General features: G+C 38.4%; 1 protein-coding gene across 1 annotated transcript; it reads left to right on the top strand.

The window, feature by feature from the left end:
* Positions 1-13225: 13225 nt before the first annotated feature.
* On the top strand, positions 13226-64763 carry LOC139727732 (potassium channel subfamily K member 13-like). The gene is made up of 2 exons (XM_071638711.1): positions 13226-14035; positions 62813-64763. The coding sequence occupies exons 1-2, from the start codon at positions 13690-13692 to the stop codon at positions 63733-63735; spliced, it is 1269 nt and encodes a 422-aa protein (XP_071494812.1). The 5' UTR covers positions 13226-13689; the 3' UTR covers positions 63736-64763.
* Positions 64764-69907: the final 5144 nt, after the last annotated feature.

Genomic DNA, 69907 nt, shown 5'->3' with positions numbered 1-69907 from the left:
CTTGAAATGGGAAACACTTTGATGCGCCCGGTGCACCCCCCTCTGGATCAGCCACTGATATGTGTAGATGAGGTACTTTTGCTGCCATGAAGGTCCAGGCCAGTACAAGTATTACATTGCCTGCTAATGAATTTATGCACAATATTTTACAAGGATGAAAACATACTTATATGATGCAACTAAATCAATCATTAAGAAATTATCTATTAGCTATTGATGGCAAACCCAGTTTGTCAAAAAATGTGACAGTAACTGATCCAGCGTTATCACTGAAGTGTGAAAAATCAATTGTATTTTGAGCTGATTGAATAAATTCTATAATGTCTTATGAAGTGGAATTACAGTATATTCTTGTGGTACTTCATTTTACAGATAATGGATATGTCTTCTTGTTCACAAGATTGTAAGAGAGAGTAGAGTCAGAGAAGGAATGAAAGGGAGAACAGAGAGTCAGGAGATAGGAAGATAGGCCCAGGGTAGTTTACATTCATATGTAAAGGGAGAGTAAGAGAATGATACACTTTAGTGGACTCCCGTTTAGCAATATAACGAAGTCCTTGGGACCGGCAATTTTCTTGCATTATACAAATCAAAATTTCGTTTTAACCAAACAAATTAACAATAAAAAACAGAGAGCCGATAATGTTGCCGCCTGGATTTTAAAATCGTTGTAACCAGAATTTCGTTATTAAAGTGTTTGTTATATCGGGAGTGCACTGTATAACATTCGAGACGGAACATTCTCTAGTTTATTGTCGAGCCCACCGGAGGTGTGGGGAGACCAAGGGATCGCCTGCGGTGTCTGTCCGTCCGTCGTCCGTCCGTAACGCTACAAAAACTTTTATAACTCTTTGCTGAGCTCTTCAATTTCCATCAAACTTGGAGGGAAGAGTGGTTATACAAAGATACATATTTTACCAAACATGAAGGTCACCTCAAGGTCAAAGGTTACAGGAAGAGGTCAATGAACTGTAGGGCCAAATGTTAAGTTTCTACGACGTGTTTCGATTATGGCTCATAACTTTTGATGTATATGTCCGTTTGTGACCAAACTTGATTGGTAGATGTCCCTTGGGGAGTTGAAGGTCATCACAAGGCCAAAGGTCACAAACAGGGGTCAACGAACTTTATGGGCCCAATGTTCAGTTTTTGCGGCGCGTTTCGATTATAGCTTATTATTTTAAATCCCTTTCTCCGTTTGTGACCAAACTTGGATGGTAAATGTCCCTTGGGGAGTTTAAGGTCACCACAAGGTCAAAGGTCATAGGCGGGTCAAAGAACTTCCGGGAGTTAGAAAAACATTAATTTCTTCAATGCGAATGGGCGAGACATAATTTGGCACTTGCCTTGTTCTGTAAGAGGTACTCATGATGCAGTGCAACATGAAATTTTGAAAGAACGCCATCTGCGACACGTCTGTTTTCCCCCCGCCTCAAATGCCAAATGGTCGTACTGTACTTGAATTCATCACCTCTCCAGTGATGTATGCGAACTTGCAAGGATTATCCACCATTAGCCAGGTACCAATGACAGACTCCATACTATTCAATCTCGCTGTAAAGGCCCTGTCACACCTTTCCGGGCAAGCCTTGCTTGCGACTTGCGAAGAACAATTTTTGCTACCCGGAGGTCCCCGCAGATGACCCATACATGACAGTACCTAGTACGTATTTCACCCGTAGTTACCCGGAGTTGCGAACCCAAATCCTATTTACCCGCAGCCAAGTTAAGGCCCTGTCAAAACCTTTCCAGGCAAGCTACGCGGGCTTGTTGCGTGTGGGGATTTTCCAGCACGCGGTATAATACAATTTTTGCAGGCGGACAAAGATGTGTGCGAGTTTCACATGCGTCTTACCTGCTACTACGTTCTACATACGTGCTGTCCGTGTGACCTCTGTGTCATCAGGCGGGTGGGTGGCGAGTGAGGGCGGACAACTTGGTGAAGGAATCCACCTGAAGGAATTTGATATGGCAGAAGTCCCACAGAATGTCATTATCTTGGTTGCAGCCGACTCTCAGCAAAGCAGCAGAAAGGCAGTAATTGACCCTCAGCATGCTCGCAATTTGCTCGTATAGCTCGCTCTACGCCTACAGAACTGACCAGCTGCACGAATATTGGCAGTTTCGACACCGTCCTTGCCAGTAACACACCCGTATTAAGCTCGTACAATGCCCGCACATGACACGCGCTTTCGGCGCATAAGCATAGATCCACATGCAACTTACGTACTGCAAGCGGGTCCACTGCTACTGGTGTTCTGCAGGGAATTTCTGCGGGCAATCCCCGCGAATCACCCGGAAACGTTTTGGTCATGCTCAAAACTTGGCTGCGGGTAAATCAGACTTGCGTGCGCAACTCCGGGCAACTCCGGGCGAGATACGCGCTAGGTACTGCCAGGTATGGGCTACTGCTGGGAGGTCCGGGAAGAAGAAGAAGAAAAAAAATCCCCGCAAGTCAACCCGCAAGGCTTCCCCATACAAGGTGTGACAATTTAGGCCTTGAGCATGCTCAAAACTCATTCCGGGCGAGTCGCGGGGGTTTGCCCGCAAAGGTACACGAAGACCACCAGTAGAAGGACCTTAGCGGCAGCACCTCGCAGGCACCTCCCACACAGGTACTTCGCAGCTGTAACGCAGGTACTTCGCAGTCCCTGTATGTCGCTCGTAACTGAAAACGGATCGGCTTAGAAGCTCTCACGCAGGTCGCACGAAATACACGCAAGTAGCAGGTAAGTAGCACGCGTCTAACAGGTAAGACGCAAGTACGGAACTCGCCAATTTGTTGTCTGCCCACAGAAAATTCTCCTGCGTGCTGAAATATTCCTACTCGCAACAAGCTCGCGTAGCTTACCCGGAAAGGTGTGACAGGGTCTTTTGATAATTATGATTTCAATGGTATGAAATGCCCCTTGAACTACGTTTAGTTGCTGCGTCTATAAGGCGCGGTCAGACTGGCAAAAGATCGCGAAATTTAAGATCGCGATCTTTAAGATCTCGAAATTTTGCCAGTGTGACCGCAAACTTCCCGCGAAACTTCTCACGAAACTTCTCGATCTGTTTGCGGGCGGTGTCTCCGAAGCGCGAGGTCATTGACATGTACAGATGTGTTTTGTTACGTCACAATCACTAACCATCGGACGGCGCACTCTCTTTTGTGCGCGTACGAATGGCCCAAACTTCGCAATCTTAAACTTCTCGATCTTTTGCCAGTCTGACCGCGCCTTATATTCGTTTTTTTTTTTTCAAAGCAGCAGGCCAGGGGAAGGAATGATTGAATAGGAATAGATAAATTGCTGTCTATAAGCAAGAGAACAGATAACACTTCCCCATGTAACTGACAACCACCTTCAAAACACACGCGCACACACGCACATACTTCGGACTGGATGTACATGTGCGTTACAATGAATGAATGAATGAATGATTTATTATCAAATTTAAGTTCAAGTTTACAATCACAGATAATTTATACAATCATTGAGGATACAATAATAATAATGAAATTAACAGGAATACAAGACATGAGAGTATAGAATCAAACTTATCAACAATATGAATATGAAAGTACAAACATACAGTGTATTTACAAATTGGTAAAAGGGTCCAACAAATAGCGACGCTAGTGGACGTTGGCCCTTGAATACAGAAGAATATATAAATTCAACAAGAAAATTATTTACATTATAAACAAGTGTATTTACACTAATCACACCCCCTGAAGCTTTGTGTGGACGACTTTGATATTATCTTTGATTGAGGTTTTCTTTGGTACATCAGGCAAAAATATTATTCACTCTGAAACCCCCCCCCCCCAAAAAAAAACAAACAAACAAACAAAACAAAACAAAACAAAACAAAACAAAAACAAAAACAAAAAACGATCAATGTGCTATACGGGTACTGTTTGGCGGTGTTTAGGAAGTGTATGCTTGTCTTTATAAACCGTTTTAGAATCGGTCTGGGTATACCTTTTCATAGAAGGCACTGCCGTTGTATTGATAACCAACACTTTCATGTAATATGTTACTTATGTAATTGTCTTTTATTTTTTGTCTGTATTCTTATAAAATTATAAGAAGGAAGCTAAAGTAAACACTAAACAGAATCGACGCGGATTGTTCTGCCAGACATGAATATTGGCACATTTTTCCATATATCGGCCTTTTAAACATTAAAAAAAACTTTATTCATGAAACTCTATACTATCATGAAGTTACAGCCTTTTACCATCGCTCCAGCAATGTGTTTTCCTTAACAATCGTCGCAGCATGAGCAGTATGTCGTGCATGCGTCATTGTAGCACGCCATGGATTACTGGCCGGCTAATTGTCGCGTCTTCCGAGAAACCTTGTTTTTACGGCAAAACAGTCAACACGATTCGAAGGGGAAGGACGGAAACCAGTTCAAGTTCGACAGCGAATGCCCCCCCCCCCGCTTCCCTTTTAGTCCATGTATTACCAGTATTACCAGTATTTTCAGCTTTTTTTTTCAGCCTTAACAAATGAACCCCCTTCCGCCAACTCTGGGGTCGGAGGGGCCGTATACGAGTTCCTTAAATCTCCGGTAAAGGGGTGCTTTTCGCGCGACGATACATGTATCTGGCCCAAGATTTGTTTTAAAAATATAATGAAAATATAGAAAAACGAGTGAGTGTATGACTTTTCACCAGAAAATGTCTTTTGATAAAAGGCTGAGTTTTTTCTCTTTCTCTCTCTCTCTCCCTTTCCCTCTCCCTTTCTCTTTGGAATTATAAAAAATTATGAAATATTTTGAAAACATCGTGAACATTCATGCTATGAAATTTTCATGTTTGTTTATCAATGATATCCGCTAAGGCTAATCACGGAAAGAAGGCTGTTTGATGCAAATGTAAATTGTTTTACAATGTGGCTCACTTTCTGCTTCAATGACAGCATTACTCTTTATTGAATATTTATTTGCTTGACTCACGAAATTCCCAAATCTAATATGAAGATAGTTTCGATTCACAAAGTGAAAAGAGACAAGTAATTCTGAGAAGTTTGATTGCTGATTTATGGAGATTAGGAACATCTATACGGGAGCCAATGCATCAAGCTGTCCATTGACACAAATACGCACAAAGCGCCGACAAACAAACACTTTTTTTTCGGCATATGATCTTTATTGCTTTCATTTTAGTAATACATAAGTAAACAATCCGTTCTGGGTACAAAGTAAAAATAAATGCAAAATTTTTAAATAAACGAACGCAACACAAACACGCATGCACACAAACCCACACACACACATATTACACCACGGTATACTAAAATAACACGCATTTATTATTGAGCATAATACAACAGCCAGTCAGAATAATAATAATAAGTACAGCATTTGTAATGCGCCTTCGATCTAGTATCCTATTCTGAGGCGCAGAGGGACGTAATTATGAAAAGAATAGCATACATCGCAGTCATAATTGTACATAAGAAGGTTGAAAAAAAAAGAGAAAAGAGATAGATAGAGATATACACGCCAATGAACAATTTGTTGAAAATTCAATCAAAACAAGATGCGAACATATGTGATTTCAGAAGCTTTTTAAATGTTTCAATGGTCTCTGCTGATCGGATCCTCAGTGGAAGAGCGTTCCAGAGAGATGGGGCTGCAGAAACAAAGGCTTTTTCTCCGAGAGTCGAGATTGTTCTTTTAACTGTTAATTGTTTACTATTACATGAACGGAGATGTCTGCCAGGGACGTATTCTGAAACAAGGTTTTGCAAATATTTTGGAGCTGAAGAATGTACTGCTTTCCATGTATGAAGAAGAATTTTAAACTCTATCCTCTTGGATACTGGTAGCCAGTGAAGATTTTTTAGAACTGGGGTAATGCTGGAGAAGCGAGATGTTCCACTGAGGACCCGAGCAGCAGAGTTCTCAGAACGAAGATTTACAAACTTATCACCAGGAAGTCCATTCCATATTATTTCAGAACAGTGTATGTTGATGGGATTCCCCTTTAAATCATTAATAGATGTTTTTTATTCACGATTTTACTCATATCTACCTGTTGTGATCTTGAAGGCGATCAATCATTACTGTAGTACACATAATCATTTCATTTTCCAGGCTGTTTTCTTTCACATACTGGTGTTTTTATTGTCTCTTTCTGTGTACAAACACAACGAAAATGATATATATATATATATATATATATATATATATATATATATATATATATATATATATATATGTATATGATATTGTTTGTATATCATTGCTTTGGGTTGTCCAAATGCGGAACAGAATAGGTGGAATAATGAAATTTATGAATGAATGATGAATGAATGAATGAATGAATGAATGAATGAATGAATGAATGAATGAATGAATGAACAAAATGGTTAGAGCAACGAAATATATTTTTTCATAGCACAATCCGAATTGTTTTTCAGCTATGTGCAAGGGGCCTAAACAATGTGGTGTACAGCCAAGAGCGGGCTTTTCATTACATCCACGCATTGAGTTGAATCAAAACCACAACACGAAGCTCGTGTCGTCCCGACATCGATTATTACATAGGCATTGTCACCATGCATTCACGATCTACGAATATTCGAAACATGTTAATACGATGTCGCAGTCTGTATGACTCCCTTCCCCCCCCCCCCCCCTCGCTCGATATAAAAGTAGGCCTATTTCTTTTCTCTTTGTCTGTCTGTCTGTCTGTCTCTCTATCTCTCCTGTCACTGAGCAACGTGTTTAGACTACTGGGATGTCTATATTTGATTCACATCATTCCATACCTCACCAGCGGACTACAATTTTCTTATTACAAGAAAGGGGGGGGGGGGTATCCCTACAGCATTGACAACGGTTGCCCCAGCGAAATTCCGCAGTACACTACTATTGTATGCTTATGCGCACACAGTCAAGGTGCTTGAGCAACATGTTGCCTCGGTGTCGTTCTGCCATTGCTGGATCAGTTTGAGTGTACACACACTAAAATGGCGGCCCACGCATTTCGATCTGAGTTATTATATGCACGCTTGAACGCGAGGAAAACGAATGTTTTGACAATGATGCTTTTTTGCTGCCGAAAAATATCATAGAATAGTGAGTGTACGGTGCAAAAACAGGAACTAGATGTAAATATCCACAAAGCACTCGTTACATTGCGCTGTCTGTATTTGTACACGCATACATACAATACATTTACATACATGCCCATGCACATATACACACAAGCAATCATACACATAAAATTGTATGATTTTATCAAAAAAGAATTATAATGCTTTTTTCTATCCTATCTCTACACAAGTTTTTCCTCCCTTCTTTTTTTTTAAACATTCATTATGAGTATAAGGGCTGCAAGCAAGCAAGAAAGCAAATCAAGCTATAATACGCTTAAGCTGCAGCCCTTATGTATTATTATATTTTGTAGGCCTACCCTGATACGTTATGTTATACATTGTAAAGCCAGTGGAGACAAAAGTACTTTGTTAACAACTTATGTATTGTATGATACCAACAATGTGCACGTATACACATGTACATGAATGTGATGTATGCACTGTGACAACGATAATACAGGAACCAATAAATCAAATCAAATCAAATCAAATCAAATGTATAGTATACATGTATATAATATATGCCTATAAGACCCCATATGTTTTATATATCATTTATGATTATTAGCTTGAAAATGATGTATGAAACCTTGTTAATTAGTGAGAATTCATCAATATTGTAAAACCAGAAACATTCGCGGCATTTTGCGAATCGCCATTGGCATTCAATGCATTAACGGATAAACAAAAATGTTCGCGCGTATTTTACTTTCGCGAATTTGGCTCCTCGCGAAATTTGCTTAAGTTTTTCGCATACGAAAATGTCTAACAGATTTAGTTATTGAAAAAAAAAAGTTACTCGAGCCAGTTCTTGTGGGCATCATGCGTTTCTTGAAGACTTATACACTGTCATTACAGATCTTGCTGACGTCAAGACCTCATGTCTTCAAAAAGAAAGTGGAGAGCATGGAAAGTGATCGAGAATAAAACTTGTGGGCGTCAGCAAATGTTTGACGTTTCATTCTAAAATTACATATTCAATGTTTTGTCGTTCGTTGCTCCTTATTAGTGTTTTAATGTGCTAAATGATTTTACCGAGAAGTCGGGCGTTGTCTCCTCAAAGCGCATAAAAAGTCCTGTTGAGAATGATTCAGCCCATTGTACTCAGCACAAAGTAATTTTGGGCATTAGATATGAGATGGTGATAATGTGTAGTAAAATGCAGACAATCATTCTACATATTAAGCATCAAAAGGATCGTTAACAATGACAATGATAATAATAATTGAATAACATTTATATAGCACTTAATATGGGTGTTTGAAAGAGCACTGATGCAGAAATAGAAAATTTGAGTTAAGATATAGAGTTTTATTATAAGGAGAACAAAATATTACGATTTATTGAATAAGTTTGGAGCATTGAGTTAAACTTGTTTACACTTTGAGCCTTATTGAATGTGAAAGGGGAGTTTGTTAATGGAGAATGACAGAAAATCACAATAACGGCACAAATGCGAGTTCCATGTGATCACTTATTGTAGAGTATGGGAAGAAAGGAGAGATCGGGTAAAATAGACGAGCTTAGAGAAATCAAGAAAGGACACGCGTATAGGGTGAGTTCTACATTTCGAACAACTAACAAATAATTAGCTATTGCCATTATTTCTTGGCTATAGTTATAAAGTTTTTGGAAAATAATCCTTAACGTACATTTTGAAACACAAGGCATAAGTGTATGGCTCAAGATGTGAAGGGTCTTTCTCCCCATCGCCCAGACAAGAAGCAGAGGAAGCAGAATTTGAAGAAGAAGAGGAGTAGAAATAGAAATAAGATAATAAAGAAAGTAAATATCAATCCTTGCCACCTGTGGCTATCATTCGTGATATTGAACAAATCGGATTAAAGTAACAATCTTTTTGAGAAAAAAAAGAGTAATATGAATAACATAAATATGTACATATATATGTATATAATGTAATATGATACATATATGCATATATATATATATATATATATATATATATATAAGGCTCGACATTAGGTATGGCTCTAACTAGAGATTGATGTCAGCCCACCAAATAAAGAAAAAACCTAAAATTCATGTATAAATTCTATATATATTTCTTTTTTATTTCTGGTCACAATATTTCTCTTTCGCGTCCCCAAATTTACAATTCAGAGATATTAGTTTACCCGAACGATCGAGCTACCAGAGAAAAAAGAGAAGAAAAACCGAGACATATATACTATATATATTTCTTAATAGACATTATGATGTCTATTAAAAACAGACTGGGGTTTTGGTCAATAAAGTATATGCTTATTTGACTCGAATTTGGGTCAAATAAACATATATTTCATGAGCTTAAAATGCATTTGTAGTTTGTTTTTTAATTTCTTTGTGGAGCCAATACGTGAAATTTTAACATGTACATATATATATATATATATATATATATATATATATATATTGTTGGTAGGTCCTGACGAAGGCCCAATGACGGGCCGAAAGCTTGACAAATAAAAGGGAGACTAAGATCGAGAGCAACGTCCCGCCTCAGTCCAATTTCTTTCAACTATATATATATATATATATATAATGTATGTATACATACATACAAACACACATACATGTGTGTGTGTGTGTGTAAACCGTCACCAAGAAAAATTTAAAAGGCCTGGTAAAGCAAAACAAAAATAATAAAAGTGGTCATCAATCTTCTGACTTGGGGTATTTTCGATACATTTTTACAGACTCGACACTCTATTGTCATGCATAATCTGTTCCACTTTATTTCTTCACAGCTTCCTTAGAACCAGTTAACAAGACCGCCTCTAGATAAACACATTTTGAGAAGATCGAGTCGGAAGGATTGCCCCAGCAAAGCTTAACTCATTAGACTGTCTATATAGGAGATCTTGCATGTAAATATAAGTACATTAAAACCACCATACGAACATAAATGATTTAAATTCTAAACACACTCTGAGACTTCAAACTTTCTACAGAGGGAGTTCATCATATTTCAATGTGATACTACAATGCAGATGTTAAACTTCAATGTACTATAATGATAATATATTAGTGGAAAAATGAGCAAAGAAAATGGGATTCCATCGGGATAATAAACTCTCGAATTTCACCTAACTTGCTGACGTACAACTAACAAGTTGCGTCCATTACTAACAATCTTGTCCATAACACTCTGTGAATTGATGACGCTTTAATAATCTCATGATAATGTACGAATGAGAAAAACGAGTATATTATTCAGATCTTGTGTTTGTTTTTGATAAATACAGCAGTTTTGTAATCCTTAATCTAAACCCAAATACATTGAGCATCACACAATAAACATAAATACAAGTCACATAGGAATTCACAAATCGGAACCATAATTATCACAGTAATAATGTTTGATTGACATATTTTTCTACAACACTGCAGGGCATTTACACCGAATCACTGGATCAGCAAACATCATTTTGGTTCACTCATTTGAAAAAGACATAAAACAAATCTATAAATCGATGAACGTAAATATGAGTACTTGCTCATAAAGTAACACTTGAAGCAGTCCTCAGTTAACGTTCGCAGTCATTGTAGTGTGGAGCGTCGGCCTGCGTGGGAACAAGCAGCTGTGGCTTGTTAACGACCAACGTGCAGAGCAGTTGCGTATGAATCGGCGTAATTCTATTTCGGAACGCTTAAGAAGAGAGGGAGAGTGAAAGCGAGAAAGGATGGAAGAGGATAACTTTTTTTTCTTTGGGTATCCATCAGTATGCGGTGACTGATTACAAGCATTGGATGTGCATGCCCTTGGTTCTGCCTTTCTCGGAACTGCATTTTTTTGTGGGTAAATCTCCATACACAATGATTTGCCCCGAAGAAAACTATAAAAAAATTGATAAATGCAACATCTTCAGAGAGATTTGTCAGGAAATTATGTCAAGATGCACGAACACCGCTAATGTACTCAAGCGCTTATGTGTTGTTGAAGTAAAAGTGATGTAACTTGAGGGCGTGGAGACCTCTTCTTTCAACCGTCACAAGTAATCACACTTTCTTCTACTGTCTTACGCGCTTTTTTTTTTCCTTTGGCGACAGAAGAAGTCAAATTTTAAAGGGACAGAGTTCATCAAACTGATTTTATATTGTACATGATAGAGATAATGATTATGAGAAGCAAGCCGCAGAAACTGCTATGTACAATAGCAATGTGTTTTGTTTTGTTTTGTTTTTTTGCGGAGTTTGCCCTTTTTGAGTAACATGTCTGGTTTCTTGTGAATACCCCCATTGTGCTCATGGTGTTGAATCGCCATCATTTTCTCCGTGATTTTGTTGATTTTAATTTAACAATGAATCGTGCAATCAGGATCATTATCAAGTCCTTTGTTCCATGTCTTACCCACGTCACACTGTCTCTATCAATCGGACATTCACGGAGAACTGTGTTGTGAGACATAATATCTGTTTCTGAGAATTCAACAAAATCAGTATTTTCGATGTAACTATGTAAATGTGCAAAGTGACACTATGAACATTTACCGTAGATCTACTCTTAGAAATATCGATGATACGTAATATATACGTATATATATATATATATATATATATATATATATATATATATATTGTGTGTGTGTGTTGTTGTTGTGTGTGTTTGTGTGTGTGTTGTGTGTGTGTATCAGATAGATGTAGTAATGGTTATGGTTATCGTTATTGTCCTCTCTGAGACTGTAAATCACTTGACAAAGGGAAATGTGCCCGAAAATTTGTGAATAAGAATAATATGAAAAAAAAGAACCGTTGGTGTACTACAGCATTTTTTTTTTTGGTCTCAGTTCTCACGCTAATATAAATATACAAATAAATAAATAAATAAATAAATAAATATATATATATATATATATATATATATATATATATATATATACATCACTGGAATGGGTGACAGCGAGCTAAGACTATTGAATTTCATACTCGCTTCCCTGGTTCTGTTCTATAGAAACTGTCGTTCGTTCGCCGTGAAAGTCCTCCAGAGCATGCGCTGTGGTTTCCGTAGTATCTTCCTTGGCGTGGCGCCTAGGAGCGTGAGAGCACAGACAGGTGGCGTTCTAAGATTGCACTCGTCCTCTCTGGTTTTTTTCACTCGGAACACCTGTTGAGAAACATGCTGCAAGTGAAGTACTGTCTTTATCCGGACAACCTCTTGTGAACTCAAAATGTAAAAGGTATTATTATGAAACAGCAAACGAAATATGTTAATTTGAATTGAGACATAAATATCCTTTCAGCACAGCCCGCCCATCGGGGATTTGTTTTGGCTACGAACGCGTGCACGTTCTGCTGCTAAAGATGAGTTTTGTTTATGGCGATGATGCGATGCGATTTGCTCGCAGGTCGCCGTTGCAATCAGTTTAATGCTACCCTGTCAGACACAGTGGTTGGGGCTACTTGATTAATATTCATAAATTATGAAGGAGAGCTCAGCCAGTCAGCGTGCTCGACGAGGCCGGGTAGCAATTAACATGATGAGGTGTGGGGCCTGCTCGTCCTCTGTGTCTCTTCCTCTCTCCACCAAAGAGCTTCTTGGCGGTGGATATTTTGTACAGCGCCACGGGAAACCATGGTGATACGAAAGCTGCGCCGCCTATTGCATATCGAGTTTTCCAGCTTCGTCTGAAATCTTCTGTTGATGTACACCCAAAATGGAGACCACACTGGATCAAACGTGAAATTTAGCTGGTGGATATACTTTCTTGAAATCGGTAACGCCAACATAGTTCCGATTCCTTACCTACACGTTTGTCGACGTTTTGATTTTCTACTTTGAACCGGATACTATACAAGTTATCAATTCAGGGAAGAAACCTAGCGTTTTGGTGGTTACTTTGTGATATGTTGTTGGTCTGACGCATCCAATGTGTTAGAAATGCTTAACAGAAAATAACTGCGCAGTATGTGAGTCCAAAATGGCTGCATGGCGTGAGTTTTCCCTCAGCCATCATTAGCTAGTTTGTCGACATCTGCCAACACTGTTGCGCCATCGATGTGCGGACCTGACTTCCATTCAGCAGAAAAGACATGACAATGGTTCCAAGTCTAGAACAACTAATGCTCTGCTACCGAGGTGAAAAATTCAAAGGCAAGTTTACTTTGGATTTCGTGGTTGACTTGGATGTCACATTTGCTGGGGAGTGGGTTGGTCGTTCCGGCATCAAGAGGTAGTCATTATGGCTACGTGTTATCCTCGCTAGAAAATTATGTCGCATGATTGTTGCAGGTGGCTCGTTGCTGTTTTGGATTATTACAGTTTTGCTGATATAATCGTCCACTGAGTCACCTGTCGTTTTTTAGTGACATTCGTCTCCGAACTATCAGGATTATGCAGTTTAGTCCACTCTGTATAGAGTTTAACCGGATTAACTTTAACTTGGATATATATTCTGAGAGCTGAACAGAGACATAGACCACACCAAGCTTAAGATCTATGTGGATAAATGTCATGAAGCTCAATATCGTATCGTTGTCTGATGTTCCCCTGTTTACGTTCAACCTAAAGTTCCCATCTCACTGAGATTTTCCATCGGATTTCGGTGGAAGGAAGAACCCCGCAGCATCGCTGGAACCGAGGGGGTTCGTTATGGCGCGGGGCACCACCTTCTGCGCCTTACTTCACCTGAAAGAAGACAACGCTCGATTCGTCCTTCTTGTGCTTCTTCTCCTTCTTTACATGCTGATCGGAGCGGAAATATTCCATCTCATTGAGGGGTCCACTGAGATCAAAGAAAGAGCGATCTATAATGCGCGCTATACAGAATACGTTGCTAAATACCTTAACGTCAGTGAACCTTTCAACAAGACAGATTTTGATAAAATGCTGGATGACTACGCGACGGCATCGGCAAAAGGACTCCTCCCTGGCAGAAGGCCGAGATGGGATTTCCCTGGAGCATTTTATTTCGTTGCAACGGTCGTGTCTACCATTGGTAAGAGCTATCTATGACACGTAGAAACACTTCTAGATGTTAATTGATTAACACAGTCATCATTCCGCTTTCTCAATGAGAATTTTGTCAACACTGCAAGTAACAAGGCGCGAATCAACGCCTTGGGAACCACATGGCGAATGATGAATATATATATATATATATATGATATCATATGAATAGTACATTAGAACAAAATCAGTACATTACGCGAGATTTGAAAATATCCGGTTAATCAGAATCATTCATATGCTAAAAATTCAATCGCTGCAGTTCGAAAGAGGAAGTTGACAGCAGACGTTACACATCTCTGCCCCAGAAATTCATGTATTGTCGAGCGTTCTGAGAACGGACGACCTTGCCGCAAATGCATTCCATCATCTCATGTTAACAATGAAGAAGATGGTAGCCGCACAATCAAAATAACATTAATTATGATGATACCTACAGCATGTGTAGTCTCACAAGACACATCAAGAATGCATTGGAGTGGCTGGTAGACCAAACAGACTTTTAATCAGATTTCGTAACCTATCCTGACATTAATTTCACAACTGAATGTCGTTTTCCGAGGAGCACAGCCCGTTGATAGGGCAACATTCTGCCTTCTTAGACATTCAATCTGCCTTTCCACCCATGCAACACATTTCCTGTCAGCACTTGAAGGTTTCATGTGCAATTTGTTCATAATATTTCGTTGCAACGTGCATCTTCCGCTGATAGGGTGTCCGTTTTCCTCTTTGGTATAGAATCTTGAAATCATGTCTACTGACCACCGCCACTGTTGTTGAATGACTTGTGCATCACTTCTCTCAGCCATACATAAAAATAAAGCAGAGCAGACGATCGATTTTAGCGCGGCAAGTTACACTGATAAGATAACAGCTTATGATGCTGCTTGACCAAAGTACGTACATGTCATAAAGCAGTAATTAGATCATTATTTTGTGTGACGTCGCAGCGAAAAAAAAAACGTCAGGGAGAAAAAGAAAACAGACGGAAAAGATTATCTTCAGACGCTTTCTTATTGGCATGCATGCACAAGACGTGTGCACAAGAAAAGTAAAGACAATAATGACAATAACCAGGCATGCGTACTGAATTTCTATAAATAATCATTATTATGGTGTGCTTTGAACAGACTTATAGCCCGAATTTAGGAATAATACACACACAAACATTGTCGACCCTGAATATACCGTTTCCTTTCTTGCCGACAGAAAGTTGGGACCAATGTCAAAATGTTAACAGACTTATCTTTCTCCTTTCAGTATAAGAAATTTGTGTGAAAGTGTTAACGAGAACAAGTTCGATTGAGTATCGGGTGATAAGACGACTGAATGTCAAGCCATTTGACACGAGACAGAACGTTTAATCTGGACACCAAACTAAATGTCTCCTAATTTTAAGATAAAAAAATGTCAGTCGTAATGCGCAGTGCAGGGAGAAATCTTAAAAACCATTGTCATTTCCCGCAGGAGAGCTAGTTAGATGATTAGCAAAATGAATTTTAAAAAATGATGATGAAAGGAAACGAAAAAAATTCAATACAAACTTGAAATACTTTCGATATTCTTACGTAAGTATGATGATAATCATTGCGCGGTTGTATTAATACTCCCAATCAGGATATAGAAGCCGCATTCGGTACAAGTCCAATACAATATACAATATGTTAAATTCATTAAGAAGGCACTACGTCACACATTGGACCTTCTTTCTCCACACCCTTACTGAAGTTAGCACTGATTTTTCGTGTCAATCATAATTCCTTTCCTAACCCTAACCCTCGAACTCACAACATTTAGTTATTGTTCATTTTCTGCTTTTGCCCCCACACTCTGGATCTCCCTGAATGGATGATACAGCAAAAGGCTCCTTAGAAATAACTATACTTTCAATAAAGTAAAGCTGCATGAACTGTGGATTTATTCTTTATTTTATAAACTCTTTATGTATCTGATTTTTTGTCAAAGTTGTGTTATGTTTGTACATAACTCGATTGTTGTGTTACAGTGCGCTGTAGCTGATGATGAAAAGGCGCCAAAGAAATGCAGTGTGACGTCATGTCATGTCTTGTTTTGTCACGTTTTGATATATTATGTTATGTTATGTAACCACAAACACGTAGGCCTTGCTTAAGCAAAACGTATAATTTTCAAAATGTTGCTTAATGAACAAGAAAACCACGGAACTACGTCAAGTGAATGCCTGTTTTATTTGTTTCAGTCTAGTTTGTATACACAATACAATCTCTCGAAGTTTACTGCTGGATATTATTATGATCTATGTCAGGCAAAAAAAAAGTCTCCGTTGAAATTTCAGCTATCCAGATAGTTGAGATCATTATTCATTGAATCGGTCTTCACGTCCATGCTAAACGTCACAATCATTACTTGACCCCCTTCATATTTACCATAACACTAGACGTTGTCAGCTGAAAGAAATTGATTTTTAGGTTAGTTTTCCTATGTTGCATAAGTTTCCCTTCGTGGATATTTCATAGACCATAAACCCTGTCACATCATCTATCATCTATACGCACAGTACAATGAATTTAATAGTTGCGTTATTAATGTAATGCGCTATCTAATACAAAAATAGAATGCTGATTTATTGCTGCATTTTGAAGAGAGAAGGGAAAACGTTTCAGATATAGGACTTGATAAAGAGCAAGGAATCTTTAATGCATGTCTACAGTTCATTCCCTAGAGCTCACAAATACAGACACGGACGGGCTGCTGGAAACGAGAGAATAACAATAATTATGTGCAGCTGTCTATGGCTTCACTATAAGTATTCGCTTCGTGGAAAATTCCACACACGCGTGTTACTCTGGAAACCAATTCCGCGACTATGGAGAGATCGTGTTTGGCAGATATTTAAAATGATTGTTAGAGGAACCAAAGCGAGATGAAATTGTTACTTAAATCTCTGCTCTTATCATGCTTTTATCCTCCTCTTGTTTGCAGCTGAGATATTTGGGTAAATTATCTTATGATTGATATTGTGTTTGTCACTAGTGCATGTTGATTCTCTTGTTCTTCTTGCGTGATATAGTCACTCTTCGTTGGGTTCTTAATGGGTCAATGTGCGTTGTGAGTGGACTTCCATCTTCTGCGTTACTCTAATGAAATACTTGTAAAAATATGAAACACATCCATACTTACGTAATAGAAAATGACACGAAAATTTGATACGAAGGGAACACAACAGATTTAGGTCCTACGCCTAAAAAGGGGAAAATACAAACACTATCAACATCTTTTCTTTGTTGTTGTTAGTATAAAACCCGGGAGACACGGCGCTGAATATTGTTTTGTATGAGCACGATGTTCTTTTCCCATGAATTGTGTGCCATTTGAATGAATTCACAATTGTTAACCTGCAAGGAAAATAGCAAAATAACTGTAAAATTTACACTGCGATACCACTGTACATCACTATCACAGCATGATAGATGAACAAAACTTTCTACACTACTTTCCTATGACTCTACACTATATCTGAAGTTATTTTGCAGTGTTTTGATGCCTTGATTAATTGTTATAATTGAAGACGCGTGGGTGACATAACTCGTTGCCTTGGAGTGTTTTTGTTCCTTTTTTCCCCTTCTTATTCCAATAACAAAAGCTATACCTGAATTGCCCGCTCTCGCCAGATGATTGGAATGATTTTGGGGAAGTAAATAGAACCCTGCTGCCATCAATTAACGCAACTGGTGACTTTTCTTTGACAACATGAGTGGCTATAATTATTACGCGCCATAGCAAAGCGCTTATTGCGTTGCCGTCCCTCGGCCCGCCATTGTACCTACTCGGGCAGCCGTGACTGCTTTAATGACTGTAGCCAACGAGTTCGCGCAAAATGTGATGGGCAGAATATTTTCGCTGTCCTTTATTGCAGCGACAGAAAGAGGGAGGGGAGAGAGCGCTATCCGGATGCAACACCAAGGAGACCAGCCGTACGTCAACATCAAGCAGTTGACTCCGTGTGGTTCTCCGTGTAATTAAGCCCTCACTTCTTTTGAGAGAGCCAGAGAGATTAATGAAATTGACAATCAAACAAGCCAGACAAAGCCTGCGATGAAACTCGAATCGCATGAGCTGCAAATCTGGCGATTGTCTAAATCAAATTCTAATCCAAAGAAATCAGCAATTAAGATCTTATTCTGGACTTCAGAAATTCATGATGTCATTCTCTCGTTCGTGTTGTTGTAATAACATAATTTTTTTGGGATTAAATATGAGACCAAAACAAGCATATACACCCACACTCGAGTACAAACACACACACACACACACACACACACACACACACACACACACACACTCACACACATACACACACATACATGCGTATAGTATATAGTGTATAATTATGTGTAACAGGGTGTGTGTTTTTTTCTCTGTGGGGTTGTTTAGACCACTAAAATCTTCGAATATGAAATTTCGGTGGCCTGAAATAAAAGGAAATATCAACATTCATTTTGAATTTTAGATGCCTTATCGGGCCACCAAAACATAACCTTTTTGGAAATTTGGTGGCCCGAAATACCTCTTCGTGGCTCCTGACCACTGCCAATGTCGAGACCTACATGGATATAGGCCCCTACATGTACACATATTATACATGATAATATTATACTTTATGAATATTTATGTGTAATTTGTTTAATTTCATCTATATACATGACCATAATGTGTCAAACTTGAGAACTTATATTATGGTATCAGACAGAACATAAATACACTCATATCATCTTCCATAATATACGTATATCCCGATTTCGTCTCTAAATCTGCCCGTTTCGAAATCTTGAACACTGTTGATAACGACGCAAAAGAAATGGGCCTTACATATTTTTTTTTTTTTGGGGGGGGGGGGAAGACACCGTATAGCTTTTTATGTAAATCCCATATTCCCTCTTGCACTGAATGCTTTGATGGATACAAAAGCGCTTTATGGAGGAAGCCAGTAACGATAAAGGATGACTACCACAGGTTTGTTCAGAAGGAACTTAACCTTTGAAGGATTGAATATTAATGTGGCAGTCCTTTCATGCAGCTGATTGATAATCCATGACCAACGTTAATGTCTATTGTTTAACCTTGACATGGTAGTGTAGGCCGCATGCAGAGGATAAATCTGCGAAGGCAGAAATACGAGACAACAAGCACTAAGTATGCACACTCAGTTGATTATAAGTACACACATTAATTTCATAATCATCTTGTTTCACGCTTAACCCCTTCTTATTTGGTAATATGCATTTCATTTTCAAAATTGTCATGCCTTACGGACTCGCACATTTTCATCAGTTTATCCTATAGTCACGCGCGCACGCAAGCGCGTTGGTGCACAGGATTACGTCAACATGTCTCTCGCATATTTTTTTTTTTCAAATGGATGGCCCAAAACGTTACACATGGACCAGAAAGGTTATAGACCTATGCGGTTGAAAAAAAAAAAAGAAATGGGTGCATTGATACGTCAGCGCATAACCCAATACATACTGAAGCTCCAGTTATGGCCGAGAAATAGACATTAGCATTGAAAAAAAAAACAGTGCCTGAACCGAACAGGTCGATGCTGCTCCTCATTGACAAGGGGCATCTTTTTTTTTTTCATTCTTAGAGAAATGGGTATTATGAATTTCAAAGAAAATGATGGTAATGTAAAAATCATAAAGGCGATAGACTTCGTATATCCGAACAAGTGCATAGTATATTTCATAGGTAAACGATTTATACATCAAGTTAGTTACCTTATCCTCATCACCTAAAGTTATTTAGAACAACGAGGATCACCATGGAATAGGAGATGTTGGTGTTAGCTTGTCTGGACTTGGCTGCAAGCCTGCATGAATAGGGTGATGTTCGTTATTGTGAAGGTTCGTTAATCAGAGAATAAAATAAGGTTCTCTTTTCGGAGGTTCGTTTTTCCGAAACACACAAATTCGCTATACCTATAGATCTTCGTTAATCCAAAAATGAAACAGGGTTCGTCAATCCCAACAGTGTGGCGTCATTCCGGAGGTTCGTCAAACCGAAAATGAAGTAAAGTTCGTTATTCCGAAGGTTCGCTTATCCGAATAAGAAATATGGTTCGTTATTCCGAAGGTTCATAATTCCGAATGTTTGTTAATCCGAAAATTAACTTATATGTGGCGATGCAGGGAGGGATGGGGGGAGGAGGCTGAAGAGTGGGAGAGTTATGGAGAGGGAAGGGTCTAATCTATCGTGACAAGGGACGTACGCAGGAATCATTTAGGGTATAATCAGTGCATGCATTGAGATTTCTTATTCGGGTTTTTTTTTCTCTCTCTCTCTTTTGATGTCTTTGAATCGCCTTTTGTACTGATTGTTTGTACGTCATAAATGGCTCATCCTGATGATGATGATGATGTAGAAGGGGTGGGGCATATACGGAGGAGGAGGAGAGAACCTTCGGAATAACAAATTACGTTTGAGTAAGTTTTAGAATGCATTCGAAATCAATTTATTTAGAATTGCCATTTATTTTTATTCCACTTAATCTCTAGTTCTTGCTAAGAAAATGCAGGTAGAGAGCAATGCAGCCAAACGCATAATGTACACCCTTTGTATAACTTCCCTAAATTGGATGTGACTGCTACTAAAACAGTTCACATGCACACTCTCTGCATGATGAAATGTATTTTCGATCAATCTTACATATTCCGCCCTTACTGTCAATTTTCTCCCGTACACCCCCGCTTCTGTCTTCTCTCTGTCCCCTCCCATCTATCCCTCTAGGGACATTCTGCAGTTGCCTAGACGTTTCCCTGTTGACCGTGGCTGTCGATAAATGGACAATCGTACCTTGAAGTCTGTGAATTAAGCTAATTGGACACGGTGTTGACTTCGCCTCTGACGGAATAATCATTTCTAACTGGTTCTGTGTTATATCCTGGTGGATCCGACAGTGGGTTGAATTGGTTTCCAAGCCATTATGCTGATGAATTTTCACTCTACCTCCCTCCATCCTTTCATGGGGTAACAAGACAGGAACAATTGACGGTGCTTCGTTACAAACGAGAGTGTGCTGTCACACATAATGCATGGGCCGTATGCAATAAAAAGGGTCTCTAGAAAATAAAATTGTAATACATTTTGAGTCCAGGCACAACAACAACAAAAAGAGTCCACTGTGAATATTACTCTTTCTTAAAGAATTGCATCTGAATAGATAACTAAATGAAATTATAATAATGCATCGCATAAACATTATACAAAATGTATATAATTATGTATACACAAAGAAAATCGACTGTGATAATACGGAGAAGGAAATGAATAGAATAAAAGTGAAGGTTCATTGCACAAAACTTTTACGGTGTTGATATTTCGATGAACTGCACTGCTGCTCAACAGATGTAGATGATGAAATATAAATATTTGGCGAGTTTTTACTCCGCCTTGAATTCAGCAGAAATTACCGATAGCCATAACTCTGAGCGTCAAGAACTAATTCAAAATCCTGGACTATATACAGCGAGGTCAATCTCGAAGAGATTCAGTACATAGCGGCTCGGTACCTAACTAGAACCGCATGAATTCTGTGGCCATCTTTTCTCCGAGGTCGTTTCGATGTCTTCACATCTTGCCCTTGCAGACTGCCCTCGATAGTTACATCGGCTGCTCGGAGTTTCTTATATTATGCCCATCAACACGTTGCACGTGTTATAACTCAGTGTGTTGAGAAAGAGAGAGAGAGAGAGAGAGAGAGAGAGAGAGAGTGAGAGAGAAGGAGAGAGAGAGAGAGAGAGAGAGAGAGAGAGAGAGAGAAAGAGTCTTTGCATGAAATCATGTCTTTCAACTCACAACATAAATACATTCTGGATAGTGGTGTGTAGGACTACCTGTACAATATGTTTCATAAACAAGAGGAGATGATTGTCAGAAACGGAATTAAAGAAAAAAAGGGGGGGGTAGTACTGAGATGACTTTTTCTCCAATCTTCAAATCCATTCATGTCATAATCTTGAGTAAAATGCCAACTCATCTAAACAAACGCATAATAATTTGCATGTGTTTATTTGTATTTGTCAAACTTTGAGATAATATAGTAAGCTTTTGGCAATGTTTGGCAAGATTTCATCAACTTGAAAATACTAAGACAGCGAAATTGCTTTGCGATTAAACACTATGTCAACTCAGAGCGATGTTTAACGTTTTTTTTTTTTCGTCCAGTTCCATGAAGACCCAGTATATTCCCTGAATAATTCAATAAGTCAGCTTCATTGACTGGATAAAGCTTAATTTCCTGGTAATATCTTCGCTGACAACCACAAAAGTATCGAAAATAACTGAAAGACAATTGCTAAGCATCATTAATCCATTGTATGTCACTGAAAATCATGAAACAGCATAGAAAAAAACATCTTTATTATTATCAAAGGATAGTATCATTGCTCTTTAATGAGAGTCCGATTAACCTTGGAATGCAATTCATTCTGTAAAATACAAACGACTATTTTTAGAACACGACAAGAAACTGATCACCATGAACATTTCACGGAAGGAGTGGATAAAGCACACTGTCTTTATCTTCAAAAATAATGTTCTTAGGTATAAAACCTTTACCGTAATCATTTACTGACATTTTCCTGTTATTTATAATTTTGTATGCGTGTGATGCTCCTGATTTCAGGCAAGGATTTTCCAAAAACGTTATACTGACTACAAGAATGACACTTTAAGCAGGAGGAGAATCAATTTGTGCCCTTTATTATAGTTTGACTGATTGTCTTGTAGATCTCTTTTCTTGCAAATTAATTTCCCCTTTCTTTTTTGACAATTCTATATTCATCAATGTCCAGCTCAGCGTGATAAAGAAAATACCAGCAGCATATATGGAAACTAAAAGTATACAGGGGTCGTGTATTCTGAACACTAGAGTAAAGAGTCGTTGTTAGCATTTTCAGTTCAGTTCGGCCTTATATACACTCTTTCTTTCTTTCTTTTTGAAAGAGAGAGAGAGAGAGAGAGAGAGAGAGAGAGAGAGTGAGAATGAAGCATTAATGGCAAGACATCTTCAGTGACAGTATGGATATCAACATAATGTTATTAAAGCATGAATTCATAACTGGAAAAGTGTATTTCCCGCCACATTTTCATATCTTTCTTTTTCCCTTGTTTCCCTCCTGATTTCATGCAGGGATTTATACCAAAAACACAAGGTTTATTTAAAGAATGACACTTGAAAAGGAAAACAGTCGACTTGTGCTCTCTCGAGATCTGTGCCAGGGAGATGAAACTATAAAAAGTAAATGTTTCCATCGAAATCTACATAATCTCTCACACTGTTACAAACAAATATAAGAGAAAGAGAGCAACAGAGACGGAGAGAGAGAGAGGGAGAATGAGTGAGAGAGTGTGTGTGTTAGTGAGAGAGGAGAGAAAAGAGCCATGATAGGAAGATAGAATTCGAAACGTATCTTTGGATTCTTAAGAGGCCCAAACGTCAAAACGTCCATCAATAATGTGAAAGGTGAGCTGTAAATTATGCATAAGATGGGACGCATTGTTCTCCACGGCATTTCTACCATTCTCATCTTAATGTAAGACATCTCGTGCGTCGTTGCTGTAAAAGAAGGATCCTTGTGTAAATCTTCTCAAGCACAGCGAGCTGTGATGCGTCACAGGGCATAGACACATTTCGCTTCTCGGCTGCACATTTTGCTTTGTTGTGATTGTGGTTTATTTGAACATGTTGATTTTGATTTCCTTTTCCGTGAGAATGAAAGCAAAATGTTGATTACATATAATATCTCCAGTGCGAAAACAGATCGACGAAACAAACGTCACATGTGACATTATTTTAGATGGAAAAGTTAGAGAGAAGTTGGTCTGAAGTTGGTCGACCTAAAAGGGGGTAATTCTAAAACAACGGAACATTGAAGTTTCATTACACAAGCAGGAAAGATGAAGAGATCACGGAATTGTCCCTTTGAGATTTTGAACTTTCATCGTTCTGTTTGAATTTAATCTACTTATCAAAGCCAACTTGAATTTATGTGGAGTTGTGGTGTAAATTTTCATATTCTGGCTGGGGTTTTGATAGTGTAAAGCTGTGGGCAGACGATTTATAGACCTGACGAACAGAGGGATTGACATGGACTACTATGACAACAAAAGCAACAGTGCAACAAAAGTCATCACTATGATGATTGCACATCATTTTGGTAACTCTGAGACGGTCGCTAGTTTGCCGTGTTTTTTAACTATGACCCTGTGTTGCTCCCACCTGCCTCATAATCATAAATAGTCCCCATAGTACCTCCATCACGAACAATGCCAGACATTTTAAAGGGTGGGTAGTCGCTTTAAGTGATATAGCAATTTGTTGAGTTCATCCCGTTTCGGGGCTATAGGTGGTACTATAGAGTCACATAATACGAATCCTGCAATTCGCCGATCACCTGAACTTACATACATGTATTTATCAATGCACTTTATACACATTCCGCAGGGAGATGGGAAGTCCCAGCTCCCTGCATTCAGCCTTCAACAATAAACATTGCCACGACAACAAATCTGGCGGCGTGTTTGAACGCAACACACGTTTGTGTTCGATGTGAATACATTTCGATGTATACGATACAGACAAAGTAATTTACTCCTGCGTTGTCTGACGGGTATACGACATCTGAATGCTTTGAGTCCTAAATTATTCCCTTGTAGAAATTTGATATATATCAATCATAATGATAAACTCGGTTTGTATCAGTCACGATTATGAACTCGGTTTATATCAACCATAATAATAAGAAACTCGGTTTGTATCAATCATGATCATAAACTCAATTTATAATTATCAATCGTGATCATAAACTCAGTTTATATCAATCGTGATCATAAACTTGATTCATGATTACCAATCATGAGCATAAACTCGGTTTATATCAATCATGATCCTAATACAAGGACATTATAATCAATATCTGACCTTGAAATAGGTATAAGCTGATGTGAGAAAAACGGGGCCTCTTAGTGCACCTATTATCGAATTCAATGACGTATAAATGTTGTTGGCAAGAAATCAGAAGGTGGTGTGAATCTCCGTTGATAGTCCTGTGCAGTCTGCCGCTGTTGGCCTTGTTACTATGCAGCGAGCTGTGCCAACAAAATCTAAACGATTCGTATCTACAGCATGACAAAGAATGTCATCTATTCAATTTCTCAAAGTTAGCTTTTGTCGCTGATAAGATGAGGCGATGTGGAGCTCCTTCTTGTCGCAATTTGTGTCGCCGCCGAATTCAAACAAAGTCTCTGTCATTTGATCAAAACTTAATTCCTTCGCTACATGGTGAACTGTTTGTGTAACATCAGTTATTTACATTGCCCAACCCCTGCCTACAAATAAAACTGAAGAGGGGGAAAAACGACCGGCTGCTACCATGCGAAGACGAATGCCCCGGTCGGTGGCAACCTTTAGGAGACAGAAATTGTTGCTGCCGACATGGATTCTCAGGCGGCAATCTTGATTTGATTTGGCGAGGAAACAAAACATGATCCATGACAGAAGGAGTCTTTATTGATGGAAGCCAACACGCCGCGTTGCGCCCAAACATAATGATGCCTACAGCTCGCAGCACAAACCAGCTTTCAGATATATATGGATTTGAATGTTGCTTTCCAAAATCAATCACCCAAAACTCTACATTGCATTGATTTATGCACTGTTCAGAGCAAGGCAATAAAAAGGAGAAGAAGAGGATGAAAAAGAAATACATCCTGACAACTTGATCAAAGCGTTCGAGACGAATACAAGATATTCGATTCAATAAAGTGTTCTGTATACCAGTAACCAAAAACGTATTTCTTCGTGAATGTGCGATTCTCGCTCAATATTTTCATCTTTTTAGTTAAACAGTGACCATGTATCAACAAGGAATGGAAACAAGAAGTTACCACTATACTGGCGAACTGGCTTCGGGTGACTGGTTCAGGATTTTTCGGTTAGCAGACTTGCCACCGAATGGAATCATGATTAGGCCTATCATGTATGGCTAATTTTCCTTGTTAAAAGTTGTAATTTCAGATAAATACAGCGTATTTATATATTTTTTTAGATAATACTATAGTTAGAAATCATAACGAAAGTGTCACTATATGTGTCCAAATACGACGTGACAGAAATGTTGATGAGAAATTTGCCGATCTGTGATGTGTTATCACCAGAAGAATACAAACAAAACAAAAATCAGACATATATATTACAGTATAAGACACCTGACAAAACCGCCAATTGTCCCACTTACCAAAAGCCTCTTGTTATTTTTAAGAAATATCCTTCAATAGGGTTGGTATTGGTGCGCTATTAAAAATTAACCCTATAAAAGATCTATTTAAATTTGATGTACTTATACGTGGCAAGATAACATATGAAGGCCATTTCCTTTTTAAAATGTTGTTCAGAGAAATTAGTTTATTTTGTCTTTTCAGCGTAGCTATGTACAATCAAAGTAATGATATGAATATACACCTAGAGATGGCTATGAGCTAGTAAAGTATACCTCCGATGTTATGTTTAAAGCATTGACGTTATTTTCAAGACAAAATCGAAAGGGGACAATGTTGAGGCTCGTAAGCATGTCGCCAAGAGTCTGGTACACACTCAAGGGACTGATTTACACGGGCGAGGAGTGCCTGTTGCACTAACGAGATGAGTCGTTTTTCTTTCTTCGAGTGCATGCATTCAATTTGCATATCTGGCTGGCTCTAGGCCCCATGGAACACACATGCAGCCACGGTGTCCCATGCTGTGATAGCGTCCAAGGTGGCTCGCGTGATACAAGGCGCGCGGTCAGATGAGGCACGACGCCATTTTGACATTTCGGCGATATCCACACTCACATGAAGCCATACACAGTTTATGTAATGCAACATGGCAGAAGCTCCATACTAGAGCAATTAGGCTACCATCTAATGTCACACCAGGTTCAACTGTCGATGACATTTTAACAGTGGAAGGAAAAAAACACATAGACTATAGAAAGCTCAGAAAATGAATAATTCATTTCATGTGATATGAATTCACTGCTGTGCTTCACTGAAACAATCTACTAATATATTCAAACTTTTGACACTATAATATTGCCGTCTGTTTATCTTGATCAGCACTATGAAAATATAACTGACAATAACCCCTAACATGCGTAATGCATGAAGGAAAATGATGTGTTGAGACCTTTTAAAAGGAATTCTACAGAAACAGTGGATCGTCACTATCATTTTCATTCAATCAAAATTTTCTGTATGTAACAAAATTGTTTTATATCTAATATACTGTTCGAAACGTCCAGTGTTTGTTAAAACTACTGTTTACCATTAGGAGCAGTGTTTGAAAAAATGTCCGAGTTGTCACATTATTTTGATCCATATGTGTAGGTTAGCTGTATCACAAAACATCCTTCCACATACAAATTCTGCGATAAAACCTAAAATATAGGAGATACTACTATTTTTCTCCATAGACCATAACTGTAGACGGTTTATTCTAGAAACACTTTTATTATAACTATTGTTCAGATTTTGTATATTCAACAATACTTAACATTGATTATGCCGATTAACATTTTTACATTGGTTGTTTCTATCACTAGCTCACACTTTAGGACTATTTTGAAGCACTAAAGCTGGGTTTTTGTTTCCTCTGCAAATGGTAAATTATGCCTTTTTAAAGCCTCTTTAAAGGTTGATCTTCGTTAAGATCGACAAAACTGTAATATATTTGATATTATAATGCATACATCTGATGCGAAGAGTTGTAACAGAAATCGATGGAGTGATATAATATTTCAATTTTACAAATTCCAAGTACGCTTGTGTCTTCTTGTTTATATTTTGCATACATTCTACAAGCGAAATTCAGATTTTCTTTGAAGATTTTCTGAAAGTTTTTATAATTACTTTTTTAAATATAATCATAGATGACACTGTTTCCGCCATTTGTCCCAAACCAAGGTGTATACATAAACATGTAGAGTCCACGCTCCTTTTATTTCTCTCTTTTTTTTCACTCTCTCTCTCTCCCTCTCTCCTCACAATGTCAAGAGGGTTGTGTTCGTCCGTGCAGTATTTTCAGCATATTGTCAGATTTTCGACTAAATAAGTTACTAGTAATTATAGCTTCTCTGTCCCTTAGTTTGACTATATTGTTATGCGCAGTTGAGTATATGTAAACATAGAGAAAGTGCGCAATATAAGTGCGCAGTTATTATTGTTATCATCATTATCTTTACTATCGTCAATATTACTATTCTCATTACTATTATTATCATTATTATCATCATCATCATCATGTAACTTCTGTGTTTGACAGTATGCTCCTTATCGCTAAGTTTCATGAACTCAGAAGCCTTTCAGAAGCCTTACCGAGTTAGTCAAAATCGATGCCGCCTGGCTGCTAAAAAGTAATTCGAAATTTCCATGATATCTTTTTGACGACTAACTGCCCAAGTTTATTTAATTCAACCCTATAACTAGGCCGGGCTGGGGGGGGGGGGGGAGGGAGGGCTCCAAGGCCCCCTTTCAGATCTCGGCCGTCGACTGCGCGATCACGACGAAAATCGACACACGCATGGCCTGTGACGTAATCTAAAAAGTGTAAAGTTGATTTTTTTTTATATCATTTACGCTGAATTACGGTAATTTATGCATAAAATCAGACTATTTTCTATGAATCACTAAAATATAAAGGTCCAAACAGGCAAATTTTTGTGCAAATATTCTTTCTTGTCTTTAGCAAATGTAAGTAAAAAAGATTGTGCCATAAAAAAAATCAGAATTTCTTATGTATTTCTTTGTTTTTCAGCTTTTTGTTTTCCATTATATTTTCGCTGAAATTTGTCCGCAACATTGTTGCAAGCATGAAAATATGTTATTCATTGATTTTAATCAACAAAACCCAAAAATAATCATACTTTTTCCGAAATTTGACTATAAGTACAATTTGCATTACAATTGTACAAGAATTCACGTTGAGTATTTTTTGGTCTCACATGCATGTACATATTTACGCATAACTTCAGAATCGCGTGCCCGGGGGTCGCAAATTTGGTGTCAAAAGATGCGGGAGACATGAAATAGAAAAGTCGTGAAACATCGCGGCGATGGCCTTTTGCGATGGCGACACGCCGCGCGGAATGTCAGGAGGGGGGCTCCGAACCCCCCCCCCCCCCCCCCCACCCCCCGGCCTAGTTGGGGTGAAGATTTGCAAGTTTTGCTATAGGTCTGCAAAGGACAAAGGAATAAACTCGATATTTTGTTTTCGTGTGTGTGTTAGGGAGAGAGTGTGTGTTTCCGTGAGTTTTATACATTCAATGCTCATTATTCAGTAAAAATAATTCGAGATAAAACAATATACAAAGCAATACCTAATTTGACGCTTTCCACTTGCTGAAGGAAAGCAAAGGTCACAAATCAAGGGGCGTTTTGATTCTTGATATTCAACAAGAGGGCAGCCTATATAGCATGATAGTGTTGTTGTTGTTGTTGGGTTTTTTTTTTTTTTGCAATAATGAATTCTGTGCGCTGAGAAGTTAAGAGTTTATTAATGACAGATGCACAAACAAGAGGTATAAGAATCAAACAGTATCTATGAAAAGGGAAAAATTGGAAAGTGTTTGTTGTTGTTAATGTTTGGTGGGAGGGGACAAGAAGGAAAGTCTATGTAAGGACGCTGAGAGGGGTTCATTGACATCACTCGACGAAAAGCTGTAGAAATCAGCATGCCATGATACTCTCTGACATGTCTGATGCGTCGCGGTTATGTTTTTCAGTGGCGCGAATCAACGCTCTCCCCCGTCCTGACGCCCACGCCGAAATCACATTTTTTTCTCTATTTAGGCATTTCTCGCAACAGCGTAACTGGAAGTTCAAAGTGTACTGCGGGGTAATAAGGCTGCCCCCCCCCCCTCTCTCTCTCTCTCTCTGTCAGTCTCTGTCCCAATCAGGAGCTCGTGATGACTTAACATAATCGTATTCATGCATAGGCTTCTTGTCTTGTTGCAAGTTGCACCTTGGTAAGATTACACCTTAACACCTGTAGGGACTTTGTAAACAATTGGAAGAGTGGTGAGTTCCAAACAATAATTATGACCTTTTCCTCTTACCTTACCTATTCGATATGAAATCGGATTCTGTAAATGCTCTTTCATAAATACATCAAGATAAAAACGTCTTTTTTCTTCTTTTAAGAGATTAGCTTTTGACCGTAACCTGGCATATCTTATTTTGGTGATTGCGAGATATTTAGGCCCTACTTTATGTTTTTTATATACTTTTTAACATAATTTGAAATGTGTTCTGTAACAAAAATATATTTAGTATAATACAATACATAAATTCATCATGATTTATTTAAGGAAGAAAATAATTCTTTGCTGGCTTAACAAAGATACAAATTTCTGCCAGATAAATGCTTGATATTCACCGACATAATGATCCGGCAAAACTACATACCTTTGAGATAGGCAATTTTGCTAGATTGCTATGCAAGTCCCGGTCCGCCGCCATGATTATGCGCGCGCTGGGATCTGGCAGAACGACATAGATCGTGCGTGCTTAGAACGGCACGCGCGGTATATTCTGGAGATACGTACCGGGATAGTCTTGCCAGATCATGAGATCCCATAGCTATAGAGTGTTAAAAGAACGGCATGCGCAGAATACTGATACAGTGTAACTCATTTCTGCCAGCCACACTATCTGTCTCGACGGAGCAATATAATCTGCCAAAACTAAGTTAACTTTATTAGCGGGCGTTTGCAAGAAAAGTAGGCTACTTTAATAGTCGTTTCTCGATCAACATAACATCTCAAGCTACGTAGTTTTGCACGCCCGATGACGTCGTTTTCCCAACCACATGAAAAATTGTGAGGTTTACTTTCAAAATGACAAAGAGTTATTGCTCAATATTTGAAAATATTAAACATCATGTTTTGTAAGAGCATCACTAAAAATATGAAAAGTCAACAAGAGAGGTAGGCAGTTCTGCCACGTCACTGCCGTAGATAGAAATCAAAATCATTCTTGTTCAATAGCGTTCTGCCAGCTGTCACTTCAAAGCAAATCGATAAGTATTATCATTCATATCCCCCTCGAGACTTCAGCTGCAAGACGACAACCTGTGAAGACCCTTACCTCTTCCCCCATTTATGTCTTCTCTTACGGTCTCTTATTCTTTCTTTCTCTTTCGATTTATCTCCCCTCCCTCTTTCCATCTCTGTCGTTATCGTCTCAATGATTGCTCTTATCTTGATTCAAAGAACTATACTTATCCCTTCATACTTTTAACTTTTTCTCAAGACACATCACGAGGAGTCTTTTTTTTTTCATTTCATAAACTAGTAATCGTCGCTCTCATCAATTCAGTCCAACCCTAAGAACACTTTTGTGAGCTCCATCAACTATCCATTTTTCTCTGTGTCTGTCTGTCTGTCTGTCTCTCTCTCTCTCCGCTATCTCTCTCATGTCAGTTCGTGAATTATATATAATTATACACTTCTCAGTAGCACATAGTACAAAATCCTGTTGTTTCTAGAAACTGTTCCTATATAGTCACTCGAGGATACGTTAGAATGTCAAACGAGCCATCCGGAGAGAAGGGAGATACTTCGTCTTTTGGTTGACTGGCATTCCCTTTCCAACTTCTGATATCATTCGGACGTGCAAGCAGAGTTGATATTACATGACCTGTAATTCTCCGCTTAACATCCCTCCCTACAGGTTGTCATCAAACAATGCAAATTTAAACCCGAGAGCGTTCACACAGTTCGGCAATGTTGACCTCGATCGGCCGATAGACATTCCTCAATCTATGATCGATCACTAGTTGGTATCGATTGGCCTCCAACTGGCTCTCTGCCATAGTGACAAAGTGCCCTAAAGTAGGATTCCCTCGATCCGCAGATAGACACTGACGACTCTCGACCCATAGTTCTTTAACGATGCCTTGGGAATTGAATAGTCTTTATCAATCTACATTCCTGAATTCCGAGTCTGTTGTGTATTTCAGGTAATCTCTTCTCGACAGCCTCGCATTTTGTTCATATCATCTATTCAACATAGAGGTTATCTTGTTGACGTAAGAAAATATCCATCACAATATTCATCTTTTCGTCAAAATTCTCGATTTCAATACAAAAGAGATCAAAATACTGGACATTCAAAGGTAGAATTTGCATATTGCAAACAGACGAACATATTGCAAACAGACGAACGGAGTGAATGCATACATTTAAACAATGCGTCAAAAAGTTAGACGGGAACTCGAGAAGGAGAAGAAGCAGGTATAGGCATGTGCTTCAATGTCAATGAATGTTGTCTGCATCGGGTAATCCACCTGTTCTTCTAAACAAACGATATCGTTCCGGCCGGGGATATGATGTCGTGCATAGTTTGTGTTTGAACAAACTTAAGTGTCAAAGTTTGACTTGCAATGGAGATGCATTTTGCTGACTTGAGGGTATGATATAAATTAAATGCAATTGATAAACTGCTCTAAGATGTATAGAGCATCTGAACCAGTCTTTGAAAAACACAACACAAAACTGCTGTATATATGAATATGAAAATCAGGGAAATCATTTTTTTTCCACTACGGTAATCAAACATATCTGAACTAAAAAATCTTATAAATGATTGACTGAGAGCTTTTTCGTCATCCTGTGGACCTATTGACTTCCTGCAGAAGGCGCAGACAGCCATAAATCGAAAAGTTCCATTGAGTTACCCCCCCCCCCCCACACACACACACATACAAATATAAGATAACTGCTTTTTAAATGATCTGAGAATCGGGGGGGGGGGGGGCTTCTTCGCTTTGCTGGTACTCATGCTACGCCACTGCTTTGATGTACACATTGTGGATAAATATACTTGTGATAGACAACGATACTCTGCTATATTTAATTCCAAGATTGTCTTTAACTACAGCAAAAGGGGAAAATATTTTCCATACTGGACACAAGATGTGGGTCTGCCGGTCTAAAATAAGTGTCGCTGCCGGAATTGGCCGTGCTCCACCACCAACTTACATGCTAGTCAGTGTGCACGCTGCTCGTTTGATCAGCGCTTCATAATCATGAGCAGCAATATGCAATCTTGCACAAGCTGGCAAGAGAGAAACTCCCCCATGAAAAAAAAAATGATCTAGACACCCAGTGATCTCACAAAGGTGTGTCACGAATATTTCAGCGTAATCTCAACTGAACTAAATCCAGTAATACTACTATCGAGTACGGGATATTGCCTCCAATATAGACGTTATTGAACTCCATATAGGATCCTACACTTTTATGCAATTTAGGAAACTGACAATGTAAGATGCTATCGTGGTGTATGGTAACAGACTGCGGCTTCTGTTGTATCAGAGATGTAGCATGATGTATGACAATATTGTACTGCGAGGATCGGTTACAGTCCTGCAAGATTTAAGAAACATGGACCTTGAATGCGTTGTAATTTGTTATACAAGGTCATTATCAGTCCTCAAAAATTCAGTCTTAATATTCAGTCACAAGTAGTCCTTGAAAGAGCATTAAAAATGTTCAGACTGTCAGTGGCTATGATACTAAATGATTTGACTGCGGATGTCACAGATAGCATCAACCTAACCCATCGCTCCAGCTCAAGCCCGTACAGAGATGGACTCGGTGATAGCTGTACAAGTCTTATCGCAGACGACAAACAACGTGCGAACTCGCGAACGGTTAAGCAAGCCAATCATTGTTCGTGATAAGATATGTGATTATGACTCAAAACATAATTATCAGCAACCTCACATGCCCATTCCTACTTGAAATTTCCACCATCCAAATAAACACCATCCCCGGAGCCCAGTCTCGTTTTCTTTAACACAACCATTGGTACAATAGAACACATTATCACTAGGAATAAGAATTCATGAGCTCAACGGCTGATTTCGAGTCAGATCTAATTTTGGATTCGTCTTTATGACCAGGTATTACAATTTGCCATCTTTTTAGGAAGGTAAGGCCTCCTCATCTTACAATCGTAGATTTAGACTGCTACTTCCCCTAAAGCTAACAAACTTTTTGCCCGTGTAGAATAGATCCAATACGATGTATGAGCCTTAGTTAATGTAGGCGAGGGGTGTTGCAAAGATTGCTGCTGGAGATAATTGAACTTGAATGTCGTCTCATCTTACAAGTCTTTGTATTACTCCTCCGGCATAGTAGCAAACGGACAAACACTGGATATTATCTGAAAGGGGAGAAGGGGTGAAATTGTCGGAAAAAAATAAATGATCGTTGAGGCAGCGTTATTGCGATATAAACACAAGCTCACACAAATGTGTTTTATCCATCACTCAGTGGCATACAAAGGGGAGTGTAGAGAAGATCACCTTTGGAAAGGCATAACCACGATCCTTGGCGAGTGGTAGCCGCTGTTGCAAAGGTCAGGCGCCCAAAAATACGCCTCGTATTTTTGCGCTCCGGAAAGACTTTCATGTGTCCTGCGTGCGCAATATTACAAATGGCATACAAAATGAGTATGTCGAGTCCATTTGTAGGGCGATTTAATACACATGATAAAAAAAACAACTACAACAACTACTACTACTGACCTGTCAGCCCGTGAGCACCGTGGTGAAAGACAGATATTGTATGTGCAGTGGGGCTTCGTTTCCACCAGGGATTATTCTAGAATTATGAATAATACGCCGTAAATAACCTACGGAAGTTTGCAATGTCGATTCTAAGGCACTTGCGTTACATAAATCGGAATATGCGACTTAACTGTCATATATCTTGTCTGCCTCCCCCAGTAACAGAGTTTTCTTCCTTATAAAAATGAGCAAACATGGAAATGGATGTTAACTATCCATTTTCTTTTTTCATATTCATTTTTAAAGTGTAATCAAATACATTAGATTTGCTTAATTTAGTTAGTATTCCTTCACCTATTTCATATTGTTCCGCTGTTTTGCAAAATAGTAAGATATTACACAATGTCAATATAATGGGTACTTCCAATCATGGCATATTATACATACATGTATGAATACATTCATGCCCATGTTAGAAAATAATGAAGTATGATGATTGCAGTTCATTATCACATTAAATGTAGGCTGTAAGGTAAATAGTAAATATATTTGTATATCATATATTATTATAGGCCATGAATGTTGTACCCGTTACATAGACATTATTATAAAATAATTTGATTCAATTCAATGACGTTCAATTAGATTTACATGTATTTCCATCTAGTAAGAAGTAAAAAAATAGTACAAGGTATACATTTGTGAAGTCATATTGTTGAGCAATTAGAAATGAAAATTATAAGTCATGGAATATGATACAAAATATATTTACGGATACTTATGCAACGGGAAAGAAATGCACGCTTTGCAATATTAACAAAGAATCAATAAAGCGATGGAAAAGAGTAATCTGCTGAGTAACAAAGCTTGTGAAACAACAATATACCAGGAGCATATATATCCTAAATTAATCTGATTCTAAATGTACCCTTAAAAACAATTCTATCACTGACAATGTAATCGTCACGACAACATACTGTATGCCCTGTGCCTTATAGATCCTGGTGAATGCATAAAGCGAAAACAGTGAAAGCTTGAAATAGATTAGGAAATATAAAGAAAAATCCCGACTGGATCGGTGGAATATTATTTCTTACAACTATGTACAGACATGACATGTGGAAAGCAGAGTGATATTAATTCTGAGACTTAAAAGGTGTGATCAGTTTGCTGTCTTTCTTTTAGATCAAAGTAAACATAAATATCATATAACACTTCCGTCAACACACACACACACACACACACACACACACACACACACACACACACACACAACGCTATGATATTAACACAGTCATCGTCGTAATGCGAACCATAACGCCATTGTTAAGTGTGGGACGCGGAAAATGCCAGTTGGGGATGTTTGTTGCCTAGTTCACTTGATATGCATGGTTTGATATTGTGTTTATTGAGATGGGAAATATAAACGTGAGCCTCATGACCATACCATCGACAAACTTTATCTCCTGTTATTGCATCCGATGTCAAGGCTCCGAAGTACAACGATGGACTACCACCAGCGCCAGTGGCTCTGGGTATAATGAAACGAAGGTCCAGGCCTTCTCTTATAATAGATGTGCACAACGTGCCTGCCATCATGATAATATCAACTCATGAGGAACATCAAAACTGAAATTCATGCATGTGAAAATATATTAATCACCAAGTATTTTCATTGGGGGATTGGTTTTGATGGAGAGGAGCTCTCAGAGATGAGAGACATGCAGTGGAGGGAACACGGAGTCTTATCGTGGTCGTCGAGGTAATCGTTGTTGTTGAAGTGGATTGTCAGCGGTGGGGAAGATCCAGTTTGTTGAAATGTATGGAAGTTCTGGATATTCGCTAGGCATGATAAAAGAACAAGATGGGTGGGCGGATCTGAGTGATTGAAAAGGAAAAAATAACAAGGAGAAGAAAGAATGCATTACTGTAACCCACACTGACTTTATGCTTCAACTATACGCCGGCTTAGCTCCCGGGAGCTCTGGGCTACGAGACCGAAGAGCGTTTTGGCCGCCTGGAACTGCCCTTGTCATACATTCTTATTCACTATCAAACGAGACGAGTTGATCGCGACGGAAGTCTTTATGGGGATTCTTATTACCCCCTGCAGATTGTGTTAACCCTTGACATTCAGCGAGTCGCCACTTTATTTGCTCTCCCAGATCAGTCCCCATTATCGGTGTTCATACATCAGTAATATGCTCTCATGAATACGTGGCATAAAGCCATTACAGTTAGATAATGATTGCACTTGTATAAGGGTACATCGGGGGAACACTTGTCGCACACTGGAGAATGGTGTAGAAAAAGGTGACTCTTCTGCACCTGCATAACCACCTCCATGTGTCGAACCCTCCTCCCAATTATTTAGGACTCACAAATTTAGTAGGATTCGATCTATCAGGTTTGATAGGCCGTATGGGTTCTTTCTCGACGAATTCAGTAACAGGCCTGATTTTGTTTTATTTAGATGGTCCTTGGGCATTGTCTTGTTGAGTGAGGGTTTCAACAGCCAATTCTACTCATAAGTAACTTTGATTAGTTAGGCTGTTATATTGACCAGGAAAAATATAGCAGAAATAGATAGAACGATAGTAATAGTAAGATAGATAAAGCAGTACAATCGCAAAAATATTACAGTATAGTGGACGGGATCTGTAATGAGATATAAGATTAGGACAAAATAGTTGCCACGTAATGGTGCAAAGTTGCAATTTTAAGAATTTACTAGCTTCATGAATTTTCATTGTTAATACAAAGAAATGTGAAAATAGAAATTGCCCATGGGAAGAAATTATTTGGTTACATTCAGACGGCGATCCTTAACCTCGAGGATAAGCGAACTTCGAGAATAAGCTCGTCATTAAGTATGGGGCGCCAAATGTCGCATTGTCTCTTTGTTCACGAAATGACAAATTTTGTGACGAAATTGTTTTGTTTACTTGCTTATTTGTTTGTTTTTGACAAGTAACAACGTCAATTTCGTCGAGACGAAGTGACAAATTTGTCAACGAAATAGCAATTTCGTTGACGAAATTAACGTTGTCACTTGTCAACGAATAGAACAATTTCGTGACGAAAGAGACTATGCGACACTTGGCGCCCCATACTTAACTGCGAGCTTATCCTAGAGGTTAAGGATCACCGTCTGATCGTAAACAGTAATGTATATGGGAACCCTCACATACGTATATGGCAACCAAATGAAAAGCAATAAAGCTTATGCATATATACATTTGTTACCAAAACATTCCACTTACAATGAGATAACGAATAAGGTGTGAGGGGAAAAACAGCAAAATGAGATCTCAACAAAGAGAACGAGAATGGTGCAATATCACCCCCAAAAAATGCAAAAGAAAGGAGAAGAGAGTGGAGGAGGAAAAGAGAACAAAAAAGATACACTATATGTATTGTTGATGTAAAGCTACCACAAACAGATCAATAATACTGTGAAAATTGACGTGTGCTACTGTAACATTGTGGAAAAATTTGTAAATGCCATCTCTGAGTGTAGAGAAATTGTTGCTCTCCCCTCTCTCTCTTTCTCTCTCCCTCTCATTTTCAATCAGTTTCCGATACCATGGCAACATGAATAAATGCAAGAGTGATGAGGGGTGATGGAGGGTTCTGCTTTGAAGTGACACCGACCACGGAGTAAAATCGGGGATAGACTCACACATTTCTCATTATTTATACGGAGCTTGTGATATTATGATTATGGCATTGAGACTATCATTGAAGAACTGTTTCTAATTCATGAAATTTCTGGGATTGGACGTTTACTTCGTACTACTTCCCTATAGTTCTTGAATTTGATACATGACTTATGACATTCATGCGCGTACAGTGACAACGTGCTCTATAAAAATAACATAACATTCAGTTTTTCTCAGTAAAGTCAGAGTCAAACACGTGTAGTGTCCTTTTTAACAGCTTAAATGTATTTCACTTACAATCAGAAATGTAAAAGGTATACTTAGCTATTGTAATGAAATTGGCTTTGGAGGAGGACAGAAGTAGGTGATACCTGACACAATGAAACAGTTGGCCGCTCATGGTCTCCACAAAGTGTAGCACTGTCGACATTTTGCTGCAATATTTGGTTACCTGGGTGATTTCAGATGCAGATCCCGTCACTACACTCGAGATTTTGTTTGCATATCCTTTACTTATAATGGTCGTCGCACATTTATTGAAAATAAAAATCTAACAACAACAACAACAACATCGGACTACTGCATGGCTGTAGTTCCGTTAGTTCATCAGCTCATTTGTAAGAAATACAACCTAGCGGGTGATTGGCTTTCTTTGTGTGTGTGAGGAGAGGGAGACGGTATTTTTTAAAAGTAAAATAACCAACAGCCTACAAACATGACTTCAGTGCATATGGGTTGACCCATTTCCCCGGTAAACGCTTGTTTCAATGGAATAAAATTCAGATGAGTTTGCAATTGATTGCTCCCTGCGTTGTGGTTATCACACAAACATAAATATAACAGTTTTGCATTTGTTCTGTCCATTTATTGCGTACAAATCTAACTACATGTGTGTACATTCAAATTATTTTGGTAAAATCATCCGGGATTTGAGGTCATAATGAGCTATGTTACTTTGCTTATTCACGTCTTTGCACCATAATGTTTTCAACAGTGTACAATCCTTAATCAGATTCTCTGAAAAAAAAATGACCTGTCTTTTGAATCAGTCGCTAAAGGTTCTAGTATGAAACGGGGATAAAAAGTCACGTTGTCCCATGTTTCATTTCTGTAAAAGAGTCATTTTGTTTTTAAATCTGTCATTGATAATGCCTACCTATTTATTTGGCCAATACCTGCTTACCTACCTAATGCCTGATTCACTTTTCAACAAACATTCTATGAGTGCATTTGATAACACGATTGCTATAACGATGCTATTATTGCAGACGCAGTAGAAATCGTCTGCTTGTAGGATCTTTACAGCTCGGAATAGGGCAGTTCTAGAATATTCTTGATAAGGCTTGACGAATGCATACGCACCAATATAGTTCAAGGGGCAATTGATTTTCTGAGTATGAGGCGATAACTGATATTGTTATGCTTTCAGTTGCTGTTTTTCTATAATGTTATTCTTCACGTTTCTGCGTCATATTTTGTCAGTGGCGAAACCTCTGTTTTTGCATCTACTTTCCGTTTATGTGACTCGAGTAGAACTAGGTTTAAAAAGGGAGCCCAGTGAAAGCTCAGATCAGCTGCCTTGCGATTCAGTACAATCCACGATCAGGTCATTGCGCGTGTCTGTGATAAATCTTGTATGAATAATTCTCCAGAATTTATTTACAGAAGGCATTCGGTGAGAGGTACATTCTTGTTTCCAAACCTTTCAGCACATCTGGTCACAACATAATGTCTTAGATGAATGAAAAAATATGAGTAGATACATATCAAACACATATCAAGTGTGTATCTATGCTTCAGGAGTAACATCATGATATCCATTATCTTAATATCTTATAATACGTAATATCTTAATTTACAGATATCTAGATATCTATCTATTCACAATTACTGCTTATCCACTACTTATTTTCCTATCGCGGCTGATTCAATAGACAGTATTTTAATTACATACGCTGCTCTTTAGCAGTTTAATGTATAAACGGACATTCATTCTTTTTTATTGTTTTCTTCCACATTCTTCGACTTCAAAATTTGTCATTCTTAAAAACTGTAAATTTCATGTCAGAATTCGCCCTGCATGAGCTTCTAGTAATGTACGCCCTACAAGCAATGTTTCTATGTAGATTTCTCATATTTCACACGTATAAAATCTCTTATCTGTTGTAATTGGCAATTTCACACATTCTTTTTCTTGTTATGTTTATGGTTTCCTAGTAAAACGTGAAATGTGTAACAATAAAAAGCAAACAAATAAAACAAATAATGATGCAAGTGAATGAACATGAACGTAACCAACTAAAGTTCTCCCTTGTAGGCAGTGATGCAGGGACTGTAAAAACAAAAGGATAGGATGCTTTTATGACAAAGTCACGTGAAAACAACGCTGTGTTCCTCAGGGAAAACTCTATCATCGTCGCCATCTACAGTGGCTCATACCTGTCATGCTCTCTGACGGCAATCATAACCTCTTTAGAAAATTAAACATTTCTAATCATCTGAAGAATAACGTAGCTGGAGGCAAACAGACAGACAGACAGACAACTTGTGAAAGAGGAAGTTACTGAGAGAAGGAGAGATTCAGAAAAAAAAAATGCAGAAGTAGTCAAAATAAAGATCAATTATAGGCGGAGTTGAGATAAGAATGGTGATCAGATATCAAAATCACACTCATGAAGCACTAGCAGATAATGTTGATTGCAGTAACAGAAATGACAACAGTTTCGATAAAAGTCCATATGCCGTACACACACATGTGTACACACACACACTCATATATATATATATATATATATATATATATATATATATATATATATCATAGTAATGTATACAAATACATCAAATATATCATTTCAGATTCAAATAGAATCACCAAGCGAGAAGATTTGTTTAGGCCTCAATGCCATTTTGTGTCTATTTATTGTTGTGTTACGAAATTGGGTCCATCGTATACTGGTGGTGTTTATATTGGTGCCAAAAAATGCTTTCATATTGAATGCACGGTTGCATCCTGTTGTTCGCTATAGGTGCTAAAAACTGGCACCTATGTGCACTAACCCATTGTACCTATAGTAACGAAAAACAAACGCGCCTCTGACGTTGCTATCTCCATGGCGATAATTGCAACATCCACAGCGTTGCGTGCGATGAGCCAGGACGTTACGTAACACATCGTTTAATAAAAGATGCTGAATAGCAATCGTGCCATGAATGTTCCATCGGTAAAAAAAGATGCTTGCTTTAGTTTAGATATTATGGCTTTCTTATCGCATGGAAGGTGATTATGAGTAAAATGTCAGTATTTTGCCCTTGGGAGGTTCACATCTACTACAGATGTTTCCGCTGATTACACTAGATAAAGAAAATATCACTGAAAAGAAACCACAACGATCGCCCCAATTAGGTTTTCCACTAGAAGGTATTTGTGTCGGAAAGTAGACAGCCCAGCAGATAATCGAACTGTTTCAGATTGCGTCTTTGCTTTTACCATGGGGTGATTGCTTAGTAAATTTCATGTACATAGTATTACGTGCATTAAGCTGCCATGAAAATGTTATTGTGCATTTTCATATGACTTTCTTTCTTTCTTTCCTTTACTTTCTTTTAAGAATCTGATCGGGAGGACAAAATGTTGAAATGAACATATCACGAAGAAGCAATATATATATATATATATATATATATATATATATATATATATTAGATTCATGAGACGTTTTAGACGGATTCATACATTTGCCATTGAAAAAATATTTTGAGTTCGTGGGAATATCATCTGGAGGTAAATAGAAATGAAATCGCTACATACTATCGATGCGTTTAATGCATAAAAACTCTCGAGTTTCTTCTCGTCAATCATCATACTGTGTAGCAGTTCCACTGATTAGATTTAGTGGAAAACGAATCCAGGAGCTTTCAAATAAAGAAAATACTGGTAGAGTTACAACTTCGCTTTCGTAAGAGAGCACTTCAAATGAAGGGCGTGATGTCTGTTTTCTAAATTTAGATTATATCACATTTAAAATTCACTTCGTGCTCTCACGAATTCGAAGCCAAGAGGAGTGTCACCCTCACAAAACCTTGTGATGTAGACTTCAGATATTCTACTAAGGGGGGCTGGTGTGATAAAACAACACGGCAGCATAATGACGTCACCACTATATGACTTTAAATGTCGCCTTATTCCTCATATTGAATCACAGGGGCTTCTGACTCCATCCCAAACGACAATTCTTGTCACCCCCGGCCAGCGATTGCATTACGCCCAGTCGAGGAGATATCTTCTTTTTGTTTTTACTTCATGTTTCATTTACAGTCATGCGCAGACGAGGTATCGCAAACCAGGAATAGACATTTCAATGGTGGCAGCAGGTCGATGTGATAGCAGTTGACTTCTCAATACTTTCCACATCGTGAGCAACTCCAATTCAGAACAACGTTTAGACGTCTTACTTAATCGTATCAAATCGCTCTTTATTATAATATGTTTGATACAAAACTGTTTCTTCTTTAAGCCTTCAATTACCTTCTTTTGTAATAGCTTGTCCATGGATTTCTCCTTTTGTGTCTCTGTTTATCAACCTTTACTGTACTGACAAAATATACAAATGATATCCAACAGACTACAGAATAGAAAGAAGTCATTAACATTCAATTCTTTTGAAATGTTGGGGTAGTACACAGTTTAGTAAATGGTTTTCGACATGACAACTGTCATGAGGTGAATACACTCTTACAAACCAGACATGTCTTGTAACTATACATACAATGACTCATAGCTCTTGTTCAGTGAGGGACTCTGAAATATTTAGCAACTATGGTTATATTTGTGGATATAATACTGCTAAATATACAGCGAGTGCGCAGGGGTTATGAGCATGCATAGGATATTCAAATTGAGTACAGTTATGGAAACCACAACGGACGGAGGGGAAAAGTCTAGTGCTATTAGAGTAATGCGTCTGACGAGACACGACTGGCAGTTCCAGAGAGCCGACTGCTGGCCGATAAAGGCTTAATATAGGCACCCAATATGACAATTCGGTCCAATTTTGTACTTCGTATATGGCATTCTCTGATTTATCCAAGCAAAGATTGGCGGAGATAAACCATTGCTCGTAAATCAATGATTTACCAATATTGGGTTAAACCAATGAATAAATCCAATTTAGCCAGGATAATATTCGACCCCGTGAGAGGCAAATGTTTTCATTTTGACGTCCGCTACGGGAACTGTCTTGTCACTCCCCCAGTGTCTGTTTCATATTTTCTCTCGTTCTTTGTGACTATTACCATAAACACGAAAAAATTTGGTGTTATTTCAAACGCTGTATACGTATTCTCAAAATATGTCGGTGTATATTTCCTCTCCCCTTTGTATACTGGTTCCTTTCAATATTGTTTCTTTTTTCTATTTTCCATCAATTGCTGTTTTGAACAATCTTTGTATTCAAATCATGTTCTATTCACTTATTTCTGCTTACCATATTAGGTGTCTAACGCAATATTTTTTTTCTGTGTGTCTTTCGTTTGAATGAAACACCGCTCACCCTCGTATAAACAAAAATAATGACTCTCCTCAGACTGCGTACATCCATGATTCAAACCAATCCTAACAAAAATTGACATCTACGTATATGTATGCGAATTGATCATATTGTATTATAAACATACGCTCGTTTAGGTACGCCTATTAAATCAGTGCAGACGAGTCGGCGCCAGTAAATAACTCAACTGTTATTGTATCTGTGCATTTGCTGGGTGGATAGAGCCCTCTCGGTGATGATGTTTAACATAATATAGTCATATCTTTGTTTGTACAGCGCCTTTTTACGTTTATTGACATGATTTTATGCGTGTGCGCTTTCTTTATTCTTCAACAGCATGCGAACCTAATCATTCTAAATCAACCCCGAGATTTGGCTCGGCACTCATTCTTGACTTGAAAATGATAGGAAGGAAATACTTTCTCAAACGCGTATTGTCTTCGTCTATTTTGATGCAATGCAAGGAGTGTAAAGTATCGTTTTTAAATCGGCCCCTTGCGTGCCATCCCCACACGCAATCGCATAGATATTAACTTTTGTACGCTAAGGAGAGTAGTTTTTTCTCTCACTCTTTTGTTGTTGTTGTTGTTTTTTTTAATTTGAGGTTGGAAGGGTGGAGGGAGTGCACACGCAATCATTTCCAAGTAGATTCAGTACACACACTGGATCTGACAAAGGATCCAGCGAGGGTAATGTAATGTTTCGATTATGCAAGAAGTGATTAGGCACACTGGTAACAAGCATAGAGATCGAAGAATTCAGTCTTCAATGTATTCATGTAGGTCTTTCTCAGTCCTTGAATGACACCATGCATACTTGCCAATCGCGCTCTCTTGTCCAGACATTTAACTCGACAATTTCAAACAATTCACTTTTTCCCTGCATGTAGGGAATTTGTTTCTCCTAATGCGAACTGTCCTTTGACTTTGAGATGGAGTACTGGGTAAATAAAATCCAAGGCAATGAAAGTGACGCGACAGTAAAAGAATACAAGGAGAAAAAAAACCCACCAAAGAAATAAATATGCGTACATGGCCCACTGTTTGTCCACACAGTTTGGATTAAACAGGGACAGGAGCTCGATCGAAGCACGATCAGACCGTCGTAAAGACGAAACACCAATTTCTCTCTCCGTCATAGTTTGTTTGCCAATCTGAATTCATCGCGGTAACCTCGTTTATTCACGTGCAATCAGTCAACGCAGAGAGACTGAGAGTGAAAGAAGGAGAATAAAGGAAGTGAGGAGGGGGAGGGGGGTACTATGGGGATAAAGGTTTCTTAAAATTGGGTACGATTCATCAACAATCCAATAATGGTAGATCGTGAAAGTAACATTTGGACATGGCCAGGAATTGAAAAGGCAGTCAAGAAGAAATGATAAATCTGAAGGCGATATTTCGGTAGGTAAATTTGCATTCAATATGATCAGCTCCTTGTATGCATATCCGTTGATTTCAGGATCTCAGCAGGAGATACAGCCTTCTTTTTGAATGAATCAACAACAACAACAACAACAACAACAACAACAACAACAACCAGAAATACCAAGTACACACCAAAATATTGCTATGAAATTATGTCGAAAAGTAAAACTACTACTCGCATCTTCATTTATGAAAATTGATAAAATTGTTACGGGCATTTAGGTTTAGTCAATATTCTTATGCAGTATTCCTTTTTAGATATATTTGCAAGAGATAGCAACTTTAGCTCTACCCGTCGAACATATGAAAATAACACCACAAAAGATAAGAAAGCATTTATCCAAACAATTAGATACGAAGCAACCAATGTCAGAAGCAGGTGACTTTTTTAATTCCAAGAATCAGGATCTCGTTGTATGCCTCAGATTGGTTTGTCATACTTCGTGTCACAAATCATGGCATCCTACTGAGCGTTGGTTTGTTTATCACCTGCGTTTGTGATTCCCTCCAGTACACCATCAACACGTCTGTCTATCTTGTGTCTACGGTGTATTCTGTGAAAAAAAAAAAACCCAGATGAACCTCATTAGACAATAATTATATTGTGTTTTGTGTGTGTTCTAATTTTTGGCCTCCTTTTGATTGATTTTTTTTTTCATGTTCCATTTGACAAGATACATGAAAACATTTTCTATAAATTTCCTTTTCCAACGTCCCTGCCAGAACTATAAACATGTCAACATCGAAATCATGTTTAGCGTGTTCGAATACATCCCGATGCTTACAGTAAGCTCCAACGCAGTTTATCACAAACGCATTATGACCTAGTTGTTTGATCTAGGGCCTAATGTCTTGTCAAACTATGAGTTCTCCTAGCAAATTTCCAAGAATTAACATTGAGTTTGAGTTTCTTACATACTCCATCCATGGAAGACCACGCGTATTTGTTTCATCCCATAATCTAACATTGATCTATGTATCCAATCATGGAAGAAAACGATACATCTAAAGTCGACTTAAATTTAATTCAGATCCATAAAGAAGAGAGAAACCACATATCATCGTTCACCCCATCTGAGCCATCTGAATCCATATCAAGAGGCAAGTAGAGACTGCTACATTATGCAGAGAGGAGGCGATTTTCAAATCAAATAAAATGGTGTCTCATCAAATCGTGGGCATAATTGATGATTTCAGCCCTCCTTGTACATGTATAATTAGGCAGCCTCATCCATTCCGACAACTGCGCAGTGTCCTTCGATGTCAGAACACCCCTTACCCACTCCCTTAGTATTTCTCTTCTGTTTAGTCATTTTTATTTCTTCTATTTAGTCTTCTTGCTAGTCTGTCCGCTTGTCTGCCACAATTATGGTCATCTTGTCTTTTTCTAAATAAAGATAGTATCATTTTCTTCCATTTCCTGAAAAAAAAGTGGCTTACGTCCTCGAAAACAACAAGAGGTTTCGTGGAGAGCACTACTTGAAGCAAAACTGACTCAAATAAAGACACGTTCACTACATCCTTTCAATAATCATGGTTTATATTAAATTGTTAAATGAGCAATGTGCAACTGATTTGCTGACGAGCTCTCTTATGCGGAATGTGAACGATTATTTTTAGTACTGTCCTGACGTGCAACATATAGCCTGTGACTGTGGTAATGTTTTCATCAGATTTTGTTGGAAGGGGTTAATTGTCATTGTGGTATAAATACTGTTTTTGTTTTTGTTTAAATGGGTCATTTCTAACTTCTTTGCATGATGCATTTTTAACCATCTTTACTTTACCTTGGTTTTTTACTTATTTGTAGTCTTAACTATGAATGTAGACGCTAAGCCGAACCATTTGAATCGTAAAGTTATCGAACAATAGATACCAATGAATACCCTTAAACAAGATCCTCTCATCATAATACTAATTGCAATAGAGGTAAACTCCCGAGTAAGAAACTAACAAAATTGGTTGAAAGGTGCTATCAAAATGGACTTTTAAGTGTTGCAAAATGGATGTCCTTGATACGAATTGATAAGGTTAAGACAAACAGTCAGTCTCACTATGGCAAACTGTAATAAATTTAGTTTGTGAACTGCGAAGAAGTCATTCGGATATACGACCATTCATGCAAAATATGCACGAGTTGAGTATTCATAGATTAAAGCCGACAACAGCCATATTCATTTATCAAAGCGCAAAGTATTTGGGAGAAGCAGTGCATTAAAATCCCACCGCACGAACTCACTATAGGTCCCGCGTTTTTCTCCCGTTGTAATTTTAGCCAAATGGGATTCAAGCATCAATCTTCTGCTTTAATTAAAACTTGCACCAGCTCAGACAGAATGAAGGAAAGTATTCTGTGTGTGAGCCGTATCCTGTCACGATGATATCACATCGCAATGACAGTATCCAGATTACAAACATAGGGAAGTGGCTTTGCTGTATATCGAAAGGTTCTTTCACTTTAGGTTTCAATATATCAAAAAATATGTGTACATCCATCAGTATCCTATAACACAGGTATTTCGGGATAGGATAGATTGAAGTGCCTTTCTATTACAGCCAGATATGGAAATACGTTCAAGGAGAACATGATTAATTTTGAACATAGTCGTTCATTTTGTCGATGTAAGTCAATAAATTCCTTGTTACTTTAAATCTTCAAGATGTGTTTAATTTCAACAAAAAAAAATCATGTGATATATTTATATATAATTCTCAAAATTATATACAATAAATTCATCCCTAATCATTTCAGTCTTAAAGCGATATCGACAATATTTGATAAGCCATGTGTATCTAAACTTCAAACTTTCTTTGGACACTTCAACTCTCATATTAGATAAGAGCTAAATATAGGGTGAAATATTTTCTTTTTCGTCACCGTTCCTTTGCCGTATTTGTTTGTGAACATATACACCTCTGACCTTCAATACGTTGATATTCCATTAAAAAAAAGAATATATGTAAACATTTAGTACACTGGGAGAGAAAGACACACATAATACAGAATATAAATACACACACATATCATCCTCTTTCCACTTTCTGCTGCTGGCCCCTCGTCTTCCCTTGGCTTCATATCGATCATCGACGTTTCACTTACTTCATTCCTACCATCCCACCTGCGGCAGAGCGAATTTAATACTCTTTTCATCCCCGCTCACATTCTTCCTCTCTCGTCCACATGACATACAAGATGTGTTTTGAAAGGGGGAGAATTCACTTTGCCCTACTTATCTCGCACAGACGAACCGCAAGACAAGAGGGTGTGCGCGCGCGAGCTTTTATACTTGTGTATTTGTATATTTGTAAGAAAGAAAGAAAAAGACAGACAAGATAATAGAGACAGAGAAACAGAGACATGAATAAAGGGAAAGAGCTCTGTGGTTACGCTAATAATCATAATATATATTTTCTTGTTGATGTTCTTTCTCAATTCTGGTTGCTTATGCTATTGTGGAATTTGTCTGAGTTGTTATTCAGATCTTCATTACAGTATTGACAGGACTTCTTTAAATAATTTTATAAACCAAAGCTTAAACATACTGGCAGGCCTAGTATCTCGTAACGACCTTTAGGTAGCCTTTGTAGTTCAATAGAAAATATAACTCTCTATTTTTAGATTTCATTGCTATTCTAGTAGAATAGCATCACGTAGGTTTTCTCGTGAAGAACATGCTCCGTCATATGGATAACACAAATAAAACAAAAATTGCATGTTGTTATAAAATTAGAAGCAATGTGTATACATGGGGGAATTTTATGTGTATATATGTGATATGATATATAGATGTTTAAGGGGGAAAACAGCATTAGATACATCTGGAATAAATCAAATCAAACAAAATGCTTCTGATTAAAATCTTCGGCACACTTCCCGGCATTTAAATCACAAGAAATCTCCTAAGCCATTCATACTCCTTATACTTTCCATTCTTCTGTGATATATAAGCAGCCTGGCACTTGGGCCATTCCAATTAACTGAAGAAAAAATTCTTATTTAGAAGAAAAATAACGAAATATTAACTTACAAGTGATTTTCGTCCTTACATTGCGCTGACCATAACTACAACTGTTTTTTTTTTTGTATGCCCAGCTGTTCTGTTAGGAGGTAAGGTAGACATTTAATAATAAATTGGCTGTTTTACGTAACAACTCCTGTCTTCCTCATACTGCATGAGACAGATTTGACAGATGAACAGAAATGAGAGAACCGCGGCAGTTGATATAACCAATACTTACATTCAGATATCAGACGAATGAAAACAATATACCTGGAACTGTGCGTGCACCAGTGAGCGTTCAGACGTAGACACCGACGAATAATACGATGAAAAATCACACACACACACACACACACACACACACACATCACAAAACAAAATAACACACACAGAGTTCTTACAGAGCTTCAACACCATGCACCCGTACATCGCAATCAAAGCATATCTCACAGAATGATCAAACCTAATTCTCTACTCGTTCATGGCACCAGGTTTGCTATCTAAATTTAGTTTAGCATTATTACATGTTCATCGTCGAAAGGCCGCTTCCATTTTTGTGGTGTTTTTCTCTCCATCATTCTCCCTACCTCCCCCTGGGTGGCCTCTCTCCCTATTTATAAGTCTTCCTCGGCGTGTTATTTCCTCTGGCTCTCTCTTTCTTTCCCCCTCTCACTCTGTCTTACTCTCCAGTATCTCTCCACTTTCATACGACTAGTTCTACAAATGCAATATATTATGATTTCTGTTCATCGAGATTATTGAAATGATCCAATTTCGATCCTGTTTTCTTTCCATTCCCTCTCTCGCTTTCATCCATTCATATATTTGTATTTTCATTTCCAAACAATAAACATGCATGTTACCAAAAATGAAATAATAGTACATTCCATGTGAAATTACAGAAACACATCTTCTTTCACTGGAGACTGGAAGACTGGAAATGAAAATTGAAGGGCTGCTAAAAAGTGAACTTGCACGACGCAGTCCCCTCAATTTAGTCATTATACGAAACATTACAAAGAGCTAACAAAATAATTTAACATGATAAAAACAGTGCTAAAGTACACTTATTAACATCCCACGGGTACCATGACGCACACGCACACCAACCCTAACATTCGCACTTACAAAATATGATATTCCTCTCTTTGAAGAGTGGGGTATTTGTGATTTTTTTTTTGATTTTTTACTTATCAACATGATTTAAAAATTCGTCTGATGTAAATTATAATGTAAGCTATGCATGAATTGACCCAAAATGATGATACAAATCCTTTGCTTTTAAAATATTATTCTCTTAAGACGGAGGACAAATATTACTTATTATTCAAAGTGACTTTTTCTGCAAAAAGAAATATCATCATCAATGTAAATTGAATGTGTTTGTTTGGGTTACTTTAATTCCTTTAAGTTTTTATTTGATCCCTAATAAAGGAAATTAATGTATCAGTTTTACTTCACCTTCAATCGACAATGAACAGAAACCATATTTCATTCTTTTATTTGTGTCATTGAGTTACTCAGCCAATTAATGGGGGATGTATTTTTGCTTGGTTAATTCATATTTTGTTTATCTCTTTTTTTATCAGACTGGAGAATTTTATGACAAATTCACACAAGTCAAATACAAAGTTGTTTTGTGTGTAAATACAAATGAAATTGAAGAAAAAATATCAATTCACTAATAATCATGAACTATACGCATACTTGTATTTTGAACCTTTTCGAATCCATCTGATTTGTATGAAATCGCTACATGCCATGATATTGTAAATCACTTCAGGTTATAGTTACAAATTATATTCATGTGTACAGTACTGACAGATATGACAGAAGTACAATTTTGACCGTCATATCTTTCACAAACATACTTATTCTGACCAGAACAATAAGTCACATAAAAAGTACACCCTCGCAAAGTATTCATTACAACCTATCTCTGTCTGTGAACTTCTCCATTGTGAAGCTGTCTAATCTTTTCTTGTTGCTGACTTTCCCCAGAGTTGGAGGTCAGAGAGAAATTTAAAAAAAATGAGAATTAGGAAGAGACTCTGAAAGGAAAGTTACAACGAATGTCTTTCTCTTCAAGATGCGCGTGCCAAGTGAACCATACCAATGTGCCCTTTCTCGAGACTGGTCTAAGTTAAAGAAGACCTCCGGATGATTTTCAGATTTTTACATCTGAACAACTATAAATTAGTTATACTGAGGACAGAGTTTCAGAATCAGCGATAATTGGGATGAAGAATAAGAATATTTTCAAAATCTACAACAAATTGCAATGAACAAGGATGATGACATGGCAGAGTCACCATAAGAATGCATGAGTTGGGGCTCAAGGAACCAGAACAAAAGAAAAAGGCATGTACAGATTATACACAGGTGAACTCGCAAGCAAGCGGTATTGTAATGGAATTACACTGCTACATTTTTGAAATATGTGAACCTTCTATGTCATCATCCTTGTTCAGTGTAATTTGTTTAAGATCTTTCAAAGTATTGTTTCTCTGCTTAAGAACTACAATAAATTCCACAAATCTATACATGGAGTTGTCGACTTATGTGCTACATGATGTGAAATTATGAAAATCGTCTGGAATGCCCCTTTAAACGGGGGCAATGAAGACTTTAATGTAAGAATTTAAATTGTCAACAATTATACGGGGCAATGACAATGTTATTTGCAAAATATGTTAGAATGCCGTGTGTGGATATCAGCCATGGAAATTGAAAAGTTGAGGGATGTAGTCTACGAAACCGAGACAGGAAGAGTGAAGGAGAGGGGACACGGTAACGTTCATTATTCATGCTGGCAATTTAGGCGAGGTATAAATGCAACGCTTGCAGGGCTAGGGGCAAATTTACCATCAAGCATCCATTCACTATCGAATGCGTCATCAGTCCTTGCTAAGATAAGAAGGCGGGGAGATCGAACTGCCAATCACAATATGTTCACCATGACCATTGTTTGAAGTTAATCTATCCGATTGACATTAAAGGCAAGTATTGCAGAATTGGCATTAAAAATTTTATTTGAAAGCTTTAACAACGTTTTCATTGTGTTTTTAAATTTTAGTCATGAGCGTTTCACGCACATTTCTTAGAATATTATTTTTGGTAATGACGGTTTTCGAACCTGAAGCGGACTACATAGACATCGCGTATCTTATGGTGGGTACAGGTGAATTCTGACAGCAAACAAACAAACAAAACAAAACAAAAATAGACTATGCAAAACAAAACTGAACAGAACAGTATCTGCTTCCCCATAGTACTTATTAGTAGGGCAAGATGTTTCATGTTTTCAGACAGACACACGCACACACACACACACACACACACATACATTATATTGACAGTTGCATAAATTTTCGCATAACAGTAAAAACAAAAGACGCAGAGAACGATCCCACAATAGCCCACTATATCACAAATCATTTCCATAGGATTAAGATGGAAAAAGAATATATCACTGACAAAAAAAAAAAAAAAAAAAATCACTCGAATGACGCGCATTACCCAAATCAATATATCATGAAGGGGAATGATCACCGGAAATAACTAGTTCTTTCACTTCCATGTAAAGCTTTATGGACAAAAGCAAAGCTACTCCGAGAGGGATACCAGTTGTGTATATTCTACTTGCCATTTTTTTTTTTCACACACATACACACACAGAGGTATCAACGCGAACACGCACTCTGTATTACCATTTACATCGTGTGTTTTTTACATCTTGATTCAGAGAAGTCAACACAGCAATGTACGAATCTTGACTACCGCATGAATTGACATTTTGCTCTTTCTGGGTGGCTTATTTCTTGATCTTGCCGTCTTACGCCGATTTACACACACACACACGCACACAAACACACACACATACTGGGGACTGCATGAATTATACATGTAACACACGCATACTGCAAAAACATGTCCATGTTACACGTGCACACAATAGAACAACGCACAGACGCATGATGCATAAAGTAAGTAGTGGAGGCAAGACATTTGCTGCTTGAAGCTGTTTCCTTGTGAATACATCGAGAGTATCTGTGTATCGCTATATAACACATCGTGCTCCCGACTGACAGAAATGCTTGTTCTACCCCACCCCAACATTCTTCATGCATAATGCTGCAAGACAAGGAGTACGATCGAAGCCTTTCCATAACAGTTGGTGAATCAGGGCACCAAAGTGATTGCACGACTGCCGCCTCTTTCTTCATCGGTCTCGACACTGCCACCCTACTCACTCCCCCCCACCCCCCCCCCCACACACACACACTCCTCGGCCTCCCAAACAACACTACCTCGTCTCTACCGTTTCCAATCATATCCCAGCCTTGAGGAGTTCCACTTCGCCAGTTTTGACCGCGGGATAATTAAAACACCTTTCCTACCTTTCGGGCTGATTACTGCTCTTGCCTTTGTGCTTATAACTCTTTTCATTTAGACGGCTCTCTCTCTCCCCCCCCCCCTTTTCTCCCCCCCCCCCTCCCTCTCTTCCTCCCCTCGCTCTCCATATTTTCCGCCCCTCTCACATCTCTATGTTACTTCTGTCCGATCGTGGTGAGAGCTGCACTACGGGTTCAGTGGTATGGAAAAAGCTATATTTGCGTGTAGTGGGAGTAGTGAGTTTTATCGGATGGTAGAGGAAGGTTCTTACAATCAAGGCCGGAGTGAAGCGGGACACATTACAATGCCGGATCCGTGCTTAATGGACCAGCTAATGCGAGGAAACTGGTGTGTGATTTTTCGTTCTGGTGATGGAAACGAGATACGGGCAGATGGCCATCCCCTCGTATCCCCCTCCCCCCTCCAGCTTTTATCTCATAGAAGCAATAGCTACACATTGCGACTACATAACTTAAACACCATTGTAAATCTTTGGCATATCTTTGGATGCGTTCTAATCTTCCTATTAGGGAGTGGGATACACTTGTACATTTTATGTGTTTTTGTATCGATGCAAATGACTGAACGATTGCTTTTTTTTTTCTTTTTGTATTTGTCTTCATTTATTTTCTTTTAACTTTTTTGGTTATATTTTGTGTCTATTTCTGAGATCTTCAACTCTCTCCACCGATTTTTCCGGAACACTGCCTTTTAATCTACGGCTGTTTGCCGACATATTAAATCAAAGCCTGATTTGTTATGGGGGATGAGGAGAATCAAGATAGCTTAGATGAAGGTAGACTTGGAATCTACGTTTTACAGTGGACTCATCACACCCCTTCCCCCAACATTGATCTTCTCGAGTAAGCCTTGTATTGTCGAATGCATTGAAATCGTGCTAACCTTTCGTAACCAACATCTTAAGATGCAAATTGAGACTATGAAATAGGGAGAGGTTGTCGATGATAATGAAGGAGTAAAACCACGGCCAGAGAAAGCATCGAAGAGTCATGAACATAAAGTATACAAGGCACTTACTATAATAATCCTTGGTTATGAACGAAGACGTCTTCTCTGTATAGACAGAATAATGCATTTTAAACATGCTAATTTGTGCCATTGTTACATGGATTTGTCGATATTTTGTTACTGCGCATGATACCGAAAACTGCTTCTTTGTTAGGACCCCCCATATCATTATATATAATAATTATGATCTGAAGCTGATCTACTGGGTGGCGCACTGTTTGCCCAATCAGAGCTTTGCAGTGACGTCTCATACAACAGTTTTGTGTAAGACAAGCACATGCGTTTATGAAGATTAATCCTACTTTCTTTCATGTTTTATCTATCCTCATCACTAATTTTGTCAAGCCGATATTTTGTTTTTATTTTCGTTTTCTTTTTCTGTGTAAAAGATCACAGTATTTTGCCTTTTTTACCCTCATTGTGTAATGTGAGAAATATTAAGCAATGTCGAACGAAGCTCCTGATGAACAAATAGTCCAAAAAACTCACTGCCATTAATTTTATTGATTTAACTGAATGATATTGACTTGATAAAAAATGACTGATTAAATTAGACCGTCAGTAGTGTCTCAAGACCTGAATGGATCAGGGAAGGGTTTGTTATCACATGATCGCATTTTGCGCGATTTCCCCGGATAATGTGATATTCTGTCCAGGGTGTTTGGTTTGGAGACAGGCAAGACCGGCCGTCCATTACTCTCCGGCCGCTACAAGCCCGCCATTTCTCATGGTCACATGTCCTTGGCTGTGATGCTCTCATCTACGATGCATTCAACACCACCCGTCCTCATCACCCATCGCTCTACACCTTCTGCAGCCGGGCCAGGCCAGGCCGGAGCAGTACTCCCTGGTCGACCTTGCTGATCACATTTAATTCGGCTGTTAATTCAATGTTCGCTTATAGAGTATAAAATTATAATTGCTAATCGAATCGAGGGAAATCAAGCGGTTCAGAGGGAGACCTCTGCAGTCGTCAACCGCTAGTCTCTGGAATCGTGAGTTTGTTATTGCAGAAGTCACTTGCGTGAAGATTGATCTTTATTCCTTCACACTTCATCCTTTACTCATACCTCCTTTCCTTCTCTTGTTTCTCTTCCTGTCTTTTTGCTATCACCTCTTTACTTATCATCGTTTCTTATTCCGTTCTTCTGTTTCATTTTCCTTTCTTTTCTTCTTCTTCTTCCTCCCGTCCAAGGCTTCTTCGTTTCCCATTCTCGCATGTTTAAACCTCCTCTTTATACGACATGCTTCTCGATCTCAATCAAACATCGCTTGCATTTCCGGATGAAATTCCCAGCGCACGTCGATTCCAACAATCCATGTAGGTTCCCCATGGAGGAGTACTTGGCGTACGTTACCCCTTGCCAGTCATGCAGGCCACGATCGAGAAAGCGAACAGTAACGACAGAGTACATCCATCTTCCTCCATCCCCCCCCCCCCATTGATATTTACTTGCTTATTGGCGCATAAAGGCGACGAAAAATCCCTAATCAGTTGGTCCTGAAAATTGGAAAGCAATCACAGGTAGAATCGAAGGTCGATCAGAGATACAGATGTACACGTCCACAAACCAACATACATACACCAACACACACACACACACACACACACACACACACACCTCAAATAAATGGTAAGATAGCGCACACACACTCGTCAGCTTCCACTACATTCACTTCACACGACCGATACCTCGGTTTCATCCATCTGCAATCCTGACTAAAATACACCCACTCAACGACTTTCGATGGCTAGTACCTAAAGGTGGAGGACATTTACAAATGTAAACCTGGTGATGTCACGCTTTCAAATTTGATTAATTTTCTGATGTTGACTTTCAGCGACGGAGTAGTCCCTGGTGAACGCGTCTCCAAAGCCCTCTCACTCGATTGTTCCTTCTCCTTTCACTTTCGCAAGGCAACTTCGCCTCTACGGGATTCTAGAATCGATAAACGGACGATTGGACTCGAGCGAGTTGTCCCTTCTCTAGTTTAGGGTCGGGGAGCTTTACGGTGAAAGCTTGCTCGCTGCAATGGCGGCAGAGAAAAGTGTGCGTTGTACATCACAGTCACATTCTGTGGATTAAATTAGGTTACTTCACATTTCGTGAATCCCAGTCCCAGGACTAAATTCAAAGTTATCTTCGTGATGGCTGAATTACTGTCTGCGCTTTACTCATCATCATGCTGTCGGTGCCTTTGGTAATTCTTTTCTGCGTTCTTTTCCTGTTAAGTCTCCGTTTTCACAAGCATGAAAAATGTAAGAGTTAGAAGGTCTCGTGTAGAGGCACTCCGTGCCGACGTACAATCTAAATTGTTTTCGCGATTTTTCACATCAACACAACGCCAAAACAAACATTAGTATGCAGCTTATATAAATCGGATTCTCTGGTCTTTTCTTGTTTGTTTGTTTATCCATAGTTTCCATTGGTCAAAATTCTAATGGGACCACCATAATCTAAAGGAACGCTGTAGATTTTTCACATGACAACTCGACGGTATATCAACCGTAATATCGTTTCATCTTTTCATGCCAGAAATCATGTTCTTGCAATCCTTTTGTTGAAGAGGTTAGAACAGTAAACTTCGCAGGAAGTTCGTGTGTATACCGATTTGTTATGATTCCATACGTACTGCAATATGTTTGATATGGATTTTAAAAAGTATATAAAAACGAGCGAGAAATACAAAGGGGAAAAAGACTTTGTTATATTGTCGGTGTTTGTTACACTCCGATCTAACACTTCGTTGCATCCTAAATATCAGATGCAGACAAAAGCAAAATCTGCATCTCCAGCTATACTTTGCTTGACCAATGCAGCTATGTCACCTATTGCACTCTCAACCTTTTGACGATATAATCTAAAGTACAAATCACGATAAAGATGTGATCACATAGATTAGAATGAGGTTAATCCTTAAAAAATATACATTATATGATATATTATATATATATGTATATATATATATATATATGTGTGCGTGTGTGTGTTTGTACGTTATTTTCTTTTTTTAGATCCCCTACCGAAATGGTGCGTGAATGACACTAAGAATACCATGTCTTCTTGTACTTACTTCATGTGAATTTCTTACACAGAAATCAAGGAAGTCACATGTTTTCTTTCAAAAAACTTCCTCTAATTGGCAACCTTTCATTTATTCATGTTCATTTTCAACCTTGCGTTTTCGTTCTTGATTACTCAAGGTGGACATAATTCAAGCCATGTGAAATGGGACGTGTGTTTTTATATTCATAATTAGCATGGTTCAATTGAAGAAGACTACTCCTAAAGTGTCCAGAAATGAGATTCTACTACTCTTTGTTTCGAGGACCGACGGCTTTGAAAAGATCGTTAATTATCCTGCTGATGGTATACACATTCCTCAGTAAAATGGCAAAGCCTTTCTCTCTAATGAAATCTAGCATCAAATTGTTAATATACGAAAGGATCAGAGTTCGAGGTGACAATACATTTTGATAGTTACCCATCCAATTCATGACAACTTATCATACACTAAGATATTATATAGTTGGCATAGGACGTGTCATCATTGGTTTACCAGCCATCAACCATTCAAAGAGACTGTATTTTTTCCTTTTGTATTTGCTATCTTTATAAATGTTATCAAACTTTCACACAGTGTTTTGATCTCTCATTCAACACAGACATGCCTCTGCTAACGTGTTCTTAGCCACGTTCTGGTCGGATATATATAGAAGAATATAATTTTCATCTAAAATCGCATCGGCATAACTCCGCGCGAGAGCGCTTGCAAAGCCCTTTGCGGCACGCCTGATAACTAATTGATAAGCAAGCGTGAAACAAACGCCAGCTACAAATGGGCAAATTAATTGCGCCAGACATTTCTGATACGGCTATATGCGCTTCACGCCAAACCAGACCGCCATCTGCGCGGGATGCTTGTGTCGATATGCCAGTATGTGGGTCGTTTGGCACCTCCGTAACCCTTATTTTGGTGATGACAACGATGATGTTGTTCAAGATTCTCAGGATGAGGCCAAAGGTGTGATTGCGCTAGTGGGAAGATAGCTCTTTTCTTTTCTTTTCTTTTTTATTAAATCATATCTATGGTAAAAACAACCAACAACGACATGAAGCCTTTAATCTCCATGTAAAGCTGACTGTACAGACCCCAATGTTCCAAATCATTCCAATGCTGACAGTACATTATCATATTTCAGTTCAGTCTCTAAAGATATTTACTCACTAATACAAGTGACTATCAATCGGGACTTGTAGAAGAACACTGGAGATAAAAACAATCTGAAAAGCGACCTTCCTTCACATCACCTTCCTGGTTGACGCAAATAATCTGTAGTCGACCGAAGCTGCATTTCACAGGCAGTCTCTGAGGTTCCCGCACACATAATCTATTATGATAATGTGTGTACGAGTCGGGCTGAATTTGCCCTTGGTCATCAAAGCACGCATATTGCATTCGGAACACTATCATTAGGGGAGCGAAAGGCCACCGATCGCCAGGCTGATCGGCCAGACGAAATGTGGAGGGTAAGAAGGCTGGGAGTTGGGATGATTTTCTACAGAGGTAGGATAGCATGGCTGACTGCAGACAAAAATACTATGGACGTCCCTTCCCTCCCCCATCTCAGTCCAAATGCTGATTTGCTGGTGAGAACCCCGCCTTTTCCAGTTTAAGTCTATCATTCCCTCACCCAACCTGTTTGTACACAAGGTGCCACGTTTTGAACAGGAGGTGCTGAGAGAGCTAAAAACCGTCTGGCCTCAGACGTCCACCACCGTCGACCAGGACCTCAAGTATTCGATGGATGACGTCATCGGCAGAATGACGGCTTTCGCAATAAACGCTGCGCATATTTGCGAACCGAGATTGTCTATATCTCGAGAGCGTGAGTGTAAACTCAGCGTCCATTTCGATTTCTGTGTCTATTCTGGTAAGGGCCCGTGCTGCATCTAAGGGGAATATTGGGATATGAGAATTACCTTAAGGCACTGCACGTGTTATAAAGTTATATCCCTCCCCATGTATGCAGCACACTTAGCCACGAACACACAGAAAAAAACAACAACCATGAAATCATATGTGGGTTCTTATGCGCGCATACACATATGTATTATGCTTTACATGCAAACAAGCGTCATTCTTGAATCATTTCCTCTTAACCCTTTTCTTCGTACTGCTGGAAGAGGGGAGATTAATGTCACAGCGGTTGTAAATAGATTCTACATTGTCTTCTGTGAAATAAGCTCCCTATATCGGTTAACGCGAATGCAAGGGGGTGTTTATATTTATTCTGGCAACCGAAAAGGTTCACTCGTGGTTAATAATAAAGTTTTCTCCGAAATGTGCGTCTTAGAATCAACGTCATTTATATATCATTATATATATATATATATATATATATATATATATATATATATATATATCACTGCAGGCGTGTGCTGCGTATATGTCATTTTTATCTATGAGTATCAGAAGTATTGCTTAACCTTCCTCACGCGCAGTGCATGATATATTATATACACACACAATACAAGAATAATGTTTACCACAGAGATTCTTCCATAAAATGGGCTTAACCAGTTTCCCATGAGATTCTGAAATCTCCTTGGATTCACACAGCTCCTACTATTTACCCGTAGTCAAAGCCTTACGTAGCACACATTCATCTGCTCCTGGGAAAACAAGAACTATTCCTTAAAAATATAAATACGCATAGTGTAAACTATGTTTTCATCTAATGATATATATGTAATATCATATCATACTGAAATGGGAGACACCGACAATCTTTTTCTCGGGGAAAGGGAGAGAGACCGAGTGGGAGGAGATAAATTTAATTTTGTTGATTTGGATTCTCCGATATCATATTTGGCAAGGAGATTTCTTCTTTCTGCCAGTAGGTTTTCATCTTCTGTCCGTGTCATTTTTTTTCTTCGCCTGACTGGAAGTTGCAACAGCATGAAAATCGAAATCGGGGAAGAAATTGTCTGGTGCGAAATGTACATCCATGACGGCATGAGGGTGGTGGATCGAGGATCATAATGCGCAGAAGTGGGAAAGACTGACGTTTGTTTTCTTGTATTAAAATCATCATTTTGATAATCATTTCTTTACGAGCATTCTAGAAGCAATGGCAGTGAACTGTGGTAGGGCGTATGATGACGATGAAAAGCAGGGGTAGCGACACCATTTTCACCATGTAATCGTAAATTTTGTTACAGCAGGAGTGCTGAATTTGTAGAGGCAAAGTGTGAGAAATTGATATTGCCTGATCGGCATTCAATACAACGTGCTGTAACCATGGAAACTAACTGATTACCTTAGCAGGAGAACACAAAACATTATTTCGGCGACACAAGTTATGTGTAAAATTCGCACACCACACACGTGCACTTCGCTTCCTGTTCTTGTCCTCTCCCTTTGACTAAATTATCATAAACTTTTCGTCATGACTATCTACAAGTCCAAAATTTGAATGCATCAAGGGAAAAACCTCTAAAAAATGTTTCTTTCCTCAATGCTCATTCTTGTATGTCTTCTGGTATGGCCTCTCGTTCGAGGTTAACTGCCTACTTGATAATGTATGCGTGCAAAGGAGTAAGTGCTTCATCTCTCAGAACAGTCACAGGAATTATTTTGAGCTTCGTGGAGACAGTGATTTATGAAAAATCAACAACAACAGAAAAGACAAGACAAGACAAAGCAACACAAAACAAAACAACCTAACATTGTTCAAAGTTGAAGAATCAAAGGCGCCGGGGAACGCGTTGCTGCTCCGCTGCCAAATTATGCACATTAGCATCACTCGCTAGAGAGCACAATAAATGTAAAGTCGTAGCAGTCGAAAAAAAAATCCAATACGTTTGAAAAGGTTTGTTGATGTGAAGTGAGGAGGAATGGTAGAAGGTGATGCATGATTGTTTTCAAACAGAATACAAGATGAAATACGCAGCAATCATGCTCTCTCTCTCTCCCCTCTTTCTCACCCTCTCTTTTTCTTTCTCTCTCGAGTCTTTACTTAGAGTTTAATCCAGGCTTACTCGTGGATTCTTGTGTGGAATGTACACATCTTGCTGCTATTTTCAAAAGAAAATACCGCTCGATGTCGGTTATAACTTCATCACACGCTTGAATTAGACCACTGGTTATCCACTCAATGCCTCCCACACATTATGCACATTGTACTGAACGATAAATGCGTTAGAGTTATGAAAGAATAATACAAACGCCCCATCTTGGTGATAAACTTGTATTTTCTTTTGAGTGACAAAGCCAAGTTAGCATTTTAAGCACTCTGAATAGAATTTAAAGAGTATCGCACAAAATACATGTCGTTATCATAGGTAGGCAAAAATGTTTACGCACTACTATACTGCATCTGCCAATAGCACACTCCCATGATTGCCGACTCCATTATTATACACATTGATGGACACACAGACAGCTGACGCATTGATAAGTAAAGACATAGACGGACAGCGCGTTATTATAAAGGGGAAATAGGTAAAGTTACATAAGGATGCTAGAAAGTATTAACTCAGTAGTTGCCACAATGAGGCGGTTATCAATAATGCTTTGGTAATTCTTCGCAAAAAAAAGAAGAAATAATCAAACAAAACAGTAGCAAAGATAAATCAGTACCAAACACAACAATCAGACACGCCCGAAAGGCATCGTACGCACCATGTTATCAACAAACACAAATGCTTTACCTACAAAACGTTGAATTTCAGGTTAATTTGATGTCTTGGTGTGTTCATGTTTGAATGTGACTAAAAGACATGTTTTAGGCTTATCCCATTGCTTTCCTTTTTTAACTCAAACGATGCAGAGTTGTATTAGTCGGCGTGCACACAACAATTTTGCAAGTGCATAATGTCAAAAGAGAAGAGAAGAGAGAGTGAGAACGTTATTGCTGCTGATAAATTCTTCTTATCATCATGACCTTTTCTTTGATGTAAAAAACAGACCGAAATGCAGTTTGAAGATGCATACTACCAAAACCGTTCAAGACCTTCACCCATGAACTATGATGATTAGATCACAAACGGCCATTATTTTGATGATACTAACACGATTTCGTTGTTTTTCTTTTCTCATTGTGGTGCAGGTTTTGGCATGACCTCTCCGTCCACTTCTAGCGGTCGTGTGATGCTGATAATCTACGGCTTGCCCGGATGTGCCGCCTGCATTCTCTTCTTCAACATATTTCTGGAGCGGCTCATCACACTCCTGGCCTATGTGATGAAACAGTGTCATGAGCGGAGAATACGCAAACTTAAAGATCAGCACCAGAACGGGCAGGCCAAGAACGGTGGCCGTCGCCCGTCAGAACAATCCGACGACGATCTTGAGAACTGGAAACCGTCAGTATACTGGGTTCTGGTCTATCTAACTCTGGGAGCTATCAGCATCGCCTGCACTGCCTCGGCAGTCTATACCAAGGTGGAGCCTGGTTGGTCCTATTTGGACAGCTTCTATTTCTGTTTCGTCGCGTTTAGCACAATTGGATTTGGAGATTTGGTTTCAAGCCAGGAGTCTTCTTACAATCAGCAGTACTGGTATCGTTTCGGCAACTTTATCTTCCTCACGGCAGGCGTGTGCTGCATCTATTCTTTCTACAATGTCATATCTATTATAATCAAGCAGTTTCTGAACTGGGCGATCAAGAAATTAGACTGTCGATGCTGCCACCGACGGCGACCTCGGCCACGGAGAAACGCCATAACGCCGGGTCACCTACAGCGACAGATGAACTCGGCCGGCAAGCGCCACAACGGGCCCGGGAACGTGGAGGTCACGGATTACGACAGCGAGACGGATGGGAGAAGGATGTCCGACGAGATGATCAGCATGAAAGACTTTTTGGCGGCAAACAAGGTATCCTTAGCCGTCATGCAGAAACAACTGTATGAAACATCCCAGCACCGGCACCATTCGAACAAAAATGGCGTCGGGCAAGGATTAAGTGGAGGTGTGGGCGGCCTTGCAATGCTGAATAATAAGCTGCAAGAGACAGAGAGACGGGATTGACAATTAGTTGATGTCAATCGCCTATAGAATATTCAGTTTGTTAAAGATTAGTTGCCTTTAACTATTCATATACCGACGAGTGTCTCATGTTAACTGCTTTAAAGTCAAGTTTGTAGTCACTTTGTGGCCAGGGATGATTGAAGTGCGAACGCATTAGGAAGAAACTAAACTCTTAGCTAAAGCGAGAGCATGGAGAGCGGAGAGTAAGTAATTAAACCATGGCAGATCCGGCATCAACCAACCCTCCGATCTACCAGCCACGCGGGCACGTAGCCATGGCAACGGAATACAATCAACTTAATGGTCTATGCAAATGTAATCGACATTACCAAAGGAGCACGTAAGAGCGCAGATTGAAATTTCGTTGTCATGGCGTCTAAAGAAAGCCATCCATGAGCACGCTCAATACCTGATGCTGGAACAATACATTGTTTAAACAAGCCTGCAACATAGAGGATCGAGCGAAGACGTGGATGAAAATGGTAATCACGCACAACACCATAAGACTGGGACGTGTTCTAGTCAGAGTAAAAACAAATTATTCTCTGTTTATGAGCGTAATGAACAATATTGCAGCCACAATTATCATTTCTATGAGGTTGGATCAAACGCTTCAGTCATTACATATAAACATACCCCATCACTTTGTATAAGGTTTTAGAGTATGTATTTGGGAATACGTCTATCTCTACCAAGATAATACGCCAGGAGAAAGCGTTACAGTGATCATCAAGAAGGAGACAATCTCCATCGGAGGTCCAACCAGTCGATATTGGGATGTTTGCTACTCTGACTCGATTCTGATTAACGACGACCCGATGGTGTATTTTCAAAGGTGAACGACGTTCATGCACCATTCTAAGAACGTGACACTGGTATAGTGTATACTCGGACGGAAGAAACATTGAACAAATCCAAAGCTCATGTAGTTTGTGACTGAGTTGCGCGATGCACTCACTTTTCCAATCAAATAGTCTTATATAATTATGTCCATGGCGTTTTCTCGTTTAGCCTATTAACATTAAACATAGCAGGCAAGTATACTCCCTTGATTTAAGACAGGCCAACATACATAGATACACACACAAACACACACACACAGCACACACAAGAAAAAAAACATATATGTACATATATCAGACATACACCACCAGCAAAAAAAAAAAAAAGATATCGAGCACAAAACTGCATTACATCCACATACTTATCATGAGGAAGCATCTAAACGTTTACGTTGGTATGCAACGATTAATAGCTCGGCACTTAAAACTGAAGACGAAAATGGTTCACAAAGTGACCTTATATCAATTTTTAATGAATAAATATATACGTTTTCATACATGTATATAGTGATATAGATATGATTATTCACTGGTGTAATGCCGGTACTGCAGTAAACACTCGATTGGTTATTCTCAATCATGTTTCGTATACCATTCACGAAAGATTAAAGATAATATGTGATAGTGAGTGTACGTGTGTGTGTAGATTTGCGCATTTATCATTATCGTTATGAAGTGCTTTTAAACATAATCAAGCGTGCAATTAAACTTCAAAGAAACGATGATATCTTACTAGGAGCTGTCTCTTTCCGTCTTTTCCTGACGATAAAAATATTGAACATCTCACCGTCTTTTTAAGCAGTTAACTGTATTATGACCATTGACACCTTACGACTTTTTAAACCCAATTATAATTTGGGTTGAAAATTTCAAAATCTATATAGAAATGCTTACAATGAACATTCTAGAACATTCCGGAACACGAAGTATGTAGAACAAAGAGTCGGAAATATTTCCAAAACTTGCCAACGATCAAATACACGGTTCTAGGTATCATATTATGCTGCACATATTATGTAGCCCTACAAGAACAACTTTCTTCAGGTGTGAATTTTTTTTTTTTATGATAGCGCTTTGAGAGTTTACTCTCATTTCAGAAAGATTTGATTGTCGCAACTTTGCCAGGTCAAACCATAATTTTCTTTTCTTTCATTTTGTTGTGACATTGATCCAGCGGTGATATTCTGGCTTTATCCGAAACTTCTCTCTGCTTTGGTTGGCCAAGATAAACACTTAAAGTAGAAAACTTTGTGTAACATGTTGATATCTGGAGTTTATGAAGTCATCAAATTTGCCATACAGTGAAGTTTGCCTACCCCATTCAAACAAACCATTACAGTACTACTGTGTGTCATGTAGTTCCACTGATATAGCGCCGCACATAGCTTTACAGCCATATTTTAAAGTTGCTGTAGTTTCCTTGTGTTCAGTTGATCTAGTTAAAAAATCTTCCTTCCGAAACATCAACAACATCACGGAAACTTCAACACCGTATATACATCATAACTCCGGAAAATCACCAATCAAAGTTTGATGCAATGTAAGAAGCAATAACTTTCATCAGGCGGACGAACAAATCTTGAACAAATTTGACCACGGTGTGGTAGGAATTATAATTTGTCATTCATCTATTTCAAAACAGTGAAATCTGAATCCTGAACAAAGTGACAAGTTTATTCATAGAACACTAGTTATTAATTGATTCTTATAATGCTGATGAAGGAATCTTTTTAGTATCAAAACTATATACAGAAATTACATTTTCATGCTCAAAGTTTCATTTACCTATCTAAGCTTCCATCGTATTTACAACACCCATATTATGTATACAAATATCTACGATCAAAATTCATAGTTAGTATCAATGCTTGTTGCAGATAGTTGGTGGCGCTGTGAAAAGCCACACTGATTGCTATCAAATTTCCTATAGTTCTACCTGTAATCTATGGTGTCACAAATTCATGTGTGAAATTATATGAGCTTAAACAATCCACGTTTTTGCAGTAGCAAATGAGAAGTTTGTAAGTTTCCCCAGTGCCAATGGCAGTTCTGTTTTACCATGAGATGGAGAAATTTCCTAATGTTCGACCTTAAAACAATAATCGAAGAAACTTTACTACAATAAATCTCTTTGCAGTACTTGAAACTGCAGTTAGTTTGTTTCTGAGATTAAACCTCTTGACTTCATTCAACCAAAATTAATGAATGCTTGTGAAATGGAATTTGAATTGTATCTATCCTCGCTGAACTATGAGATTCTATGAGGAACATTTCATTTCGAATATTAGCATTCTACAGACTGACAATGGAGGAAAGATGGCTACCGAGTCGTCCTAGTAACACAAAAGCTTGAATTACTGAGCACATACTATCTAGAGATATATTTGTTGTTCTTTTTTTTACGTCTGTTACCCATACAGACTAATGCGGTATTCACAATCGAAATATTAATCACACCCTTTTGTGCCGATCTACATTTGCATATTTACAGACTTTGTGCGCGTTTGTAAATAGAGTAATCGATGCATAAGGTTGTTTTGTATTATTGTCATGACATTATAGCAATACAAAAACGTAGGTTTTGATGAAAGCGTTAATCAAATGTGTCCCGTCATTGTTCGAGGACTATACTGTAAGACACAAATCATGACAAAAAAAATGTATGTGAGGCTTTTGTATCTAAGTGTCATCAATAACATATCGAAAATTCATCTTCTGCACTTGTGTTCAAGTTAAAACGTTTAACTATTCATCGTTAATGGTTTTAAACAAAGCTTATATTATGGGAAAGAAAAACTTGCGGTAAAAGTACAGTAAGACGAGTGCTCCACTCGTATGTTATTCTTGTGAGAAATAGGCTATGCCGAACGAAAATGCCAATTTTCTTTATCTTCCTGATTAAAGATAAGTTATCAATGGTAGTTAGACTAAGAAGACTCAGAGAATGAAATGGGATTGAAAAGTAAGAGAAGAGACGGTGAGAAGGGGAGAGGAGTGAGAGAATTCCACAGACAGCTAGTCATGTCGCTATCTGATCTGTACATGATACCATGTTTGTAATTAAAGCTGAATATTTTTCGTCGAAACGTTTATTTCAGTCATTGATAAATGCTACTATGTACATAGTATATTTTTTTTCTTCCACGCTGAAAACCCTTTTTCGTATCTTTCCTTACAATAGCTGTATCAAAATTTCATTTATTTTCATGAACTCCAAAATGTTTTCTTACTACATGAAATGTATGCACTATCCTTTTGTGTGTGTGTGTTTATTCACCTCCTTTTTGTTCTGCTGTCATACATAGGGAACTGTAGTCTAGATTATTTGGCTTGCATACGCTTTGTATGTTAATGCACCAATATTGTCGCGTATTTTCACGTTTACGTTTGCTGTAGTGTAAGCATTGGTCCACCGTAGAGAAGCCTGAGATACCTGAATGAAACTCGAAAAGCTTTTTTAATGAATGCTGAAACTCTGTTTGCCTTGTCCACAATGGGACTCACTGCAACCAAACACTCACTAATATTGGACGTTGGAGAAAGGGCGGTAGGGAGGGAGAGCGAGGGAGAGTGTGTGTGTGTGTGTGTGTGTGTGTGGAGGGGGAGAGGGGGGAGAGAGGGAGGCTTTCCCACTTGTGGCAGGCCCTTTTTTGAAGGTAAAATTCGCATAACATAATGAGGATAATCATGCACTTTGCGTTTCTCAAAATTGAGCGAAATGGAGTTCCTGCTGTTCTCAAATAGATATTTATGGTAGGCAATACTAGGGCCTACTGATGCTCAAATTTCACCTAAAACTCTTCATCCATTTTTTTTTAATTCTATGTAATTTCACACGGTCGCATGTTTCAACAGCAGTCTCATGTCAAAGCTCGTTTAAAAGCGAATCTTGTGAATTATTTATGTTTGTTCCTTGGTAATTACTTAAAAATTCGATTATATTCGACGAATGACTGAATACAGGTGATATCACTGAATATGCGATTTTTCTAATCTTTTCACCCCAGGGAGAAAAAAATGTGATATTTGAGAAGCATGCTATTCCTGGTGGCTTTTCATCCCAATTCATTTGTTCTGTTCCTTGCAGACAGCGAAATCTCCGTTGCGGTAATGTCTTTAATAGCGAGTTATCTATTCATTTGTAAATAATACTTTGTCTTTCTATTTTTGCTTAAAGCCCGTTACTTAAATAAACAAATAGTGGTTTGATCATTCTTAGGATCACCCGCTGACAATATGAATGTTTGTTCGCCATGAATTTTGACCTGACGTAAAAGTTAGCTCAAAACACTGAGCATCTATAGTGAAGTAGTTGCTTTCAGTGAGATTATTAAGGAGCTCACAATACAATTTCTGTCGTCTTTGATTAGTTCAGTAAAATAATCATCTGATATCTAGTTTTCGGCGTATTATACAAGTGGAATCTATCATAATTATACGAAAATCGCTATGCTGTATATGCTACTCGAGACGGCGCTATCAAATTGCGTTTAGAGTGCAGTACATTATGACAGCGTCTTTCATCAGATCACTTCTCACTGTCAATGGTCGATTCGCGCATTACGATTCACGTAATCACTGTGTTAGGTAAAACACAAATCGAAACAAAACGCAGAATGATAGTTCTACTTCTAGGGGCGACGAACACTGCATAAAGAGAGATCTGAACTCTATGATGAATGCCTAGTTATCATTCGTAGCGTTTAAGGTATATGATACACATACATTTATTATACCAACTTTTGTTTTGTCTGACGCTTAGCACTGTCTAGTGTTTTGGGGGTTATTGACCTAAAACTAAAAAGATCAATATTTTCTTGTATTCATTATCTTACGTGAGCCCAATGCAGAATTATAGCTCCGTGAAGATAGATTCGTCTGACTGTATAGTGCTTATTGGTTGTTCATGTACAACTGCACAGTGTTATTTTGTATGTTTGTTACCGGAGCTAATTAGTTGTTGGTTGTTTTTTTTTTACACCAATAGATAGCATTGGTCTTTGTTATTTCATGGGAAAGATTAAAGAGAATCGTCAGTTGTCCTTACTGAAGGAAAGCAGCTTTTGTAATGGTTTCAAACACTATCTTTGTTTCTTTTTGAATAAATTCTTATATAACGCGTCAGTGTGTGTATGTATAGACAACGTAAATATCGTTATATAACGTTATGATAAGATATACCTGAGAGCCTGTAAACAAACTGGTATTTCCATTCTGCGCTCGGTTCAATGAGCTAGAACTTGTTATTATGAATAAATTGCTCTGTCATTTTTCAAATACACTGATTGTGTCCCTCGTTGTGGTTCGTAGTGTCCACCCAACGTTCAGCC

The sequence above is a fragment of the Diadema antillarum genome, unplaced genomic scaffold, assembly GCF_040938485.1.
Source record: "Diadema antillarum isolate AM-2024a unplaced genomic scaffold, OU_Dant_1.0 seq00000149_RagTag, whole genome shotgun sequence".
Taxonomy (NCBI): Eukaryota; Metazoa; Echinodermata; class Echinoidea; order Diadematoida; family Diadematidae; genus Diadema; species Diadema antillarum.
This window is presented reverse-complemented; position numbering and strand designations above follow the sequence as displayed.

Bases quoted from the DNA above. Each gene is read 5' to 3' on its own strand.
- LOC139727732 (XM_071638711.1), top strand. From the start codon at position 13,690: ATGGCGCGGGGCACCACCTTCTGCGCCTTACTTCACCTGAAAGAAGAC. The intron at 14,036-62,812 runs GTAAGAGCTATC...ATTGTGGTGCAG, and splicing joins AACGGTCGTGTCTACCATTG to GTTTTGGCATGACCTCTCCG.